Source organism: Dreissena polymorpha, chromosome 4 (genome assembly GCF_020536995.1).
Source record: "Dreissena polymorpha isolate Duluth1 chromosome 4, UMN_Dpol_1.0, whole genome shotgun sequence".
Taxonomy (NCBI): Eukaryota; Metazoa; Mollusca; class Bivalvia; order Myida; family Dreissenidae; genus Dreissena; species Dreissena polymorpha.
The window spans coordinates 45080143-45152231 of NC_068358.1; the positions used below are offsets into that span (position 1 = coordinate 45080143).

General features: G+C 35.1%; 2 protein-coding genes across 10 annotated transcripts in view; one reads left to right on the plus strand and one right to left on the minus strand.

Annotated features, from left to right (window-relative positions):
- Positions 1-1809: 1809 nt before the first annotated feature.
- LOC127877185 (endonuclease 8-like 3) lies at positions 1810-47289 on the minus strand. Its single transcript, XM_052422847.1, has 10 exons — positions 47100-47289; positions 40422-40540; positions 34628-34771; positions 32730-32907; positions 17432-17467; positions 15102-15176; positions 14510-14673; positions 9142-9760; positions 3991-4624; positions 1810-3845 (listed from the first exon to the last, which is right to left on the minus strand). Exons 1-9 carry the CDS (start codon positions 47196-47198, stop codon positions 4463-4465), a joined length of 1596 nt encoding a protein of 531 aa, XP_052278807.1. The 5' UTR covers positions 47199-47289; the 3' UTR covers positions 1810-3845; positions 3991-4462.
- A 1584-nt stretch (positions 47290-48873) lies between these two features.
- LOC127876660 (uncharacterized) overlaps positions 48874-72089 on the plus strand; it is a 52595-nt gene continuing 29379 nt past the window's right edge. For 2 of the 9 annotated variants that reach the window (XM_052421997.1, XM_052422001.1), the window contains exons 1-5: positions 48874-49348; positions 50471-50548; positions 57639-57745; positions 58689-58887; positions 59043-59153. In XM_052421997.1, coding sequence (XP_052277957.1) covers positions 49175-49348; positions 50471-50548; positions 57639-57745; positions 58689-58887; positions 59043-59153 — 669 coding nt within the window. In that variant the 5' untranslated portion in view covers positions 48874-49174. Of the gene's footprint in view, positions 49349-49394; positions 49573-50470; positions 50549-57638; positions 57746-58458; positions 58566-58688; positions 58888-59042; positions 59154-70871; positions 71096-72089 lie in introns of those variants that run through there. The other 7 variants (XM_052421999.1, XM_052422002.1, XM_052421998.1 and 4 more) reach the window with 6 other exon arrangements.

Consider the following 72089-nt stretch of genomic DNA (forward strand, 5'->3'; position numbering starts at 1 on the left):
AATTGCAGGATTCAATTATTGAAGTGTTTATTTTTTAGATACTTCAAAGACTGCTTGATAATAAATTAGTTCATTTGTAGGTAGTCAAATACTTTTTAGGTAGTCAAATAATGCATGTGTAGAAGTTTCACGAACAAGACGGCCACTATGGCTCTGAAGCGCTTACATGAGTTTTAGAAACCAATTGTCAAAACAATACCTAGTTTTGGACATATGGCCAAGTTTTGAACTTGACTAAGGTATTATTCAGATAAACCAAGTTTCATAAATAGTACAATTAGTGTTGCCCCTAAAAAGTTGAGAAAGTTTTTGATCTGGTGACCAAGTTTTGGACACACATTACCAATATTCAAACACACGATAGATATTGTAAATATAAACATTCTGACCATGTTTCATCAGGATTGAATCATAAATGTGTCATCTAGTGTTGGGAAACAAGGTATTTCTGAGATTTTACCTGGTGACCTAGTTTTTTGATGCACGTGACCCAGATTCGTACTAGACATAGATATTGTCAAGATTAACATTCTGACAAAGTTTCATAAAAAATGATCCATAAATATAGCCTATCCAAGGATAACAAAGTTTATGTACTATTTGACCTCGTTACCCATTTTTATGCATTTGAAACAGAATCAAACTCAGCCAAGATAAACATTCTGACAAAGTTTCATCAGCACTGAATCATAGACCTGGTCTCTACAGTAATAAGGTTTCTTCTAAGGTTTTACCTAGAGACCTAGTTTTGAAACACACATTTACCAGATATGCTCTTGGCCTAGTTATGGCCAAAATAACTATTCTTTTCAGCTTTCATAAAGAACGAGTCATAAATGTGGCCTATAGTGTGATAACCAGGTTTTTCTATGATTTTACCCAGTGATCTAGCTTTATAACGCACATGACCCAGATTTGAACACAGTCTAGATATTGTCATGATAAACATTCTCACAAAGTTTCATAAATATTGAGTCATTAATTTTGCCTCTACAATGATAACAATTTTTTCTCTCAAAAAATTGACTTCTTGACCAAGTTATATTGGAACTCAGCAAAAATTCATTCTGAGTAAGTTTGACCAAGACTGGATTAAAAATGTGGCCTCTGGTGTAATAATGAGCTAAAGTTTGAAGATACATGACTCACAAAGACAGATACAGGCTTATCTTAAAAGCACTTTGTGCTCATGGTGTCTAAAAAACCAGTGTACTAAAGCATATTTCAAATTTTAAACTCACTGAAGTTTCTTCGAGGACATGTTTACAAAGTCAACACATTATATATACACGTACATTTTTTCAAGGATGAAGATGCATGTGCATTTCCAAAAACTCGGTCATGTGCGTTTTAGATATTTCTTGGAAGAGACCCAAAGACAGCATCACTAAAGAATCGTCTTGGGTTACTTTCTTGATCGTTGGATATCAAACATGCTAGAACCTAAAGCATAAGAACCAATATTAACTATTTTTGACATCCTTGTTATTTAAAAAGAAGCCATATTAGAACATTAAGCAAAGTGATATCAACTTTTAATGTAACGTTGCAATGAAGTTTTATAAACGATACTGAATCTGTAGAACAAGAACATATTTTTGAAGACCTCTTAAAACTTAATAAAGTATTGTGACGTCTCTAAGTTTACATTTTGCTGGTTATCCAATTTTAACTGACTAAGGCTAGAACCTTCGGAGCTCTTAATTGATGTAAAGATTTTTTATGGGCGAATCAAATTGTAAATAAATTCTGACAGGAAAAGCTGGTAGGTTTTCTATAGATATGCTTTGGTAAAAAACAGCATTTTGAATATTTCCAGTAGGAATTTATTCATACTTTGTCGCATGTGAAACAATAACACAATTATTTTTTAAATGAGAGATCTCAACAAATTTCTGAAGAGATATAGATTCAGCATCGTTAGATCTCCATGAATAGCGATACATTGGTTTTATACATTCTGGTGCAATAAATTATATAAACAAGATGTGTTTGTGAAACACAATGTCCCCCTATATATGACCTTGACCTTGTGAAGGATGACCTTGACCTTGTGAAGGATGACCTTGACCTTTCACCACTCAAAATGTGCAGCTCCATGAGATACACATGCATGCCAAATATCAAGTTGCTATCTTCAATATTGCAAAAGTATTCATAAAATAAGCGATTTGGGCCACATATATTTGACCTCTGACCTTGAAGGATGACCTTGACCTTGACCTTTCAACACTCAAAATGTGCAGCTCCATAAGATACACATGCATGCCAAATATCAAGTTGCTATCTTCAATATTGCAAAAGTATTCATAAAATAAGCGATTTGGGCCACATATATTTGACCTCTGACCTTGAAGGATGACATTGACCTTGACCTTTCACCACTCAAAATGTGCAGCTCCATAAGATACACATGCATGCCAAATATCAAGTTGCTATCTTCAATATTGCAAAAGTATTCATAAAATGAGCGATTTTGGCCACATATATTTGACCTCTGACCTTGAAGGATGACCTTGACCTTGACCTTTCACCACTCAAAATGTGCAGCTTCATAAGATACACATGCATGCCAAATATGAAGTTGCTATCTTCAATATAGCAAAAGTTATTGCAAAATGTTAAAGTTGGCGCAAATAGACCAACAGACCAACAGACAGACCAACAGACCAACAGACCAACAGACAGACAGACAGGGCAAAAACAATATGTCCCCCACTACTATAGTGGGGGACATAAAAAGGAAAACAATTACATGACCGTTTCTGTAGCTTTTGGCAAAGTTTGCAAATATACTCATGTGGCCATTTCAATTTAACACAGGCAAACAATTAACTAATTGGCATGGCATAAGAGGGGTTCATTGGATTTTGGCAGTAGCAGTTTACAAGCATTTCAGTAGAATGAAAAGCATTCAACATTTTTATATCAGGATTTAGTTAAACAACTTCTCATGTTCCAGCGCAATTGTATTTACTAGACAGCATATAAGAGAAACTCCTATGACATTTTAAAACAATGAGGTAGACCAAAGTACATATTTACCTAAACATAAAATCAACATATACCCATAAAAGATGCATAAAGAAGAATTGACATGTAATCTAAATATCATGAAAACAAGGGCTGTTTGTAAAACATGCATGCCCCCCATAAGGGCTGTCAGTTGTAGTGGCAGCCAATGTGTGAATACGTTTTTTGTCACTGTGACCTTGACCTTTGACCTAGTGACCTGAAAATCAATTGGGGTCATCTGCCATCATGATCAATGTACCTATGAAGTTTCATGATGCTAGGTCTAATTATTCTTGAGTTATCATCAGGAAACCATTTTACTGTTTCAAGTCACTGTGACCTTGACCTTTGACCTGAAAATCAATAGGGGTCATCTGCCAGTCATTATCAATGTACCTATGAAGTTTCATGATCCAAGGCATAAGCGTTCTTGAGTAATCATCCGGAAACCATTGTACTAGTTCGAGTCACTGTGACCTTGACCTTTGACCTAGTGACTTGAAAAACAATAGGGGTCATCTGCCAGTCATGATCAATGTTCCTATGAAGTTTCATGATCCTAGGTGTAAGCATTCTTGAGTTATCATCTGTAAACCATTATACTGTTTGAGTCACTGTGACCTTGACCTTTGACCTAGTGACCTGAAAATCAATAGGAGTCATCTGCCAGTCATGATCAATGTACCTATGAAGTTTCATGATCCTAGGCATAAGCATTCTTGAGTTATCATCCGGAAACCATTTTACTGTTTCGAGTCACTGTGACCTTGACCTTTAAGCTAGTGACCTAAAAATCAATAGGGGTCATTTGCCAGTCATGATCAATGTACCTATAAAGTGACATGATCCTTGGCATAAGCATTCTTGAGTTATCATTAGGAAACCATTTCACTGTTTCCAGTCACTGTGACCTTGACCTTTGACCTAGTGACCTGAAAATCAAATGGGGTCATTTGCCAGTCATGATCAATGTACCTATGAAGTTTCATGATCCTTGGCATAAGCTTTCTTGAGTAATCATCCGGAAACCATTTTACTATTTTGAGTCACTGTGACCTTGACCTTTGACCTTGTGACCTGAAAATCGACAGTCATCTGCCAGTCATGATCAATGTACCTATGAAGTTTCATGATCCTAGGCCTAAGCGTGGTTGAGTTATCATCCGGAAACCATTTGGTGACGGACCGACCGACGGACCGACCGACATGTGCAAAACAATATACCCCCTCTTCTTCAAAGGGGGGCATAATAAAAATGCATCACAAAGTAACAACGAAATTATATAAAATACACAGGGCTATATAACAATTGAACACATAATTTTGTACACAAATACAGCAATTAAAACACCAGCCATTCACAATGTGAATTTTTTTCAAGACATAGAATTAAAACCGCGAAAGTGAATGAAACAACCACAGATACACAAGTGGAGGGCTGCTTGTTTCAATCATAGCCTTCTGCCCATTCAAAGAACTTGCACTGTTTGTTCTTGGGCAGCTTGCAAGTGAAGAACCTTCGTCCATTATTGGGCCCAATCTTCATCACAGTCCTTATGGTACATGGCTGCCCATGACCTGCACATATAGGGAACTGCTCATCTGCCCACTGCAAACAACACTGAGGGAATACAATGGTAACAAAACTGAGATTTGCAACATCCAATCCATGTTTCAAGTACATATTTCTATAAATTTAAGATATTTGAGTGGTTTACAGGAAAATATCAGAAATTTAAACGTTGTAATTCACTATTCATATCACTGATAACTATCATTGAAAATTATCTATATATTCATTGTGAAATGATGTCATTATTTTTACATTATGAGATCAGTATTACCCGTAATTCTAATGTTGAATCCTCAAAAATGTAATAACGCATGGAAAAGCAAAAAAGAAAACTTGTTGATTTTGTTAGATTGTCCATTTTTTTTCACTTGTTTCCATAAAAAAAAAATTATTTTCACTCAACACGGCACCACTTGTGAATTTAATCAATAGCCAACAAATATTCTATGTCTTGCACAGCTCCACAACATGTGAATGACACATTTAAAGTTCAATAGTATTGCTTGATACATAAATATATGCATCCTGGCTGACCAACAGTGACTAAAAAATACCCCCCACAAAAAATGTAGGGGTATAAATATCTTCAGAAGCCCAAATTGTTAAATTAAAACCGCTGGTTAAAGACACTTGTTTGATTAATTAATTAATGCCAAAACACTTGCAATAAAACTTTATACAAGCCTAGGGAAAAAACAACTAGCCAACATGTGAAATGACCACACAAGTGCTACTTTTCTTCCTTATTATCATGATTGTTTATAAAGAGTTGTTTCCTGAATACTAGTATGAGCAAAATGATTGATTTTTCAACAGATATTGATATGAATATTTGTGTCTATTTTGTATATGTTCAATTTTTGGGTTACAAAAGTATTTGAAACAAGAGGGCCTGAAAGGCCCAAAGTCGCTTACCTGAGATTCAAAGGAACTGACCTGTTCTGTGCAGCCCAAGATGTCATTAGAACAAAATGTTCTTACCAACTTTCATGACTAGTGAACACCCTGGCAGCCACGTTTTTCAACAGACTAGAACCATTTTCATACAAATCTAAGATATCATTTAAACAAATATTCTGACAAAGTTTCATGATGATTCATGACGCCATATAAGGAAAAATGCCCCGCCCCCTGGTGGCCATGTTTTTTAAGCAACTGGAACCATTTTCGAACTTGTCCAAGATATCATTAGGACAAATCTTCTGACCAAGTTTCAGTCAAATCCAAACTGGGCAAATTGTCCTGTAAAATGGGAAAAAATACAGGACCTCCTCTTTTTTTACAGGACCTACCAGCTACAGAATATAATAGTAAAATAACTTGGTTTTATTGGTGGGATCAAGGTGTTTATGATATAAAATGATAAATGATTAAAGAGCTATTAATTTCAAGGTCACACATTTGTATCTTACATTTAATAATTATACACGCCATACATGGTACTAGTTTAGTTAAAACATATTAAAAATAATGTTGAACGCATGTTAACAGTAAATATAAACGGGAATCGCTCCTTCGTTATATCTTAAGAACATTTTCCAACAAGAAATGTTTTTGTCAGAAACACAATGCCCCCTAATGCGCTGCTTTTTTTTTTGACCTTTGACCTTAAAGGATGACCTTGACCTTTCACCACTCAAAATGTGAAGCTCCATGAGATACACATGCATGCCAAATATCAAGTTGCTATGTTCAATATTTCAAAAGTTATTGAAAAACTTTACTGTAAGGTTTAAGTTTTGGGACAGAATGACAGACAGAACGAAAGAAAGAAAGACAGACAGACAGGCCAAAAACAATATACCCCCGACCTTTCGATCCGGGGGCTTAAAAAGAAAGTAGCTGATACTTGTCAGATATGAGTCTGGTCAATACGGCCTAAACCAACGACGGCCTTGATAAATGACGACAAGCCTTTTTCATGCATGGACATTGACAGCCAAGATAATAACGGTTCGAATGACAATTATCCTTATTAAACATTAGTAATGCTATTACAACCACACAAATTAATATGTCTATCATTTAAATTTTAATAATCAGATTTATGATGATCTTGTTAAGCGACTAGGCTGTACGGAAAAGCATGTGTATAAAGATGCTATCGCTATTTTTCACCTCAGAAAACTTTCAGAGCTGTAAACAAACCTATACAAACCAACAAATTTGTTCTCTTTTTTCACCGGACAATCGGTCCTGTAAATTTGACCGACAGGCCGGACCTTACAAAATTTTACAGGACATGTTTGGCTGAGACTGAAGTTTCATGATGATCGGACAATTAATGTGGCTTCTAGTGTTAACAAGGTTTTACTAAAGCTACAAGTATATAAGGAAAAATGCCAAGCCCCCTTGGCAGCCATGTTTTTCCACCAACCGGAACCATTTTCAAACTCATCGAAGATATGATTGGGACAAATAGTCTGACCAAGTTTCATGATGATCGGACAATAAATGTGGCCTCTATTGTATTAATATGGTTTTACTAAAGCCATATATAGCCATATTAGGAAAAATGACCCGCCCCCTCATGGTGGCCATGTTTTAAAAGCAACCAAAATCATTTTGAACTCATCCAAGATATCATTGGGACAAATCTTCTGACCATGTTTAATGAAGATCGGAAAATAAATGTGGCCTCTAGAGTTTTAACAAGGTTTCACTATAGCCATATAAGGAAAAATGCCCCGCACCCTGGCTGCCATGTTTTTAAACCAACAGGCTTCATTTTTAGCTCGTCCAAGATATTATTAGGATGAATCATCTGACCAAGTTTCATGAAGATCGGACAATAAATGTGGCCTATAGAGTGTTAACAAGATTTTACTATAGCCATAAATACATGTAGCCATATATGGAAAAATGCCCCGCCCCTTAAAAACAGTGTTTTTTTTGTGAAATATTCGGCGTTATTCGGCCCCATTCCCCCATCTTTAGAGTATATATTTTTCCCCCAAATATTTTTAAAATTCCCCTCTTGGAAGTGTTATTCAATTTTAATCAATACCTCATTTAAATTTGTCTTTCGTTACAAATTTACTACAATTTTCCTGAACTGCATCCGCGTGTTTACTTTATTTTAGCCTTTACCGCAAACCGTACGTAGTTCACTATCACGACTATCGCTTTACGACATCTACCGCAAACGAAACGTATTCCAACATGTCGCACAACAACAAAAGCTATCGTAAAAAAATTGACAAATCTGTTTTAACTTAAAAATAAATTGATATTCTTTTCAAACAAGTACAACTCAAAAGTCAGTCTTCTTCAAATGCCGGCAGTGAAACGCCAGAAACGTCGGGTCAAGAGTGTTGAAAGACTGTTTAGTTTGCTCAACCTGCTTTGCACGCCACAGAGAAACAGGCTTGGGGAAGCTACACTGAAGTTTCTGATCAGACTTTGTCTGCACACGGAGAGACTTGGTGAAGAGGAGGTCACCAGAATAATTGATAAATTTGCTGAAAAGCCCAGAAATGTTGAACTTTGAACATGAACATAACATGTTAATGAATAAAAGAGTTTGAATTATGTTTTTCTCCCTATGTATGGTGAATTATAGTGTTAAAACTTGATTTTGTAATGTTACTAGCTAAGCATAGAAATTTCACCCTTTTTTTTTCATTTACGCGCGAATTTTCCCCCTCTCAAGGGACCCGACCCCCTTCCCCCAAAACTGAAAAAAACCACTGCTTGGCAGTCATGTTTTTCAAGCAAACATAACCATTTTCAAACTCATCCAAGATATCATTGGGACCAATCTTCTGACTAAATGTCATGAAGAATGGACAATAAATGTGGCCTCTTGAGTGTTAACAAGGTTTTACTACAGCCATATATAGCCATATTAGGAAAAATGCCTCGCCCCCTGGTGACCATGTTTTTAAAGCAAACGAAACCAATTATCGAACTCATCCAAGATATCATTGGATAAAATCTTCTGACCATGTTTAATGAAGATCTGAAAATAAATGTAGCCTCTAGAGTGTTAACAAGGTTTCACTATAGCCATATAAGGAAAAATGCCCCGCCTCATGGCTGCCATGTTTTTAAACCAACAGGCATCATTTTTAGCTCGTCCAAGATATTATTTAGATGAATCTTCTGACCACATTTCATGAAGATCGGACAATAAATGTGGCCTCTAGAGTGTTAACAAGATTTTACTATAGCCATATATAGCCATATAAGGAAAATGCCCCGCCCTTTGGCAGCCATGTTTTTCAAGCAAACGTAACCATTTTCAAACTCATCTAAGATATCATTGAGACCAATCTTCTGACCAAATTTCATGAAGATTGGACAATAAATGTGGCCTCTAGAGTGTAAACAAGGCAAATGTTGACGCCGCACAACGGACAAAAGGCAATCACAAATGCTCACCATTAGCAAATTGTGCTTAGGTGAGCTAATAAAAACACACAACACATAATGATATAATTATATTGATTTTAGCATTTTAAGGACCCTCTTATGTGGTTAAATTTTTAAACATCAAATCAGACCAAAATCATCGTTCATGACTGCATTAACAACTCCTAATGCTTACAAACCTTAAAGAAATTGCATGTGCGCACATTGCAGGTGAAGAACCATCTCCCTTTGTTCTGACCTTCCTTCCTTACTTCCTTCATGCTACACTTCTTCTGGTGTGTTGGACATGATGGTATTTTACAATCTGATTCTAGCTTCTGAGGATTGCTAGTCTTTTCAGCAGCTGTTGATTTGCCATTTACACCGCTTTTGTTTTGACTGTTTGGTTGGGGAGGTTCCAGCACAAGTGCTTGATTCTGATGTGATGTCTGCAGTTGATTTAAATTGTGTGGATAAATTACACGTGCTTCACCAACATCACTTTCCAACTTTGGCACTTTAGTTTTCACCTCTGAGCTATAAGTATCTGAAGACTTTCTTTTGTTGACTTTATGAACATTTTGGACATTACTGGAAAGCAAAGCACAAGTAGAAACATTTCCACTTTGCCCACTAGCAGATGATGATGAACAGGATGACTTCCTAGATGTTTTAGCATTCAGACAAGCACTGCAGGACAAACTGGTTGGCATATTGATCAATGTGCAAAATGTGCACGTCCATGCAGCATGATCAGACGTGATGACATCACTTCCGGTTTTCACCCAACCAAGCAAACTGTTCTTTGATGGTAGCTTTCTAAAGAGAGCAGAAGAAAATCATTGATTGACAAGCTTGAATACAATTTTCTTGACATAAGTTATTTGCACTGGGCTTATAAGCACAACTTCAAATGTTTACAAACAAGATTTTTGTAACAAGAGCTGTCAGAGGACAGCGCGCTCGACTATAAGCCATCATGGAGAGGGGGGGGGGGGGTATAATGTGGATGTGTGATCATTTAATAGATGATCTTTCAAAAATACGAAAGAAAAAAAAATTGGGGGGGGGGTGCGGGTACAGGGGGGTATAATGTGGGTGTGTGATCAAGTCATAGATGATCTTTCAAAAATAAGGAAAAAAACAATTTTTTTTGGGGGGGTGGGGGGCTTTGTGGGGGTTTGGGGGGGGGGGGGCGCGGGGGATGGTTTGGGTGGAGTGCATTGTGGTATGTAAGGTAAGTGTTGTTTTGTCAAACTTTAACATAGATTTATCAATAATATAAATATTCTAAGTATAAAAGGGGCCATAATTCTGTCAAAATGCTTGATACAGTTGTCTGCTCTTGTTTATAGGTTGGGGTCATGTTGGAAAACAAGTATGCAAAATATGAAAGCAATATGTCAAGGGACACAGGAAATATTCGGGGTAGTACGCAAACTTTAACATAGATTTATCAATAATATGCATATTCTAAGTATAAAAGGGGCAATAATTCTGTCAAAATGCTTGATACAGTTGTCTGCTCTTGTTTATAGGTTGGGATCATGATTGTTAACAAGTATGCAAAATATGAAAGCAATATGTCAAAGGACACAGGAAATACTTGGGGTAGTACGCAAACTTTAACATACATTTATCAATAATATGCATATTCTAAGTATAAAAGGGGCCATAATTCTGTCAAAATGCTTGATACAGTTGTCTGCTCTGCAGTGATTTTTTTTGCCGAAAATTACAGCCTATATTCGGCTGCTTCCAAATTGCAAAAAATGACGTTTTTTCCCAAAAATTTGATTAAAATTTCCCAAAAAAGACAAAATTTTCCCAATAAAGCCAATAAGATTACAATGTAATTTAGCAATAATTTCGAACGAGTGCGGATCGAGCTTGTCGAGTCGTCGCTGAACGACAACTGACTTATGTATTGCTCGCGAATTTAGCTGAATACGATTTTACGTTGCTATCCACATCTCTCTCTATATTGCGGAGGATACCGACGATAGTCGATGTATCCCGATTGTAAATGCCTGTTTTTACACACGTCCAAGATGGCGGCAAGCAGACGAGAAATTTGCGATGAGCGGTGAAAATGATAAATAACATTCAAATTAACAACGGATATCATATGGTTATTACAGAATAATTTAATGCGTGTGTCAATTAACGCAAAATACAAGTTTTGAGATAAAAACAACAAATATTTATTAGAAATCTTCACAGTGAATGTGCATCACGGAAATCAGTGTTGGGAAATTGGAGTTAGTCTACCGGTACTCACAAAGTTAATGCATTTAAGATGAGCATCGTTTGAAAATGGAAAGAGACAAACATGATATGATTTATAATAGTGGATAGATAGATGTTAGTGGATCTGTGTATAATCAGATTCATATGCATATTCTGCTTTATTATGTTATTGAACGGAGGATGTCAAGTGCAAGATGTTGAAAGGTAAAGAAATGAAATAAATTATTTTAACTCCATTTAATACATCATTGACATAGCAAGACCACTTAAGCGTTTTTTTTTAAATATTTGTTAATGTTTTCACCATATGATATTTAATTTTAAAAAAATACTGATTTAAATTCTTACTGTTAAAGAAGTTATGATTAAATGGTATATTTAAGAATCTATATAGATTATTGCAAGTTCAATATGCATGTGGAAGGATATTAACTTAACATTGTCTTCATTGTAAGAACACATTAAATTAGCACTTTATAATATAACAAGGGCTGTTTGTAAAACATGCATGCCCCCCATATGGGCTGTCCGTTGTAGTGGCAGCCATTGTGTGAATACGTTTTTTGTCACTGTGACCATGACCTTTGACCTAGTGACCTGAAAATCAATAGGGGTCATCTGCGAGTCACGATCAATGTACCTATGAAGTGTCATGATCCTAGGCAAAAGCGTTCTTGAGTTATCATCCGAAAATCATTTTACTATTTCTGGTCACCGTGACCTTGACCTTTGACCTTGTGACCTCAAAATCAATAGGGGTCATCTGCGAGTCATGATCAATCTACCTGTGAAGTTTCATGATCCTAGGCATATGCGTTCTTGAGCTATCATCCGAAAACCATTTTACTATTTCGGGTCACCGTGACCTTGACCTTTGACCTAGTGACCTCAAAATCAATAGGGGTAATCTGCGAGTCATGATAAATCTACCCATGAAGTTTCATGATCCTAGGCGTATGCATTCTTGAGTTATCATCCAGAAACCATTTTACTATTTCGGGTCACCGTGACCTTGACCTTTGACCTAGTGACCTCAAAATCAATAGGGGTCATCTGCGAGTCATGATCAATCTACCCATGAAGTTTCATGATCCTAGGCGTATGCGTTCTTGAGTTATCATTCAAAAACCATTTTACTATTTAGGGTCACCGTGACCTTGACCTTTGACCTAGTGACCTCAAAATCAATAGGGATCATCTGCGAGTCATGATCAAGGTACCTATGAAGTTTCATGATCCTAGGCCCAAGCGTTCTTGAGTTATCGTCTGACAACCACCTGGTGGACGGATCGACAGACCGACCGACAGACCGACCGACATGAGCAAAGCAATATACCCCCTCTTCTTCGAAGGGGGGCATAAAAATGCTGTCAAACATACTTAAATAATTTTAATTCTGTTCTTATAATCATATTTATAATGTTCCCCAATTTCATGGTTTATCGCGCTATTTTCCCCAATTTCATGGTTTATCGCGCTATTTTCCCCAATTTCATGGTTTATCGCGCTATTTTCCCCAATTTCATGGTTTATCGCGCTATTTTCCCCAATTTCATGGTTTATCGCGCTAATTTTCCCAATCCAAATGGCACAGGCTGTAACAAAAAAATCAAAAAAAATCACTGGCTCTTGTTTATAGGTTGGGGTCATGATGGTAAACAAGTATGCAAAATATGAAAGCAATATGTCAAGGGACACAGGAAATATTTGGGGTAGTACGCAAACTTTAACATTTGCACGCAAACGGACAAGGAAACGGCAACGCCGACGCCAGGGTGAGTAGGATAGCTCCACTATATATATTTCATATATAATAGTCAAGCTAAAAATGTCTCATTACCCCCAGCTTACAAACACATGCATGACTTTAATGATGTCCATCCCCTACATTTATTTATACGCCAGCAATGAAAATCAATATAAACGTTCATAAACTGGGCCATATCACAGTCATAAAAACTTTTTTATTGCTAAATTTGACATATGACCTTTAATGTGACCTTGAGCCTTAAAGATAGTGATTTGGGTGTTACAGGCAACACACTGTCCTCTCATAGTGGTAATTTGTGGTCAGTAATTTTAAACTTGCATGATAAATGTTTCAGTCCAATCAGGCTTGTACGGACACAGGTGCACAACCCCACACTTCGTACAACATTGGTTTCCATTTGTGCATAGTTATTGTAAAATCCATATATATGTGGCAATGTCAAGGTTGAGACAGGATTTTAAAGCTGTTTAATGGTCATATGTAACCTCTTATTGTGGCCTTGACCTTTTAGGTAGGGCGACAGACATAACACATGACACATTATATTATGATGGTTTACATATAGGCTAGTTAATTTAAAAATCCATCAATATACTTAATAGTTAAGGCTGGAGCAGAAATTTTGCAGCTGCAACATGCTGTCTTCTTAAAAGGGTGGAATGCAAAACTACAACTCCATGTGTTACTAGGTTATAGGATCTTAACCTCTGGTTTAATTGTTAAAGAACATATCATCAACTGAATGTAATAAGTCATGTAACTGACATTTTTATAATTTTTTAGTTTTTCCCATGTTTGTGTGTATTAAGATGACATACATCAACTATTAAAATATTAAGACAACCTTTTTGGTAAAAATAATGTTTTTACCAAATTTTCCAAATTGACATAATCGAACACATGTTGTTTTCTGAATGTAATAAGTAGTGTAAAATTTTCAGGAGAAGCAAAAAACTGTTTTATTAAAATAATAAACAAATTTCAGTATTCCATTTTTCTTATTAGTATTATAATAAAATTTGTAAAACAAAACAAAACTCCAAATTGAGATGTCTTTTTTAAAACAATACAAAATTAAGAAAGAAGCAGTTACCATAATTTTAACACTGAAATATTTTCAATGCAGAAAGTAGCGTAAGTGCTCTTAATTTATTTTGGCAAATATGCTCTCCTGACAAATTTACATTCAGTAGAGGATATGTTAAACTTCAAACATTATAAACATATAAAAGAATTTATGAAAACTTGAATTTTCTGTTTGAGGAATATGTGCATCTAATAAACCACTCAACAATAAGGAAGGTTTGTGTTGAAAACACTTAAATATTCTATTTAAGACTCCTTTGACAGCATAGGTTGTTTTTTTCTTTCAAACTCAAACCGTGTCTTTCTGCATAATTATTTATTCATAAACGCAACAACAATAAATTCATAAATACTTTAACATGGACAAGTTTTCAGTATAAACCATAGTTGATTACGACCTCCGGACACTTTTAAAAACATTACTTACATTTATATGAACAAAATTGCCAAACATTGAATACCTCTGCTTGCTCAGGTCGTTAGTCTGGCACTGTTCACAGTAGTAAGTAACCCGGTCACTGTCATCTCCAAGGCGACAAATAATAACCCTTCCCTCACACTGACCACATTGACGTTTTCCATAGATCTTGTAATAGGGGGCTAAGGGCTTTCCATCTCTTCTGCACTAAAACAAATTTTAAGATTAGATAAGTCGTTCTTTTTTGAAAACCCACTAAAACCTAAAATCTTGGATTTTGTACTTTTCTGTATTGTTACTCTACAAATGAGTAGTGACCCGTATATGATATTTATCAAAACACATTTGTTGAATATAAATGAAATTCTCTCAGCTGAGAGCAAAAATAATAATGAGACAGTCTTTTGTGGGTGGGCAGGTAACCACAACAAATTGTTACATAAAGTTATATACCCAACAACCCTAAAAATCCTTTAAGAAACTCCATAAAGGACTCATGCGTATTCAACCAACATATACCAATCAGACAGGTTAGGAAATAAAACTGTCATTGCATAAAAATTCTGGAAAATGTACAGAAGCATGAAACATGCCTTCAATGAGCTCTTTCCTTTATAAAGAATGAATACACCTACCCTATAGAAGATTTCTGTAAAGTCCCTGGTCATCTTCAGGAGGTGATGAATATGCTCATCTTTCAACTCACTGATCTGAAGCAAGAAATAAGCCACATCATGGGTCTTATGACATGTGTCTAGCATAGCTCCCTACCAGCCTGCACAGTCTGCTAAGGACCTAAGCTGTTGGAAACTTCACAAAAGGTTTCCCGGTTTCATTAGAAGAAAGAGAAGCTTGTCTTCTGACCAGTCAGCGCGCAGATGTGAAGGCTGGTCTTGAGCTAAGTTTGCCCTTTATGGCATAAAGCCCATTTTCATATGAAACTGGTCAAAGTAATTTTTGGGTAAGTGTGTGCTCAAATCTGACAAGATGATGTAACCAATCACACATGCTTGAATATCCCTTAGTGAGCAGACTATAATATTGTTTATACAAGAGCACCTCATAACGGGTGCCAACGCTCAGCTGCGGGTGCAGTTTTGAACAAGAGCACCACATAAGGGGTGCCACGCTCGGCTGCGAAAGCTTGTCAGATTTTTTTTTTTTTTTTTTTTAGAGGTCACAGTGACCTTGACCTTTGACCTAGTGACCCAAAATGGGTGTGGCATGTAGAACTCATCAAGGTGCATCTACATATGAAGTTTCAAAGTTGTAGGTGGAAGCACTTTGATTTTAGAGGCAATGTTAAGGTTTTTGTTAAAGTTTATATTAGAGGTCACAGTGACCTTGACCTTTGACCTAGTGACCCAAAAATGGGTGTGGCATGTAGAACTCATCAAGGTGCAACTACATATGAAGTTTCAAAGTTGTAGGTGGAAGCACTTTGATTTTAGAGCCTATGTTAAAGTTTGATATTAGAGGTCAAAGTGACCTTGACCTTTGACCAAGTGACCCAAAAATGGGTGTGGCGTGTAGAACACATCAAGGTGCATCTACATATGAAGTTTCAAAGTTGTAGGTGGAAGCACTTGAGCACTTTAGAGCCAATGTTAAGGTTTTAGCACGATGCCTACGGCGGACGGCGGACGAGCTGGCTATGACAATAGCTCGGGTTTTCTCCGAAAACAGCCTCGCTAATTAATGAAAGATTGTCAGAATATTTTTTTATTTTTTTTAGAGGTTACAGTGACCCTGACCTTTGACCTAGTGACCCAAAAATGGGTTTGGCGTGTAGAAATCATCAAGGTGCATCTACATATAAGTTTCAAAGTTGTATGTGAAAGCACTTTGATTTTAGAGACAAACATCAAGGTTTTAGCACAATGCGGACAGCAGACACCGGACCGCGGACAGGGGACAACAAGCTGTCTATGACAATACCTCGGGTTTTCTCTGAAAACAGCCGAGCTAAAAACTATTTTTCTGTGTCAATTTATTTGTATCCCTTCTTGATACAAAACTGAATATACATGTAATATTGTTATTTGGCTTATAATGTATGTCCAATCAATTCTAAATGAAACCCAAATTAAAAGCCCGATTATTTATTGCCAATTATAATACATGTAATACTTGTAAACTAAAGGAGACTTTAAAAGGCTTGAAATTATAACAATATTGAAGGTTGGGATTGAAAAAAAAGTAAGATTGCAGTATGCCATTTCCTCCAGAAGTGGGGTAATCTTTTGGTTTGTGCTTTCTTACCTGAAAATGAATTAAACAATTGCAAGTAACGCCCGAATAATGGTTTAATAACATTATGTTGAACCACAGTCCTCTTCCATAAATTCTTGGAAAAGCAAGACATGTGACTTATGTGCATTGATGCCCCCACGATCCACATTTTTGTCTCAAATCTCCATTTATGTCAATAAAAATAACATGATGAATGACAAAGTAACAGATATAGGACAAGACGTTTTACTGCCAAATTCGATCTTCAAACTCTATGTGTGACCTTGACCTTTGAGGAATAGGGCCACAAATGTTACACAGACAGGTTATTGTATAATAATTTTCTCCACATGTTCCAAATCGATCAATATATCAAAGATATAAAAGATTCGGTAACTAAATATTGAACAGTTTCTTTACATGCTTATGGGCAATGTCTCTGGAGCAAATCAAGTATGTACACTACGTTTGTGACAAACCTACACTATATGTATGTAAGTATTCCACTACCACTAAACTCTTTTGAACCTTCACATAACTCTATGTAATTCTCACAAAGGATATAGTTCTCAGTGTAAAATAAATGTTCTTATCTTTGATTATAACAGAGATGCAAATTTAGCATACATTGGATAATGTTCAATGGACAGGGGCTTAAAATAAACTTAAATAGTAAAATGTATGTTCACAAACGATCACACTATTTATAACCTTTAAACTACTTATTATTTACCTTGGAGGATGGTCTTATTCCACTGTCGAACAAGGCCTGAAAAGAAAAAACGACAATTATAAAAGGGTTTTCAGTCAAGCAATTTTATTATGAAACAATCTGCAATTGTTAAATGCAACGTTAAACCCATAAACCACTTGTCAATTAATAAACAAAAAATAATTATCACGTATTATGTAATTAAAGAAATAGGTAGGCTGTTGAGTACAAGATTCAACTTATGAGGTTTTTCGAATAAGGCCCCTAAATTATTTTTATTCTTGTTGCAGACAGTTGCATGTCATAAGGAAAAACTACAATAAGATTTATTCCAGTTCGGTTGAGCAGGAAGTGTCAAGTGAAGAACAATTATTGGCTCTTATGTTCAAGCACACTCAACACATCAAAAGTCCCTTCAGCCACTTTCACCAAGAGGATTCATATAAGCAGTACTTAATACAAGCAACTGACAGTCACACTGCAAAAATCCCCATTTGTGAGTTAAAGGTACAGTGTTCATACAAGATAACTATTGATTCTGGAGCATTTACTTTTCACAAAAGCTTTTGAAAGCCAGCACTGACAGCAATCATGTATTCATATTTTGATTTGGTATCAACGATCACGACTCAATACACAGTTGAAATCCTGGTATTAATTATGATGTTAAAGTGGTGATCTTATCAAAACGTTAGTTCAATCGTGGAAATCTCAATTAAAATCATAAATCAGTATTTATTGATTTGAAATAGCTTACAATTATATGTACATAATTACTTTTCACAAAAGCTTTTGAAAGCCAGCACTGACAGCAATCATGTATTCATATTTTGATTTGGTATCAACGATCACGACTCAATACACAGTTGAAATCCTGGTATTAATTATGATGTTAAAGTGGTGATCTTATCAAAACGTTAGTTCAATCGTGGAAATCTCAATTAAAATCATAAATCAGTATTTATTGATTTGAAATAGCTTACAATTATATGTACATAATTGACTGCAATCAATTTTCCATCAGGATCATATCAGATCGTATTGCAATGTAACAAAGCGCAACAAATAGTATCTTATTGTATTTCTAAATTAAGAGTAAGGCCTTAAAACAAATATTGCAACCAGATGTTGGTTTTGAAGAAAGCAACTTTCATTTAATTTTTAACATTCAACTTTTAGTCACACTGGAGACAGGTACAATAATGTCTGCATTTGAATTGAACATATTTTAATTTGAAAGGTAAACTTGACCTAGGATCATTTGTCTTTTTTGAACAACATCAAAATACATATTATCCTCTCTATTGTTGATTTATCATCAAATGATGTCATATAAACATGTGAATCTTCATAACAGATAATTTATCTAAGCATTTCTGTTTAACCCTTGTTTATGTTCTCCTTCCTTATCATAGCTAAGTTGCACAATTTTGAAACAGTAAAACTTACTCTCAACCACACATTTCCAAATTAAGACTGATACATTATAAGGTGCGACTTCTTGAATGTTCTTACTTTGGGGCAACCAGCTTTAGTCTTAAGATTAATCAGTAAAAATAATTATTCCATATTCATGATTTAACTAGAGCTTTGTCACAGACGTGACGTTTACCCCCACATGCCGCATTGACACAGACTATTTATGCATGCTGTCTTCACAAAACAAGAGAATGTAATTTATGGCAATTTTTAAAAATTATTATGCCATTATTATTTACAGCCATTTTGACCATTTGAACTCTTGAATTCTTTCCTATGACACTCAGTCCAATGACTGTGAACAAAATTAATGTACAGAGTCATTTTAAAATCTCTAAATGAATGACATAGTTATGTTCCATACAAGATCATTTATTGCCATTTTTGATCTTTAAACTAAAAGTGTGACCTTGACCTTGGAGATATCAACGTAATACTTTTGTGCGACACACTGTCCAATGATGGTGAACAAAAGAGCCAAATGATTAAATAATCTCACAATAAACGACATAGTTATGGCCCGGACAAGCTCATTTATGGCCATTTTTGACCTTTGAACTTAAAGTGTGACCTTGACTTTGGATATATCATGTTATTATTTAGCGCGACACACCGTCCAATAATGGTGAACAAATGTGCCAAATGATTTTAAAATCTCACAATGAACAACATAGTCATGGCCCGGACAAGCTCATTTATGGCCATTTTTGACATTTGAACTCAAAGTGTGACCTTGACCTTGGAGATATTGACGTAATTCTTTTGTGCGACACACCGTCCAATGATGGTGAACAAATGTGCCAAATGACTTTGAAATCTCACAATGAACGACATTGTTATGGCCTGGACAAGCTCATTTATGGGCAGTTTTGACTTTTGAACTCTAAGTGTGACCTTGACCTTGGAGATATCAACGTAATTCTTTCACGCAACACACCGTCCAATTATGGTGAACAAATGTGCCACATGATTTTAAAATCTTACAATAAATTACTTAGTTATGGCCCGGACAAGCTAATTTATGATGGTTGAACTCAAAGTGTGACCTTGACCTTGGAGATATTGACGTAATTCTTTTGGGCGACACACCGTCCACTGATGGTAAACAACTTTGCCAAAAGATTTTAAAATCTCACAATAAATGACAAAAGTTATGGCCCGGACAAGCATTTGACCTTTGGACCCCAAGTGTGACCTTGACCTTGGAGATATCAACATACTTTTTTCACTCGACTCACTGTCCCATGATGGTGAAGAAATATACCAAGTCATTTCAAAATCTAACGATAAATGACATAGTTATGATCCGGACACACCATCCGATTAAAACACACTACGTGACCCGTGACCTAGTTTTTGACCTAGCATGACCCATATTCAAACTTGACTTAGACATCATCTAGATACAACTTGTGACCAAGTTTGGTGAAGATCGGATGAAATTTCGGGACAGACAGACAAAGTGACTCTTATATAGCCCCCATTACCAGTAATAGGGGTATAACGACTAAAAAATATCATAATGTATTATATATTTGAAATATATTATTAATTTAAAATTCATTGAATTTGAAAATTATAACTAAGGCGTCACTCTATCAAAAATAATTAAAAGCATGCTAAATTGCATCAGTTCCCTTCAAAGAAAAAAATGTGTTTATTTCACAGTTTAAATTAATTTTTTTATGTTTTAGTTGACAGGGGCTTTAATGAACTTTTTATTGAAATATACTGTGAAACCATTATTATTTGCTATGCACTAATTTTTGTTTCTTTTGTCATTACACCGATTGACGAAGAATTTAAGTTCACAACAAATAATTACATACAATTAAAAATACTATTGCCTGAATTACAGTATGCATGAAAGACATCCTATGTCTGTTTAGCTATCAAGATAAATCCACTTACTAGAATTCACAATTGGGAGTATATTATACTGTGTACTTAACTAAGACATGAAAGGTCCGGTAAATTGCTTAGGAAGTAAAGCTGTATAGATAGGGTTTACTTTGTTTTGGTAAAATCACAACGATTAGCGATACTTGTTAATCTTATGTAAATTGTGTTTTTCAGGGATGTTGCAGATTAAACATAATCATTTTTTCTGCTTTGCCATGATTGTAATTGAATAAGACTAATTGGAAATTTAATTTGTCACTTCAAACACTTGTAACAGTAATTCAGCCCCACTTATCCGCTCATCATAACAATGAATAAGTTAACTGGCATGCAATAAGAAGGGCCAGGGACTATAACCTCATAACAATATACAAGTTAGTGACTGTGATAAACAGAGCCCACTTCCACCATGTATGGTCAAAATGCAATGTTTTCCGATCACTATAGCATCCAATTTATGATTAACTCATCTCAAATAATAAATGTGTAAATGTTCATATACACTCATCCATTGGTTTTTACAATTAAATCTGAACAGTGCCCTATGAAACGCCTGTCCCATAATTCACTGTTCATTTTACACTTCAGGAAATAGTGTATGTTTGTGTTTATGAAATTCTTAAACACATTTCTCGTCATAATTTTCTTTAATTATATAGGATAATCGGATATATATGCACAAAAGAAAGGCGGTATGTATAGAGTTATTGATACTGTAGGGTTTATATGCATGCATTGGCAAATGACAACACAGCAATGCAATAATTTATGAATGCTCAGAACTTAAAATGCGAATCCATTTATAACGCTTTCTTGTGACTTGGACCCTGTCATCCGTGTTATATTGGAGATACAGTGTACTTATAAATACAAGAATATCAGTGAAACTGATGGATGCTTGCCGATGATGCGCTTTTTCAATGTATGTGTTAATTGAGTGGAAACAAATTATTATTCAAGGGGCCATGACTCGTTGAAAACTCACCGGAGTGGAACAATATGTCATATTTAGGTATGCCCATCATGAAGGATACTGCATGGTTTCATAAACTTAAAAATAACAAGTTCCTGTGATCTATCACAGAAACATTAAATTCTTTACATTGTCATATTACTTATCGAAGGGCAATAACCACCTAAATCAAAGAACAGACAGTACTGGTGTGATGATGCTTTTGAAGAGGATGGATATAAAAGCATCAATTTAAGTTTAAATATCTACATCACCGCAATTGTGTATGTGGGTACAAACATTTGGGTACACACATTTTGGGTATGAAATAGTTATGCCAAAATTTGGGTATGAAAAAAAATGTGGGTACGAAAAAAAAATGGGTAAATAACAAGGGCTGTTTGTAAAACATGCATGCCCCCCTATATGGGCTATAAGTTGTAGTAGCAGCCATTGTGTGAATACGTTTTTTGTCACTGAATACGTTTTTTGTCACTGTGAGTGGTGGTGGTGGTGGTGGTGGTGGTGGTGGTGGTGGTGGTGGTGGTGGTGGTGGTGGTGGTGGTGGTAGTAGTAGTAGTAGTAGTAGTAGCAGTAGAAGTAGTAGTAGTAGTAGTAGTAGTAGTAGTAGTAGTAGTAGCAGCAGTAGTAGTAGTAGTAGTAGTAGTAGTAGTAGTAGTAGTAGTAGTAGTAGTAGTAGTAGTAGTAGTAGTAGTAGTAGTAGTAGTAGTAGCAGCAGCAGTAGTAGCAGTAGTAGTAGTAGTAGTAGTAGTAGTAGTAGTAGTAGTAGTAGTAGTATTAGTAGTAGTAGTAGTATGCATTACAAAAATGCAGTTAGCCTTACATTTGGTAAAATTTAAATATATTACAAGGGAGGCAAATCTGTAACAATAAATTAAAACTTATTGCATTTGTTTCCCCTGTAGTGTATTACCTCCCCTGTCCTGCTTATATTTATATTAATCATCAAAATTAAACATTAGCACAATATTTAATGTACAAAATATACAAAAAATCTCATATTCTGATAATATTTTTACTGATCCACTGTATTTTACTAAAAGGATGATGTTTCATTGGACTGATAATTAAAGATTTAGGATTACAGACCAGTTGCTTCAGTAATTTTGTTCAGAGTGTGCCCTGTTGGCCGCGTATGCATTCTAAAATTATCATTCAAAAACCATTTTACTATTTCGAGTCACCGTGACCTTGAACTTTGACCTAGTGACCTCAAAATCAATAGGGGTCATCTGCTAGTCATGATCAATGTACCTATGAAGTTTCATGATCCTAGGCACAAGCGTTCTTGAGTTATCGTCTGACAACCACCTGGTGGACGGACTGACCGACCGACAGACCGACCGACAGACCGACCGACCGACATGAGCAAAGCAATATACCCCCTCTTCTTCGAAGGGGGGCATAAAAATTGGTTAAAAAAAAAATTGGGTACAAAAAAAATTGGGTACGAAAAATGTTGGGTACGAAAAGAATATGGGGGTACAGGGAAGAAGTGCCTGTGGGGAGCTTGACCCATTCAGCGAAACTAGGATACATGTTGCATTCTCGATCAAATCTAAAAATAATTACATTTGGGCTTTTCCCAGCGTCACAGCATTTGAAGTGCAACCTGGAAGTTTCGTGTCTGGTTCCTGTCCCTAACCTCTCGATAAATTTCAAAGAGGGGGGAAACCAAGCTGCCTTTACCTTTATCAATGATTATAAGCGAGCTATGCCGATTGTGAAAATTAAGCTAACTCAATCAGACTGGCTCGGTCTTTTACATAGGTCGCAATTGTGAAGAATTTGTTCATGGTATTATAAATTAGACAAGATACTTCGCTGAAGCAGCATAGTCAAATGATCTATTATTAGCCTCAGTGACCTTGACCCCAGTGACCTTAAACCTCATCAAAAGGTAGAGGTCCATGAAAAGTACCTACATGCCAAATATGTCAGAGATCGGTAAAATATTGAAGGCTTCATGAACACTGTTACAAAAGTGTGAAGGAAGTAAGACAAAAAAATAACCGCACTTGTTTGGAATTCATTAACAAAACAGTAGTGCATAAACATGAACTGTTCGAAGTCAGTGCGCTCAACTGTTCTTCCAATTAGATAGTATCATCTACATTTTCAGTAAGTCATCCGATATAATGACTACAAACTTGAATTTAATATCTTAAGTAGTAATAAAGTGTATGTTTAACTTAAAGAAATAAGACCATGTCGAGAAACTACATTTTCTAATTGTTATCAATAATTTAGTTAGATTAAATCTATTTTGCACGCAAGGTCTGCATTTATGCTACCTACAAACAGAATTACAGCACAATACATGATGTACCTCCATCCACACTCAAGTTATCTTTCTCTGTTTTAAGTTACAGTGACCTTGACCACACAGGACAAAAATTCAATCCGTTTGCCGCACCAACCTGATCAATATTGACTATGTATGTGTTTAAGAATTTCATGAATACAAATATGTTCTCCATTTTCCATGAGCAAACATACAGGAGCACCATGCATGTGACTTCATAAATAGAAATGTGGGGCATGCTTCTGTTTTACCTCCATACAGAATATGGGTATTCTCATTGAATCTGTGAATCTTATTTAACCATGCAACGTCAAATAAATTCAAATTTAGATTAATGCAACATGTACAAACTGTTTTCTATAATTCAAGCAAAAACGAAAGTTAATGTATGTGGAAAATACATTTGTTTGCATTCAATTTCTTTAATATGTAAAATGGCTGTTTTTACAGATTTTACATGTGTATTTATAGCTCAGGTGGTATAATACAGTAACTTTAGGCTTGATTGAGCTATAAAATACATACGCAGTTGGCTTTTACTTTATTACAATACATCTACTGACAGCAATAAGTGACCCCTATCATAAAAATCCCCTTGCATGAACGCCTGATAAAATTCCTTTATTTGTTGTTGAATCGCTATTAAGGTGTTAACAGCAACACTAGTACTGACTTTTTTGTTGATAGAAGAGTCATTAGCGGGCCATGAAAAGGATTAGCGATAGAAAGTTTTAGGCAAACAGAACTTGCAATGTGAGTTACAAAAAAAACATGTTTTTTCACCCAAAAAGCACCCAACCACCAAACCACTGAAAGATTTGTGATTTTTATTTATTCTGCCCAACTATGCTATGTCGGTATATCTGCATGATGTTGGCTGTGTCGACTATTGCTTTTTTTATGGAAAAGGTGTAATTTCAAGTGTAAAGAGGATAACCAACCAGATTTGGAAGTAAGACAACTTTTGGAGACGTAAAACATATAAATAAAGTAAAGATATGAATACCATAGCCAGGCAAGTAGGAGTGCTGAAATAATCTTGGAATAATTCAGTTAACCCTCTGACATATTTTTTTTACTTAAACAAGAGGACCTGAAAGGCCCAAAGTTGCTCACCAAAAATACAAAGGATCTGACCTGTTCTGTGCAGCCCAAGATATCATTAGAACAAATGTTCTGACCAAGTTTCATGAAGAGTTAACAATAAATGTAACATTTAGAGTGCTAACAAGGTTTTACTATGGCCATATCAGGATAAACTCCCTGCCCCCTGGCGGCCATGTTTTTCAACAGAAGGGAACCATTTTTGAACTCATCCAAGATATCATTAGAACAAATGTTCTGACCAAGTTTTATGAAGATTGGAAAATAAATGTGTCTTTAAGAGTGTTAACAAGAATTTACCATAGCCATATAAAAAAAATGTCCTGCCCCCTGGTGGTCATGTTTTTCAACCAGCCTGAACCATTTCAAACTCATCCAATATATCATTAGAACAAATCTTCTGACCAAGTTTTATGAACATTGGACTATAAATATGACTAACTTTTAGAGTGTTAAGGATGTTCGATCGTTTTGTGAAAATTTTCAAAATATCCGGAATGCTATAATTTTTTGTATGGTGATTAATGGATCTGAATCTGAAATAAATATAAAATAAAAAAGGGAGGTCACCGTGAATAATTTTGAGATAACGAAGGTTTTAAAATGCCATGTGCGTTTGAAAAAAGGTCATTTTGCGGGGCATAAAATTGGGCGTACGGTTATATGTTTGTGTGTAATACATTTAAAATGGCATAGTAATATTGAGATTGTATTAGATTAGCAACTGTAACATTTGAATTATCATACTGAACACTTTTAAAACCAAAAAGATTGGAATTCGTAAAAAATAATGAGAAATAAATATGACTAGTTTTTTGTCTGTTTTGAATTCTTTATTGCACAGTTCAAAATAGATAACATGCAATACAGATACATATTTCTGTTGATGTAAGATTCATATTCATTTGAAGTTCTCAATAATTAAAGGAAACTAGCTTAGCATTAAAATGAAGTAAAGAAATTGATAGGTCACAGTGGATTTTTTTTTGCTACAGACATTTTCATCTAGACTTAATTTCAAAAATAAAATGACTAACATTGTAATAGTAATTAAAACATATCTATATAATAACTGCTCCATAACAATCAAATTATCAACTGAAATGTGATACACATAGAAATATTAATCATGTACATTGTTATGAAAATATTTCAGATGTAACAAATGAAAAAACAATGTTGATGTTCAAAGAAACATCTTAAATTACCCCACCCACATTTTACCCATGTTGTGGGTTGTAAATTGAACATATGTATTATTTTTAGAACTGTGTGATGTTAATTAAAAGACAAGAGGGCCATGATGGCCCTGTATCGCTCAACTGCTGAAAAAAAGGCTGAAACAAATATCCTCGGCATGTGCAAATACTTATATATAGGCCCTATTTAAGCACATGTACACTTGTGTGACCCCCTGGGCTGGGTCATATTTAACCCCAGGGGCATAATTTGAGCAAACTTTGTAGAGGACTACTATATCTCACTACATACAAAATGTGGTAGCCCTAAGTCCTAGAGTTAAGGACAAGAATATAAGTTTTCATAAAATAAGCAAGATATAAGCATATATAATGTTCAATTTTGTGACCCATGGGTCAGGGTCAAATTTGACCCAAAGGCCATAATTTGAACAAACTTGGTTGAGGACTATAAGATGTTACTGCATACCAAATTTGGTAGCCATAGTCCGAATGGTTTTCGACAAGAAGATTTTTAAAGATTTCACAAAATAGGCGCTTTATAAGCGTTTATTAAATTTTGTGACCCCCCGGGGCAGGGTCAAAGTTGACCCCAGAGGCATTATTTGAACAAATTTGGTAGAGGCTTATTAGAAGGTTTATTAGATGTCACTACATCCCAAATTTGATAGCCCTAGGCCCAATGGATATGGACAAAAAGATTGTAAAGTTTTCACAAAATAAGCACTTTATAAGCATATGTTCAGTTTTGTGACCCCCGGGGCAGTTTCAAATTTGACCCAAGGGGCATAATTTGAACAAACTTGGTAGAGAACTATTACATGTCACTACATTCCAAATTTGGTAGCCCTATGCCATACTGTTATGGACAAGAGGATTTTTAAAATTTTCACAAAAAGGCCTTATATAAGCATATGTTCAATTTTGTGACCCTCGGGGCAGGGTCAAACTTGACCCCAGGGGTATACTTTGAACAAACTTGGTAGAGGACTATAAGATGCCACTACATACCAAATTTGGTAGCCCTAGGCCCAATGGTTATGGACGAAAAGATTGTAAAGTTTTCACAAAATAGACCCTATATAAGCATACATGTATGTTCAATTTTGTGACCCCCCGGGGCAGGGTCAAATTTGACCCCAGGGGCATAATTTGAACAAATTTGGTAGAAAACTATTAGATGTCTCTACATACCAAATTTGATCGCCCTAGGCCCAATGGTTATGGACGGGAAGATTTTGAAAGTTTTCACAAAATAGACCTTATATAAGAAAATTTTCAATTTTGTGACCCCAGGGGCAGGGTCAAATTTGACCCCATGGGGCATAATTTGAACAAATTTGAAAGAGGTTCACCCCCAGGAACATTCCTGAGAAATTTCATCAGAATTGGACCAGTAGTTTAGGAGAAGATGTTTAAAGGAAAAGTTAACACATGGACGCACGCACGACGGACACAGGACCATGACATAAGCCCCGCTGGCCTTTGACATCTTTTAGGATGTCAAAAGCTGGACACATGAGAAATACATTTGTCTTTTTGGGGGGCCATCTGAAGCTGAATTTTTCATGGTTTTCTTATACAATCAGATAACTTTGCCAAATTATAATTTATGAAATTCAAGATAATGATTATTTCACTGTTATTCAGACATAGAAAAATGTTAAATATGTGACATGTTTGCAATTCATTAACAAAATGTGTTGTTGTCCATATATAGGATACACGTGTACACAACAACTACTAATGAGAGCAACAACAATCAAAATTCAGTTTACGCAAATACTTTTATCAGATTAGTACATCTACAAAAAAACAACGTAGAATACAATTAGCGGGGCAATTATGTTTCACACACCATCTGTGGTTAAATGCACTGCCAAAAATATCTTACAACTTAGGTGAAACATGAGAAATACAACTGACATAAGAATCACAACTATGTTTGTCATTGAGAAGGAAAAAAAAATGTAACAGCTATTAGATTTCATAGCTAATCTATATACAAGATGAAAATTACAATTGGTTAGATGTCAGACAACAAATAACTCGCTATTGCACATATTATTTTCTCTGATTTTGTTACTCTGATTTGTCCGTTTGTAACCTGTGACAGGGGGCTCCTCAAACCACTCAGTCCGTTACTTTTTGATACAGTACTCAAATGTTTAAGTTGCAATCCACTTCCTGCAACTTTCCTTGCAACATCTTGACTTATAACTTTTGTATCAATCATGGTTTGCAAAAATTTGATGTTGGAAGCAACATTTAGTTACACATTGTATGCTAATACTGCTCGGTCATAGCTGAATGAATATTTGTTTACAATATTTTGGTCAAGAGGAACAGAGTTCACTAATTTTTGTAAAGCTAAAACATCCTGTAGAGCGCCATGTGCCATGTAAAATTCACCAATGACGTCTTAAACTAAATTTTCCCGCTTATATGATTTCATATTTGGTAATATTTCCTTTAACATTTTTTAAGTATCTAAAAAGCCACAAATATTTTGCTGAAACTCACGGAGCAACACTTTACAATCAAAATACTCTATATTATGCCCAACTAAAATAACTAGTGAACATTTCTGTAAGAATGTTATAAAACTTGTCAATGCAGATTTGATGGGGACAGCTGTTACTGTTTGTCCCTTGACAAGCATAGTCGCAAACAACTGTCACTCCAGTTATTTCTGACGCTTTCAAGGACATCTTCTTCTCTGGCATCACATATGTTGAAAACTGACCAGTCGAATGCACTGCAGCTATCTGAATTATGTGAGAAGTACGCTCTGAAAAAAAAAAAAAAAATTATACATAGAAATTGCACACAATCCATTTTAGCTCCGTTAATCAGAGAGCCCTGGTTCGCTCACCCAAGTACAATGTAAACTTCTTAAAATACTTTTGCAGTGTTTACAATAAATCATAAAAGGGAAAAACATTGCCCCCCCCCCCCCAGGACAGGACTTATTTTGAAGCTTAATTTGAACAATCATAGAAGAGGTTCTTTCACATCCATTCTAAATGCATTGTGGTTTAAGAGAATTTTTCAGTTGAAGGTTATTGATCGGAAACAATTTTCACACTTATTGTGACCTTGACCTTTGACCAAGTGACCATACTTTAAATAGGGGTTATATACTGTCCAATCCCTATGCACGTGGAAAGTAAAAAGCCAATCTGTGAAAACGTTGACAAATTATTGATCGGAAACTAAATGATTACCGCCAGACCAACATCCAGCAAAACAATATTAACTCTCTTCCAAGGGGGGCACAATAACTGTTATTATGAAAATTTAAATGCTCTTTTCTTCGATTCATGGATATATGAAAGTAAGTTTTTGGCATCTTATTTATTCATAAATCTGAAGAAGCGAAGAGAAGAGTGTTTAAATTCTTAAATGATTCACAATAATATACTATAGCCAGTTGTGGGTAATGTAACATTGCATCATCTAAGTGGTATTTACTATCATTTTATCAATAAAGATTAAGAATGATTTATTATATGAAAGCAAAATGAGAAATTAGTCTGAACATAACTCTTGTTGCAATTCAATCATATGCTAGGTTGACCAACAATTCACACGATATCTCACATTGACTTACTCAGCAGTAGCAGGTTGAATTATGTTATACATGTAAGTAAATATTTATATTTTTAATAGAAGTTCAACTTTGGAGATTTAGAGTACCTAAATACCTGACTTGGACCAAGATAAACTTCTATATGTGCAACACTGTGAATAAGGAATATGTTAAAAATAAACTTTACCTAACCCTCTTGTTTCCAAATCAAAGAAAACAAATTCCTTCCCAGTAGAGTCTAGCCATGCTGGACCAGGCTTGGGTACAGGTGTATAGTTGTAACTATAAACATCTTGGTCCTCTATGTTTGAACTGTATTTTGGTCCCCCTCGTACTTCTTGCACTATGTCCTTTGAATGCCTAAACAGGAAAACAGAATTTCAAATTGGAAAATGTGCTTGCACCTTCATGGGTTATCTCTGATTTTTATGTAAAGAAATGATTACACAGCAAATTAATGCTTTTACAATAATCAATTTACAAACATTAGCATATGCTTTTAAATGTTACTACTAATTTGCATATATAATTGATGGATCTATTGAAACAATCTCAAACAAGAAATGTGTCCACACGACACGGATGCCACAAACTCCAAACTATGTCGCCAATTGGGGGCATACAAATGAAGAATACTGTGTTTAAAAAATAAAATGCCCATAATTAAAAATACCGTTCCAGTTTTGAGTCTTATGTGTCGCTGGTTTGCTGCACGAGTAACAGCTATAGCCTTTCTTTTTTGTGCTGAAGGTCACGGAGAAGGGCCAGTTTCGATGTGAAAGTCCCAGGTGAAACACCCAGTTTCTGATTAACCTGAAACAGATTGCAGTAAATGACAGAACAGTTGACAATGCACAATGCTAGAATATGCTTATGTGGAATAAAATAATATGAAATAATGTCAATAATTTACAAAAGTTACATAATTTTATAAGACCTAGTGATCCTCATACACACAAATAATAATTAATAATTAATTTAAGCCCTTTATTTTCAAAACCAATACGTATTTGACGAATTGAGAATATTTATGTTTTGTAAACTTGTAAGATTTCATATTTATTACCGGTATTAATAAATAGGGCTGCAGGAAGAAAATAAACTTATGTCACTTTAAAATATACATGTGTAACTAAGGACAATCATTCACATTCTACTGTAATTGTGTTTACTGGCAGTAAATCAGACAAAATATGAAAGAAAAATATAGGATGTACAATAAAAAAAATGTATGCATGTAGACTACACAGGAATTACTTACAGATAACTATCTGAATGTATTCAGAAGTATCAGTTATTTAGACAATAAATCATGATATAATGCACCAATGTACCAAAAAGACAAAAAAAGTCTTACCCAATGCAAGATTTGTGTTCATGTCATAAACTCTGCAATGTTTCCGTCCAGTAGCCACATTATTTATTGCACCACAATTGCTACACTGTATGTCCAAAACACATGCCAATCCGAAATCCCTGCTTTCTACTGTGTTAAGAAAATTCATGGGCACTTGACAAGCACTGCATGCTGAAAGCGATTCGGCCAATGTGTCAAGTTCAACGACACGTCTACCAATTTTCCAACTGGCATCACTGTTGTCACATGTGGTCACGTTTACAGACGATCCGATAGAAAAATCGTCAAAATTTTTTTTCTCCAAAAATCCTGATTGTCGGTGAAAATAGTATTTCTATTGAAATCCACATGGTTCTTTGGAAAGTTTAAAAACAAACAACTTAAGTTTTGTTTTGTATTCCGAATTATATCCAAATTAGACATTTTAAATGAAATTATTAAGCCAAGTATCTGATTCTCATTGTTGACAAATTATTGTTTTGTTATTAATAGACACTTGTATTGCACAAATAAATTACATCTACAGCGTATTAAGCAAGCGTTTCATCGATGTCGATCACGAAGTGACGTCAAGCAATCGAACGCTTGGTTTCATTGCAGTAAATCTAAAAAAATATGTAAATGCCGAAAATTTATAGGCGCATAATCAGAACAGTTCAACTAGAATTTTCACTTGTTTATTCCAACCTAATCTTTTGAAACCGTGAAAATATATAAAGGTTTTTAATTTTAACGATATAGTGAATCAATTAACGTAAAGTGGAAACGATCGAACATCCTTAACAAGTTTTTACTATAGCCATAAATGGACAAAACTCTCCCGTCCCCTAGGGGCCATGCTTTTCAATAAACCAGAACCATTTTCAAACTTGTCCAAGATATTGTTGGGACAAAACTTCTTACCCAGTTTCATGAAGATTAGACAATAAATGTGGCCTCTTGATTGTTAAATACGTTTTACTCTAGCCATATACATGTATAGCCATATAAGGAAAAATGCCCCGCCCCATGGCAGCCATGTTTTTCAACCAACCTGAACCATTTTCAAACTTGTCCAAGATATCATTGTGAAAAATCTTCAGAAGTTTCATGAAGATCAGACAATACATGTGGCATCTAGAGTGTTAACAAGGTTTTGCTATAGCCATATATAGCCATATGAGGAAAAATGCGCTGCCCCTGGCAGCCATGCTTTTCAAGCACCCGGACCCATTTTCGACCTCGTCCAAGATATCATTGGCATAAATCTTCTGACCAAATTTCATGATGATTGGACAATATATATATGGCCTCTAGAGTGTTAACAAGGCAAATGTTGACGCCCCACAACGGAGAAAAGGCAATCACAAAAGCTCACCATGCACATTGTGCTCAGATGAGCTAAAAAGAGCTATAAACAAGCTCCTACCTCATTCTTAATGATGTTTCCCACACCTGGGAGTATGAACTGGTCCAGTAACACGTCACAAACGAGTCTGTCGTGCTGCTCTCTGAGCAGAGAGAACGCCCTCTTAAAGTTGAATACTGGAGAGCAAATATCCAAATTGTTTAATTCTTCATACTTCATCCGGCAGGGCACAGAAGGTCTGAAAGGCAGGGTTTTGTAATGTAATGAATCAAGAATGTGGGATAAACCGTTGCTATACAGTGTTGTATTCAAGCTGCACTATTAAGACAAAATATGGCAGACATGTAAATCCAGGGTTCACATGTGAAATATGTCTGATGCAGGTACAGTTTTCACAATATGAATGATGTCCAAATTTTAAGAATTTACATTTAAGTAACGTTAACCTTTGAGCGAGGGACCCTCTCCTATCAAGCAACTTGTTCAGTCAATTACATTAAGCACAAGCTGTGTAAAGTCCATACTCTAAGCAATGCCCTGTAAGTTTGACATTGGCCTTGGAGCTAGGGACACAAGTCTTAAACCCTGCACACTGTTGGCAGATAGTGAACATGTTTGGCAAGTTACTGCAATACTGCTCAAGTATCTTCATACTTAACTGTTCTCTTATAAATATGAACTTGATTTTTGAGCAAGGAACATTAGGTAGATTTGCATGTGGCATTTTCTCATCTGTAATTTACATATACCGGTAGTTATATTACAATCACAGTTCAAAATTGTATTTTTATTCATAACTTCATCCAAAATATTACTGCTGCGCGTTTAATTGAGTTTTTAGCAATATGAATTTGGTATGTTTTTTAAAATATTGTAGTCAAAGGCTAAACTAAGCTTTATATCATCCAAATGCATCTACAGATGAGGTGCTTTTTAATATGAAAACAAGATGTGATAATTTCAGATATTAAGTATTATACTTAAGACACATACATTAAACTATACAATAAATAATATAAACTATCTGGTTATATCTTAAACTCTTATAAATTGTGTGTAAAAACACTCAAGACAAATTGTTAAGAACAGATAAACAAGTATTTAGCTTCGTTTATCACATAAAGGGACTCAACTCTTATACAATTGTCAAGTGAATGCATAATGATCATGTGATTACTGATCTTGGATTAAACTACATTCTACTTCCAAAAGTAGAACATTATAAAACTGCATGTATCAAAACATGTTCAATTTAGGGTAAAATTCTCAATATTTGTACAGATAGCAGAGCTTGGTTTCATTAAATAAACATTATGCACTGCCTCATAAATAAGTAAATCAAATCTTTATTGTTACAAACATGCAAGACAGGACAGAAATACCCAAACAAAAAATAATTGCACATAACAAGTAAACAAAATAAATATGAAATTCAAACTAAGTAAATGTATGTTTAACTGCAATAACTGGACTTGCATCCATTTAAAGTTCCCATTTGGTACTTAAAAGAACAGATCCATTGACCTGTGGTTCATATACTGTATTTAATAAGGATACTAGTACCAGTATGTTATTGAATCCATCCAACTAATAAGTACTAAAATTCATGGGATGTTGACTTGCGATAAAGATTAAATGATCTGGTCTGACACAACTTAATGAGCAAACCTTTTTGCAGGGACTCTAAAGGCCTAGTGCATGTATCTATGTGTCTGAATTTCCAAGCATGATTGTTTTAGCTCTGACAAAATATGTAAAAACAAAGAACACATACAATTAAAGGCCTGAGCGCCTTTGGACATTTTAATACTTAGTCTAAATTCTTCACTGTTAAAAAGATAAAATAAAAAAATATATATACATGAGAATTGTGAAAAATCGTTCTGCTGGTTAGATGTTCTTTAATACAAGTATACTTAAACTTTTGTTAACAACCACAGAAACGTTAAAATTTAAACCTGATTTCTGCTGCCGAGTTTCTAAACGTGAGCAGATCCCCAGACATCTGCAGTTCCAGGGTTGGGGTCTCTGTCTTGCCACCGGTCTCACTGTCCACACGCTGGTTGTTGATGAACGACTGACCAGACATCAGGAAGTGGATCCTTGCAACAGTTATTCATATAAACTGTTTGTTGTTAATCATTATGCAAATGCATATTTGCAAAGTAACATACTGTTTCAAAGATTCAAGTCAGTGATGTTTTAATTTAAGCGAAAAAGAATATAAACGTGTTTATTGCAATTAAAAATCCTAAAAATTCTGAGAACTCATTCTTTCTTCCAGTGTTCTTTCCCCACTTGCGTAATGTTGTCTGAGAACAACCCCTTATATTAAACAAGAAACCGTCGGAGACGGGTGATGCTCCCCAAAGGTTTTTTTTGTCACAATATTGCACTATATATTCAGATAAAAGGAAACGTCTTGAGGGCACAGTAGTTAGGGGGACAATAATTTTTTTATAGAAAAATTCAAAGGGCCATAACTCTGCGAAAAATCATCCTACCAGAACCCGCTGATAATATGCACATCTCCTCTTGGTAGTGAAGTTTCCCATAAAGTTTCATTGAATTCTGGTCATTAGTTGCTGAGAAATAGCCCAGATAAAAATTGTGCAAGGACGGACAGACAGACACACACACGGACAGACGAAGCGGCGACTATATGCTCCCCCAAAAAAAATTTTGGGGGAGCATAATAAAACCCAAAGCCGACCTGTTCCAATTTAGTGAGTGTGCACAAAAAATGGAGAATCAAATTAAATGACCTTCATAAACTGTGATTTTATAACCCTTTATTATAGTAAACTTAACATAAACAAGAAACAAAATTGTCACAAAACCAGGTTTTCAACAACAACAAGGGCTGTTTGTAAAACATGCATGCCCCCCATATGGGCTGTCAGTTGTAGTGGCAGCCATTGTGTGAATACGTTTTTTGTCACTGTGACCTTGACCTTTGACCTAATGTAAGATATCATCCAAAAACCATTGTACTCTTTCGAGTCACTGTGACCTTGACCTTGAAAGGGGGGGTATAATGTGGGGTGTGGTAATTTATTAGATGTTTAAAAAAAAATAATGGGGGGGGGGGTGTGGGGGGTAGGGGGGAGTGAGAGGGGGGTATAATGTGGGGTGTGGTAATTTATTAGATGTTTAAAAAAACAATTTTGGGGGGGGGGGGGGGGGGTAGGGGGGTGAGACGGGGGGTATAATGTGGGGGTGTGTGGTAATTTATTAGATGTTTGAATTTTTTTTATTTATTTTTTTTTGGAGGGGGGGTGGGTGGGGGGGGGGATAGGGGGGTGGGGGGCGAGAGGGGGGTATAATGTGGGGTGTGGTAATTTATTAGATGTTTAATAAAAAAATATTTTTTGGGGGGAGGGGTGGGGGGGGAAGGGGGTAGGGGGAGTGAGAGGGGTATAATGTGGGGTTGGGGTTAATTTATTAGATGTAAAGAAAAAAAAATGGGGGGGTGGGTGGGGGGTAGGGGGGGGGGGGGGGGTAGGGGGGTAGGGGGGAGTGAGAGGGGGTATAATGTTGGCGGTGTGGTAATTTATAAGTTGTTTAAAAAAAAATGTTTTTTTTTTTTTGGGGTGGGGTTGGGGGGGGTAGGTGGGGGGGTGGGGGTGAGAGGGGGGTATAATGTGGGGTCTGTGGTAATTTATTAGATGTTTAAAAAAATATATTATCGGGGGGGGCATGGGGGGATGGGGGGGGGAGGGGGGAGGTGGGAGGTGAGAGGGGGTATAATGGGGTGGGGTGGTAATTATTAGATGTTAAAAAAAAAAATTGGGGGGGTGGGGGGGGTAGGGGGGAGATAGGGGGGTATAATAAGTGGGGTGTGGTAATTTATTAGATGTTTTTAAAAAAATATTTTGGGGGGGGGGGAGGGTGGGGGGTAGGGGGGGGGGGTGAGAGGGGGTTTAATGTGGGGTGTGGTAATTTATTAATGATGTTTAAAAAAAAAATTGGGGGGGTGAGGTTGCGGGGGGGGGAAATATAGGTTGGGGTGATGTTGGTTAACAAGTATGCAAAATATAAAAGCAATATGTCAAGGGACAATGGAAAAAATAACAAATGATCTCACACTGACATGAACAAATATCCTCTATTTATTAAACATGAAATTTAAACTTATTGCATTTGTTTCCCCTGTATATAAGAAAGATATAATAGTGTATTACCTCCCCTGTCCTGCTTATATTTATATTAATCAACAAAATTAAACATTAACACAATATTTAATATACAAAATATACAAAAAAATCTCATATTCTGATAATATTTTCACTGATCCACTTTATTTTACTCAAATGATGATGTTTCATTGGACTGATAATTATAGATTTAGGATTACAGACCAGTTGCTTCAGTTATATTGTTCAGAGTTCGCCCTGTTGGCCGCGTATGCGTTCTTAAATTATCATCCAAAAACCATTTTACTATTTCGGGTCACCGTGACCTTGACCTTTGACCTAGTGACCTCAAAATCAATATGGGTCATCTGCGAGTCATGATCAATGTACCTATGAAGTTTCATGATCTTAGGCCCAAGCGTTCTTGAGTTATCATCCGGAAACCACCTGGTGGACGGACCGACCGACAGACCGACATGTGCAAAGCAATATACCCCCTCTTCTTCGAAGGGGGGCATAAAAATATTTATAACTAGAGCTTTGTCACAGACGTGATGTATACCCCCACATGCTGCATTGACACAGAATATTTTGCATGCTATCTTCACAAAACAAGAGAAGCCGATATTGACGTACATATTTTCCTACAATAACCGAAGCATTCGTCTTTGTATTATAAACCGTTAAACTACGAGGGGTGTTCCAGAAGTTCGTGGATTTTCGCTATAACTTAGTAGTTTGCTGGTAAAAGTCAATCATTATCACGGACTTTATATACAAGCTAAAAATGCATGAATTCCATAAAGCGCGTTTGAAACGCGTTGCCATAGAGACCTCAGTAACGACATGCAGCGCACGCGTGTATTTTATTATAAGTATGAGCATTACGCAATTTAAATTTGGTTTAAATGTTGTTGATAAACAGAATTTACGGCAAATTTCACGTTACAGCGCCTAAGTCCTCCTTACAGCCCGGATTTGGTCCCTATGGACTTCCGCGTCTTCCCAGAAGTTAAATCACAGTTGCGCGGTATTTGCTTTTCAAGTAAACAGGAACTTACAGTTGCAGCAAAGCGAATCGTGTCGTCTTTTGACGCTGACTGGTATAGAGACACTTTTGACAAGTGGATTTCCCGACACATAAAGCGCATTCGCGTTGGAGGTGATTATGTGAAAAAGATTTGACAGTTGTTAACTTCATAACGTCATTGACATTGAACAGAAACGTTACACGTGCGTCGGTGTGCGCATTGTGCACATGTTTAAATTTCTGATATATATTTATTGTTTTATGTATTTCCATTAAATTTGGAGAGAAGATTTGGAAAGGACGAAATATTCTTAACATGCTATTTGTTTGTCCATTTATGTTACCAAATGAAAGTTATAGCGAAAATCCACAAACTTCTGGAACACCCCTCGTAAGTTAGATGCACATCGTACATGTATGGTATACATGCTGGTTAATTCGGCTGTACAGCCGTTTTCAATTTCAGAATTAAATATCTGGCTTATTTCGCATTTTTCAACACATGTTCTTCTTAACTTTTATTTTAATGTATATTGAAATATATATATAATAAGTTTTTTACACAGTTTATATAAATTCATAAATATTTGACAAAATCGTATATACCCGCTTTAAAATCTCATAATGAATGACATAGTTATGGCCTGGACAAGCTCATTTATGGCCATTTTTGGTTTTTGACCTCCAAGTGTGACCTTGAACTTGGAGATATCGATGTAATTCTTTTGCATAACAAACCGTCCAATGATTGTGAACAAATGTACTGGGTAATTTAAAAATCTCACAATGAATGACATAGTTATGGCCCGGCAAGATCATTTATGCTGAATGGGTCAAGTTCCCCATGAGTACTACTTCCCCGTACCCTGGGTACTTTGAAGTATACTTCACCGTACCCCAGCTTTCCATAAAAAAAAAATTGTACCCAAAATTTTTCGCACCCATTTTTTTTTTCGTACCCAATTTATTTTTCGTACCCAAAATTTTCATACCCACATTTTTTACACAAGGGTGCGAAAAAAAAATGTGGGTACCAAATTTTAGGTACGAAAAAAATGTGGGTACGAAAGTTTTGGTTACGAAAAAAATGTGGGTACGAAAATTTTGGGTACAAAAAAATTTGGGTACCAAAATTTTAGGGGTGAAAAAAAATTATGCCAAACAAAAAATGTGGGTACGAAAAAAATGTCGGTATGAAAAAAAAATGTAGGTACGAACAAAAAATTGGGTACGAAAAAAAATTGGGTACAAAGTTTTTTATTAGGAAAGATGGGGTACCTGTAAGTATACCGGGGTACCAAAAAGTATCATTTGAAAATCAAATTATGGTCCGGACAAGCTCATTTATGGCCATTTTTTATCTTTGAACTCAAAGTGTGACCTTAACCTTGGAGATATCGACGTTATTCTTTTGTATGACACACCGTCCAATGATGGTGAACAAATGTGTCAAATGATTTTAAAATCTCACAATGAACGACATAGTTATGACTTGGACAAGCTCATCTATGGCCATTTTTGACCTTTGAATTCAAATGTGACCTTGACCTTGGAGATATTGACGTAATTCTTTCGTGTGACACTCCGTCCTATGATGGTGAACAAATGTGCCAAATGATTTTAAAATCTCACAATGAATGACATAAGAATGGCCTGGACAAGCTCATTTATGGCCATTTTTTACCTTTGAACTCAAAGTGTGACCTTGACCTTGGAGATATCGACGTAATTCTTTCGCGCATCACACTGTCCAATGATGGTGAATAAATGTGCGAAATGATTTTAAAATCTCACAATGAACAAGTCAACAACATAGTTTTGGCCCGGACAAGCTAATTTATGGCCATTTTTTATCTTTGAACTCAAAGTGTGACCTTAACCTTGGAGATATCGACGTTATTCTTTTGTATGACACACCGTCCAATGATGGTGAACAAATGTGTCAAATGATTTTAAAATCTCACAATGAACGACATAGTTATGACTTGGACAAGCTCATCTATGGCCATTTTTGACCTTTGAATTCAAATGTGACCTTGACCTTGGAGATATTGACGTAATTCTTTCGTGTGACACTCCGTCCTATGATGGTGAACAAATGTGCCAAATGATTTTAAAATCTCACAATGAATGACATAAGAATGGCCTGGACAAGCTCATTTATGGCCATTTTTTACCTTTGAACTCAAAGTGTGACCTTGACCTTGGAGATATCGACGTAATTCTTTCGCGCATCACACTGTCCAATGATGGTGAATAAATGTGCGAAATGATTTTAAAATCTCACAATGAACAAGTCAACAACATAGTTTTGGCCCGGACAAGCTAATTTATGGCCATTTTTTACCTTTGAACTCAATGTGTGACCTTGACCTTGGAGATATCGACGTATTTTTTTCGCACAACACACCGTCCAATGATGGTGAACAAATGTGCCAAATGATTTTAAAATCTCACAATGAACGACATAGTTATGGTCTGGACAAGCTTGTTCCGCCTGCCCGCCTGCCAGACCGCCCTCCGACATTCGTCAATCTAATAACCAGTTTTTTCCTTTGGAAAACCTGGTTAAAAAGTACTTCCTACCGGAGACAAATATCACCGAAGTACATGAAGAGTTCCTTTCCCAGTGTCTGTACATCATCGAGAGATCGTCCAATCAGCTGATGGAACGGGGACTCTCCACTGCTGCCTCTCTTCGTGAACTATCATGGCAATATATTATACATTTTATTTTAAGAAGGTATTCTGGGACTTCTTAAAAGCAACAAAAGATGTAAGTTTCAGTGATTCTGATGATTTAAGAAAATACTATGTAGATCGGTCTCTTTTATAACGATAATCCCTTTATTCTTGAGTAATTAAACCTGGGAATCTTTAATTGTCGTTATTATCTAAGCCTTTGCTTCTTTTTATTAATATAAAGGAAAGTATGACATGAAACAAATGTGCCGATATCCAATAGTCCTTAATTGTCACAAAATTCATGCTATATGGTAATATTGTTACTGCACATAAATGTATAAAAATACATCAAATAAAACTTAATACTGGCACCTTAATTTGACTTTTAGTATATGTTTAATCAGTATTGACGTTACATGATCCCTATTGTTGTGTCGCCTGCTACAAAGTACAAACTGCGCCATATACATGTAGAGATCACTTCTCCGTCGTCTGTCTGTCTGTCACAAATGTTGTCATTCAGAATATGCCTTCAATAGACATGTATAAGGTCAGGTATCAGGCATAAAAACGCACCAGAATGCGCAGGGCCCTCTCTTGCCGCCAGGGGAAGCCACCCACAGCCGTCATGAGGGGAAATTTCGCGTCGATTACCTTTTATGAGGGATTTTATTTACTTAGTCTCTCATTACTTCATTTTTTTTTTTACATTTTTGCACTATAATATTTCAGTGCTCCAGCTAGTCCTAAATCGAAGGGCGCCGCGTCCTGCCCTCCCGAACCTTTGCCCTGCCCTCCCGAACCTCCGCCCTGCCCCCCCCCCCCCCCGCCAAAAAAAAAATAAATAAATAAAAAAAAAAATTTTTTTTTTTTTACATATGATAATTCATTGGAATTACTTTAATCCTCATTGTGGACATTTTATTTGAATGGTTTAATAATAATGGGAATAATATATTCTAACAATTATAAATAACATATAAATTAACATGCAACAGAAAGCATTCCAGAAACACCCGCGCGCTCGAACGTGCCCTTTTCACAAAATACTGCGCGTCAAAAGTGCCCTTTTGACAAAATACTGCGCGTCGAAAGTGCCCTTTTGACAAAAAAGCCCCCCTGCCCTTTTCAAATCCTAGCTGGAGCACTGATATTTGTATGTGATTTACATAGATATACATTTAATCAAAGGTTAGTAGCACGATACCAGCTGGCAACATAGGTATAAAGGTAAAAAAAAAATAAAAAAAAATTTTTTTTGAGGGGGGAATTTTTAGCTGAAATAGGGGAAAAAGTATACTTTTTTCATGGGAGAAGCCGCTGATACTCGGCGGATAAAAGTGCAAAACGACGGCCCTGATGTGCCATTTGATGCTCAAGTTTATTTGATACAATGGCAAACTTTCCGCGCTAATTGTTCACACATATATACAAATTAAAAGAATAGCCATTTAATTAGCACTTTAAAGTAAAGTTTGTGTGAAAAACACAAAAAAAGACTAATTAAAATGCCCTTCATTTAAGGATTTTAAAATATATTCGAAACGGGACACAAATACATAGTAACTTTTGATGAATATTTAAGCATTTTTTGATACGCATATTAATAATATGCACAGACTCTAGATGAGACGGATATGAAATAAATTAATTGTAGATATTCATTTTCTAGACATGTGGTGTGCAGAACTTCATATTCATTTTTGTAAGTTATAGACAATGCCATATTTTTTATGCTTTATCCACATACGTTTTATCTTAATGATGAATACAGCGATCTTAACAGTGTGTCTAGAATTTCAATAATGAATATATATTTTAGTAAAATATAGGCCTGACAATTAATGGTGTTTAACCGAATCCCGATGGTTATCAAACTATGCCGAACCTTAAATTCATATTCTGAATTGATTTCATTTATAGTACCATATATAACATTTTATTTTGATAGGGCGAGTCGTTATATATGTGGGGCGAGTCGTTATAAAACATGGGGCGAGTCGTTATGGGGCGAGTCGTTAAGACGGCGAGTCGTTACATTACCGAATATACAAACCCGTCCTGACCTTAAGTTGGGGTAGATGATTATGATAGTTAATCTGTTACGATGATGGTGGAAGTCAAACTGTGAAGTAAATGATAAACATTTTATAATGAATTTACTTTGAATTTTGAGGGGAGGTTTGCACTCGAAGAGAAAATTCTACTATACCATACATGCCATACTTTTTCTGCCCAATTCTGGGACATTGAGCTCAATTTTCCGGGACTTTTGCCGATTTTCCAGGATATGTATACATATAGCAATATATATACACATATATGCATTTTTGGTACGCATTTTTTTCACATCGTAAATTGTTCGAAAGCCTACAGTATCCGAAATACACTATTAGTCACTAGATCTATCATCTATTAACGTCAAATTAAACATTACTACTTCCGAAACTAGATGCAAGCCACGTGTTTTTCGTGTTAGAAAAGAGCACCAAATTGCTTTTGTTTACATGTTACATCATCTGCAGAAAGAAAAACTAAGAGTTAAAAGTATAATATGCTGGGATATATTTAGGGTGTCTGAAAAGTAAGAGCGTCCGAAATTCTAGTGCAATAACGGCAAGTCACAATGGTGCTTCCAATTGCGAACGCAATTGACATGACGCCTTATCTATGATGGATCCGCCCACTAGAATTGATCCACCAATCAGCGATCGATTAATCGGGCGCACTCGTTAGCAACGACCTGTCCGCCATTTTCTAGACAAGCTATATGTTAAGGTTCAGTTTTATTCCAACGAGTTTCTTTTGTTTTCCTCTTTAAAAAAACGATTATAAATGGTTAAACGATGGCAATGGGGATTATGTAACTCGGACAATCGATATCCTGAAAGATTATTTGGTGACATTTAATTTATATCGTTTCCAAAGCCGAAAAGAGATCTTTAGAAGTGTAAGAGATGTATAAATACATGCGGTCGTCACCACGAACAACTTAACGTCAAAACTGTCAAAGACAATTATAACATATTTTTATCGGATATACTAGCAGATTTAAATAGTTTATGTTATCGATCTGATTATCACATAATATTTCACTTTTTAAAAATAGTTTTATCAGTTACTAGGTCAGAAGCGAGGTTCATCTGCATTACTTAAAGAGAAATAAAACCCAGCATGAAGCCTAATTCATGCTGTGTTTTATTACTCTGATAGTAATGCACTTAATTGACATCATACATGTTATTTGAAGGTGACCTGTGATATATTATCTTATTAACGGTATATACACAATTGCACTCATGTGGTGTCACCAATAAACGCTTTTAATCCACACTAGGAGCTCGAATGCCTAAATCTCATTTTTAAACGAGTTTCGTTTATTTTGTTCGGATTAAAAAACGGACATGAAATATGGCAAAAACAGTGTAAAAAGGGTTAATGCAACTCTGACATTTGGTATCCAGAAAGATAAGTTAGATGAATTAAATTTATACCATTTCCAACGCGGCAATGCGGTCTTGACAAGAGCGAGTGGAAGCTTCAAGAATTACCGAGATCCCCTTTATAGGATTATACAACATTAATTTATTTCACAAACTTGAAATGTCATGTAAGCAATAACTAAGCATTGTTATCCCCACGCTTTTTGAAAAAAAGGTGGGGATATTGTGGTGATCTCCGCCGTCCGTCCGTCCGTCTGTCCGTCCGTCCTGGCCACTATCTCCTCCTACACTAAAAGCACTAGAACCTTGAAATTTACACACATGGTAGCTATGAGCATATGTGCGACGGTGCACTATTTGGAATTTTGATCTGACCCCTGGGTCAAAAGTTATAGGGGTTGGGGTGGGGCAGCGTCAGAAATTATCACTCATTTTTTTAGGTTATTTTACATTTACTTCTTTATTTCTACACCGATTCACTTCAAATTGATACTGGACCTCACCTATGACAATACGGTCAATCTCAACCATGCATGGCCCCATTCCCAACCCTGGGGCGCCCCGCCCACATAGGCCACACCCACCAAAAATTTCCATTTACTATAATTTTTTCATTTCTACACGGATTCACTTCAAATTGATACTGAACTTTTGTTATGACATTAGGGTCAATCTCAACTATGCATGGCCCCAATCCCAACCCTGGGGCGCCCGCCCACATAGGCCACACCCACCAAAAAAATCCATTTACTATAAAAAAATTTAGGTTATTTTACATTAACTTCTTCATTTCTACACTGATTCACTTCAAATTGATACTGAACCTCTCTTATGACAAAACGGTCAAACTCAACTATGCATGGCCCCGTTGCCAACCCTGGGGCGCCACGCCCACATAGACCACACCCGCCCAAAATTGCCTTTTACTATAATTTCTTCATTAATACACTGATTCACTTCAAATTGATACTGAACCTCTCTTATGACAATACGGTCAATCTCAACTATGCATGGCCCCATTACCAACCCTGGGGCACCCCGCCCACATAGGCCACACCCTCCCAAAATTGCCTTTTACTATAACTTCTTTATTTTTACACCCATTCACTTCTAATTGATACTGAACTTCTCTTATGACAATACAGTCAATCTCAACTATGCATGGCCCCATGATCAACCCTGGGGCGCCCTTGGGTCAAACATGCGGCGTGGGGATACGCGTCGGCCTCTGCCGCGCCATTTCTAGTTAAGTATGTATTATGTCACGTGTGCATGTAAAATAATTGAGGTTTTTTTGGTACCCAATCCTACACGAAGTTACACACTTTACGAAATCCCCGTTAAAAGTCGCGTTTCTGTGTGTGTCAGAAACAAGTGAAAACCATTTTGTTATTATTTTAATAAAGACGTATCGATAAATGCTATTGTGAAGAGTTATTATTACTGATATTAGTTAACCAATAAATGCGGTAACCTTGGGGAAGTCGGTACCTGCGCGAGCGTCTGATATTGGTAGCCTTATTAATTTATAATAGCTTGACTGTATTCCATTTCGTACAACTCTAATTGTATATCAGACAATGTCCAAACTTACTGTGTTTTTTTTTTGCGCTTTAAATTATAGTGATTGATAAATGTCCCATAAGCAATGTTTAATATGATTAATATCACTTTTATACGCAATAACATGTGGGATTGAGGTACCCACCCGGCGTCAGAAAGCGCGTAAAACTTCACCGAATTCCCAGTTATAAAGCTATATTTCGTGTCAAATACACGGGTAGGGTAGAATGTTTCGGCAATAATTTTGTTAATAACACGGGTAAATACCAGTGAAGTGTTAATTTATTGCAAATACCACCATTACACGTAATAACGGGTTCGATTTCGGTAAGCGCGCAAGCGTTTGAGAGCGTGTTTAATGTACCGATTTAACCGTTATAAATAGCTGATGTTCTCTTTAATCGTATATTTTTGCATTTGCAGAATAACTAAATGGCCTCAACCCCTTTACAAGTGTAATATGGTGTTAAACAAGTCCATAAAATCAACCGGAATATCGCGTAAATCTATATGCAGTCTATAGGCAAAGGAGCCATTTTGGTGTTAGCTTGTCTAGGTTTTCTTCCCGCTTAGCCACGTGATTAAGTGGGCAGAGCGATCACTGATAAGGCGTCATGTCAATTCAAATTCACTTATTATTTTTATTGTTATAATTACTGGGGGTTTAGAACGAGACAGAAATAAACCTAGTGAGGGTGACAATTTTATATGCATAATTTTTTTACTCAACTTGTTGTCAACATGTTATGTTGCGAACATAACCTGCTTTTAATTTTTTCTCAACGATGTTGGATTTCAGCTGATGTGTGAACAACTCCTTTGCTCTTACGCAGCTGGAAATTATAACGCTGTATATTTAAGCTAATTGACAACCACATTAAACAATGCCGCCTTTTCGGGTTGTCTGCGAACATGAAACAATCAATATGATAACAAAATCCCTGTTAATTTATTGATTTTGACACTAGTCACCTATTCGGGTAGGCATTGTCATGGAGACGCTGTGGATTAACACAGATTCGAGGTGCAGTTAAGCATAAGAAAAGGTACATGTATATATGGATTTTGTAAAATCCGGGACATTTTGCAGATTCTTCTTGGACACGTTCTTCATTTCCGGGACAATTACGGACAATCCGGGACGTATGGCATGTATGATTATACTTAGAATACATTTCCTTGTCTTCTTTATCAAACATCATACATTTATGAAATTTAAAGCTTATAACATTGGTGTGAATTAGTAATTCAATTACACATGCATGTTTTAAAGCTTTAGACTTCAGAAGGTGCAGAGCTGTTATATTCCTTTTACATAATGTCATGTTGTCCCAAAATTACGAAGTAAGATTTTAATAAGCATTAAAATTCATCTTGCAAAGTACCAAATTAATTTTTAGGTGGGACTGGTGGATTGGCGCCTCCCACACCCTCCCCGGTTTGCTCCGATGTGGACAAATCTTGCGTAAGATCTAGCGACCCCGCCCGGAGGTCAATATCGATACTACGACAATACTTCAATAGCTGGGAGTTGGATCATGTGGATTATTGCAACAAGCGTAAGATCCTGTACCTTTTCGACAGAATTTCCACTGACATCTTTAACTGTCTGCTTAAGAAGTTTTGCTTTAATTTTAATCCCTTTTAATTTACACCCCGGACCTTCAACCATTTTCAATAAACCAACAACTGTATGTTTTAATGAAAAGAAACTGAAATTAAATAGCGCGAGTTTCCCGCAAATAATAATTCCACAAATAACATGTACTGTAATAATTGCTATGTGTTTCTGGTTAAATTGTACTAAATTATGGTCGTCTTATACTTTATCACAAACACTGTTTAATTTTTTCGGCGTAAGCTGCATAAGCCAGCTTTTCACCCTGACTTGACCTTTGTAAGTGTCCAATAAAATTCAAATAAAATTTCCCGCGGCTAGGTACGAATGAATACACTTCATTTATTCCATTGGCTGATTTGAGTATACCACCAGAACATTGGAAACATATCCGCGTCTTTGTAACACTGTTTTACTGTATGAAACAATTTTATCTCTAATGAAAAGGCTTAATAGATAGAACAGTTTTACACTCAATTCTCGACATCAATACAGTTTGTGCGTACACCTTTTATTTTCAGAGTATTACCAGCGCAAAAGCGTTTATACTTAAAAGGCTATGTTCTCATATTTAGTACTTACTTCCATATTCCTGTCAACATGTTAACATGTAAAAGTATAAAGAGCAGTGGAAGCGAGGCCTCGCTTTAAAGAATTGCATTTCAACCCGCGAGGTTTCGGGTCAAGTCGCGGACATTCAGAGTTTATATACAGGTCATCACCGGAGTTCGCGGTCAGTAAAATAATCGTTATATAATAAAGACGCTATCCGTGAACTAGGTGACCTGGAATTTTCTTTAGACCAGAAATATGTTAAAAGAAGATATTCAGCAATATAATTATGGTATGTCAATAATAGATTCTTAATGTGTTTTCAACAATACAATGATAAATATTATTTTTTAATAAATTTAACAATAATTATTCCACCATATTGCCTAATGTACTAAAGTGATATTATGAGCATGTAACAGTTTATAGGTGTCTATCGCAACCGTTGATTATTTTTGATGTTTCTACTTCATAAACACTTATAGTAATTAATGCAGCATCAACATACTAAAACAATATACCAGAAAGAGAAAAATAATGCATTTGAATATTAACCGTACTTTCGTTTGACAACTGATCATGCGTTTACGAGTTGAACCTAAATTTAGTTTTAGTGCAGATTTGTTCATACGACACAAAGACACAATATTGTTTTACGGATCATTTCGGCTTACAGGACTGGGTGGGTCACGTAAGAATATCGAATATAAAATATATTTTTATAAACAACTGGTAGCAAGGTGAGTTGCAGATAATTGATCAGTAACAACATTTTAACTAACTATTTTGACCTGTTAATTCTTTTCAGCTTAATTCAACAGTGCAAAATGCCCATAATATCACTTTAAGCATGAGCACGATGATTCTCGATACTGTTAATAATCGAATCAAATAGCAATGCCCGACAGACCACTAAAACAGGTTTGTTCTCGTGTGGCCGGTTGACTCATATGTTTAAATTTCACTTCCATTCTTCTTTTGGTTTTCTGTTTTGTATCTATAGGTTTATGACCAGCAATATGTTATAATGTAAAATAAGCCGCGAAAACTCCCTGTAACATCCCGTACTGCGTGTGATGCAGCTAAGAACTGCACAGAAAAAGACATTCGCTATCCTTGATCTCATTCATTAAACTATTTACGCCGTATATCTTTTTTAAAGATATTTCTTGTTAAAAATTAGATACATTTATTGTTCTGTGTGTATCTATTTCGACAAAACATATACAATTAGTTTTGTGTTAATGACTCTTAACCAATATTGAAAACGCCAGAGTAATTTTCATATGTTATGCGTAATTAATTTCAACAAGGAAGGAAATTAACAATAACTCTTGGATATTGCAATGTATTTCCCTTCTGAGTACTTTCGTTTTGAACATATTTCGGATCTAAAACAGCTGCAATAGATCCCTGTCTTGAAAGCATTTCAGATTATTATAGGATTATTTGTTTTATTTGAAGAACATATACTAACAATGGGGAACAGCTCTGGAACGAACGCTCTGAAAGACAGGGCTGTTATTGCTGCGATTGTCGAAGAGAAGAACAAATGGCACGAGACTTTATCAGGAACTAAATATCCGGACATGAGTCTTATCAACGATATGTTATTCTACACACATAAAATGCTACAACGTTATGTACAACAGGTACATTTAAGTTTTCATATCATTCTTATCAGCCAAATATTAAACCGATACGTGAATGGGTTAGAGGAAGTGGTAGGTGAATGGTTCTTGTGTGGGTGGGGTAAGAGGGTTTGTCATGCTTTATAGTGACCACTTAGTATGTTCTAAGCTACACACTTTATGATGCATATCGTTCACCTGATCAAAACGTCGCATCAGAAGAGAAACAAAATGAAAATGAGATAGTAAGTACTGTTTAAGTAGTTTTGAAAAGAAAGAATTTGCGTAATCAGTGGATTTAAATGTGTTGCTTTTTATGACCCAAAAGTAAGGTACTAGTATATAGTTTCTGCATTTCCGTCCATCAGATTTTTGGTTCTGCTCTCTAACCTATCTGAATAATTTTAAAAGCATAACATTTAGGGCAAGTTTAATAAATACCAAATGTCACCAGACACTTTGGTGTTAAGGCCATTGAATTTCTCAAACTATGGCTTTTTAACGATTTCCACTTTCAGCGTCAACTAGTTTTCATCTTATTATCACCAAACTCATGGAAAATGTTAGTAAGCTTAAAATGGAGGCCAAACACAGTTACCAGCCGAATCCCACGGGATCCTTTCGAGTTATTGTCATTTATTTTTTCTAGATATGGCTTTGGAATTAGTTCTGGTACCCAAACGTTCTAATAATGTTTTTTAGCAAAAATGGATGCCAAGGTCGATAACACACAACGTCCGTTCACTTTGAAGTTGTGGCTCTACAATTCCTGAAAATATGAATCTGTGATGAAGTCTGCTCTCTAACACAACCCGTTCAATCTTGTAAGACTTAAACCTAAACGGCTCGCATGAATACACACTCCCGTATGAAAGCCGTCCCTAAAAAATGCTTCAAATGAACATTCGTTATTTTACTTCTTGCAATCATTTAGGTCAGTGAATACAGGGTTTGCTGTCTCAAAGCAATGTGTCAACAGTTTGCAAGTTGAATTAAAGTGATTTTTTTTGACGAATTTTAAGATAATCATTACATAGAAATTATCAAATTATTGAGGTTTTGCGTCATGCATAATTCCAGTAGCTAAGTGATCATGCTGATCTGTGGACAATATAAATAGCCGATCTTTGTGTTTACTTTCAGACGCCAGCAATGGTCAATCAAGCCTCGTCTCATCGAGACAGTAATTTCAGTTTAAGTACCGACAGAATGTCTGATGAGGTAAACTATGCCAAATATTATTTTTGACGTTATGTTGATGTATGCTATTTGTCTGTATGGTTGTATTTTTAAAAAAATCAATAATTACACACCCCCCCCCCTCAAATAATTAACAGTGTGTAAATTTAAAATCATTTAATGGAATATTTATCAAATAACAAGTGTTAAAAGGCCTGACGCCTTTCACATTTAGCCGACTATCATGAAATGCGTGTTCAATGAATACTAAATAAATATTTTATAGTAAATTATAATTAAAAAATTAAAAAAATACAATTTTATTTTCTATGCACAATAAACCTCGCATTGCACACGAATGACATAATCAATTGCCGTTTGTTTTGCACCCTTATATATTACATGTTCAGACTTAGAAACGTATTTGAGATCTACTCCCTGGCAGGGACTAACAGATGCTATCTGTGTGAACAAACTTAGTAGTTGACAGGTATCATGCAAACCCGAATTATACATGCCATCAAGTAAAATGCGTGATATCATATTTTCATCTTACAGTCTTTGTGAATCGAAATCATTGATTACAAGGAAGAGAATTTAATGGAATATTTATCAAATAACAAGTGTTAAAAGGCCTAATAACTTTCACATTTAGACCACTATATATATCCTGAAATTCGTGCTCAATGAAAACTAACTAAATATTTTAAAGTCAATTTATATAAAAATACAAACAATACAAGTTTATATTCTATGCACAATAAATCGCACATTGCACACGAATGACAATCAAATGCCGTTTGTTTTGTGCTCTCGTATATTTAAATGTTCAGACTTAGAAACGTATTTAAAATTGACTCACTCGCAGGGACTAACAGATGCTATCTGTGTGAACAAACTTATAGTTGACAGGTATCATGCAAACTCGAATTATACATGGGGCCGTCCATAAAGTATGTCACGCTCCAGTAGGGAGGAGGGGGTGTAAGAAAGTGTGACAGTTTGTGACATGGGATAGGGGGGTGGTCAGGCCACATGTGACGTCACACATTATTTTTTAAAATTGTATTTCTTATTTTTTATTGTTTGTTTTAGTTGAATTTAATAGCTTTAAAAATAATTTTCAATGATTTGGTGAAACATTTTACTTAGTTTTATGTCAAATTATCATGAAATAAGTATCTCCTGAGTGTGGTGTTCACGATTCCTCTCGCTAGGAGAGTTGCTGTTGCGAAGCCTTGTTTTATGTTTAGCCTTGCTTTCGTCATGCCGCAAGTACTATTATTTCTATGTTTTCCGCTGCATAAACATCTTTCCTATGTAAAAAATATTGCATAATTCGAATATTATCTTAAACTTGACCTCACCTATTGTAAATGCAACAGATAAATGATGTTTATAACATAATTGTCAAGTCGAATTTTTACAATTTTTGTTTTCAAATTCAAATCTAGATTTAGTTACTGCATCACTGAAGAACTGTGACAACTGTTGACAATTAACTAGACTACTATTAAAGTCATTTTAATATTGTGATTTTTAGTGTATTTTTTTAAGTGGAAATTTATATGTTAATACCGTTTATAGTGAAGCGTGTTTTAGCTTAAACTTGTATAAAGTATTCATTTAAAAAAAGGTTCGAAAGTGTGACATACTTTAGGGGGGGGAGGTGCCGAGATATGTGACAGTTTGTGACAGGGGGAGGGAGGGGGTTAAAAATTGTCAAAAATAGCGTGACACATTTTATGGACGGCCCCTATGTCATCAAGTAAACTGTGTGATATAATATGTTCACATTAAAGCCTTTGGGAATCGAAATCTTCGATTACAGAGGTCATCATGTTACTTTTTGAATTTGCTGTACATTAGATTTTGATGTCCTGTTGTTGAATTGATTACCATATTTAGTTTATGGTACTGATATTTGTCATGCCATGCTTTATTATTGTGAATGTACGTCTAAAAGGAACACGTTTATGTTCAAATTCATTCGATAGAGAAAATTTATGGTTAATGATTTCTATATGTGATATGTTTTAGTGCATTTTACACCAATTGACATATAATAATTTAAAAATGATAACATTCACTTCATAAATGTATTCATGAATCTAACAATACAATACAAACAGTAGTATTTCAAATAATTTGTGAAAATCCGCTTTAGTGTGAACTTGTGATAAATGCATCGTAAATTCCCTGTGAAAAAATGTTATGGTCTGTAGTGTCGAACCCGGCTCGAGGCCGATTACTTAGATTATAATGACTACCAAATCACAAAGATTTACAATTGTCAATGGACCATTTGCATAATAACTGTGAAACATGGGGATTAGAAGTGAACACTGCGAAGACAAAAGTTGTAGCATTTCGCAAGCGAGGTGGTTTAAAACATAATGAAAAATGGATATATGCTGATGAATACTTGGATGTTGTTAATGACTTTAACTATTTAGGTGTTACATTGAATTACACTGGTAATTTTAATCTTAATTCTCAGACGTTATATGGAAAAGGCTTAAAAGCATTGAATAATTTATTGTCAAATCTGAAAAAATACGAATGTAAACCAAGAGTAGCACTGCAGTTATTTGATGCTTTTGTTTCTCCTATTATTACGTATGGGTGTGAAATATGGGGGTTTACCAAATCATCACAGTTAGAAAGGCTGCATTTAAAATTTTGCAAAGCTACGCTTGGTGTTAAACAATCTACAGCTAATGTAGCTGTTTACGGTGAACTGGGTAGATACCCATTGTATATAAACCGATACGTACGTATTATAAAATACTGGTTAAAGTTAAAGGATAGTGATAACATTATTACCAAGTCAGTTGTTAAAGATGCTGTGTGCGATGTTAGTATAAATAGAACAAATTGGTTTAGTAAAGTTAAAAACCTTCTTACACGTTACGGTTTTTACTATGTTTGGTGTAGTGACATACCTATAAATACCAACCAGTTTATTTGTACATTTCGGCAAAGGCTAATTGATGAATATTTGCAACAATGGCAAGAAAATGTTACAGATAGTGGAGTTTTAACTTTGTATAAAACACTTAACCTGTCACATGGATTTGAATCTTATCTAGATCTCATTTTGTCGAGAGATCTCAGAGTTGTATTTACGAAATTACGTATATGTTCCCATAACTTGAGAATACACACTGGTAGATACGAAAAATTGGATAGACATTTACGTATTTGTCAAATCTGCTCTACAAATGAGATCGAGGACGAATTTCATTTGATGTTTAAATGTACAGCATATGCTCATTTAAGACCAATTTATTTAAAACATTATTATAGAAATAGACCTAGTATGTTTAAGTTGATACAACTGTTTAATACAAACAACAAATCTGATTTGTTTATGTTAAGTAAATATATATCTGAAGCTTTTAAAATTCGCAACGTAGCATTGACGGATTTATAACACTGGTCATTGTATACAAGACTCAAGACTAGTCATTGAAAGAATACATTACAATAACAGCTAGTTATTTGATTATAAGCTATCTTTGTTCCAACAATACATATTTATTACCATATGAAATTAATCATTGTACCAAATAAGCATGAATATTGATTGTATATAAGTTCATCCTGTTAAATAGATTTGTTAAATAATGACCCATACTTCATTGTATAATCTTGTTGTATTAATCATTATATGTATGCATATATATATAACACAAAAAACTGTAAAGTGTACGTGAATAAAATATGTTCATGTTCATGTTCATGTTCACAAAAGACACCATTGAAGGTTTCCAAATTTTTTTAAGACGTACGCGGCAGTTTTAATGCAAATTTTGCTCCATTTAGAATTTGATAATTTTTGGTATTTAGGTAGAACCATCTGTTGTGGATAGAAAAGTAAAATAAAAATCATTGGTCACCAGTGTTGTTCATTATTTATTCGCACATGAACAACAAGCATATTTCAGCACAATAACAATTCACCAATAAGGTAATAACATACAAACTAGAGTAAATTAATGAGAAAAGAGTTGAAAACAACCTCTAGTTTTCACAAAATATGTATAATGATTTAATTTGACTGCAAATTATTTTTTTTAACATGAATCCATTGATTCATGTTTTTTTTATCAATTTTAAAACATAAACAAAAACAACAGAATTTCACATTTGAAAATAAATAAAAATGCATCAAAGTCATTTTTATTTTAACATCACTTCCTCCACCAAGATTTTTTCCAAATTTACCTTAATGTTTAATGCGTTATGACTTAGTACAAATATAAAAAGAAAAAAATAGGTCACCAGGGTCGTTTGTTCACAAATGCAGTTTAACTGCATGTATTAAAATACAATTTAAAAACACAGCGAACCCCATGTAGACTGCATTTGTGAACAAACGACCCTGGTATAACATTCATTCATACTTCATCACATTATAACAATACATGTCACTTAATCTGTTGTTTCGAAAGCACAACATAAATCAAACATTGCACCCTGAAAAACAATCCCGCTATTCACAACTTGTTGACACTAGGTCTGAGGTGCGATAAGCCAACCCTGAGCGGTTTAGAGAGGTACAATTACGTATGGAATAACCTAATTTTGATCCAAAGAATGACCGGTATTCGGAATTGAGGGGATTCCGGTCTTGAGGAGATATTTTACGCATGGTTTTATATGAAAAAATTTGGGACCGGACAATTTGTCCGGTTTAGAGAGGATTCCGGTATAGAGAGGATCCGGTTTAGAGGGTTTCTACTGTAGCAATATGAGTAAAAGAATAATAATACAGTAAATAACTGAAAACAAGATGTATACACTATATAAAAAAGGCCGTCCAACAGATTTAGGCATGTAGTGAAGATTGTCATTAAATACTTAAAATGCTTTATATTGGTAAATTTAAACATTTTAACTAAAAATCTTCAGTAAAAAAAACACAAGAATACAATTTAAAAAACGGAAAAAAGTAACCCTCAACAGGGCTCGAACCACTGACCCCTGGATTCCTGGAGTAAAAAGCCTCCCGCCTAGACCACTCGACCATCCACGCTCATGTTTACATCATACATATTTTTAGCTATATAAGCAATCCTCGCAGTTTTCCAAAATATCGTTTCGCGTCGATACGACGCTTTATCTGTTGTACGGCCCCATATCAAAGATATTTAATTTTCATGGACAAATGCTGTCAATTTTTTTACATTGCGTTCATTTTAAGCATGTTTTGTTCTTCTTTCGTTCTAACATTGTTTACATTTCTTTTTTATCCGCTTATCCGAAATATATTGCACTTATTTCGCAACCGGTGTTTCAGTAAAAAAAATATTTGCGTGAAACTAAACTGCCGCGTACGTCCTTAAGCGCCCTCTATACATGTTCATATCAGGGGATGCAACTCTAATAATAATCCTTGTAATAGTATAACAGAATTACTTCCCTTAGACCATTACTCATAATATGATACGATACTACATGGTCGAAAAGAACTTTAAGCAAAATAGTATGCGGTTATGTCCATGACATTTTTATTTTAATTCATTTAACACGCAAACATTTTGCAACTCAAAAACGCGTCACTTAATTACCCGAGCAAGTATAACACTAATACATGATTTTTCTTTATCCACTATCCCATTTGTTAATTCGAGCTACAAAATTGTGAAAAAATATTTTTGGGCTTTTTGAATGGTACCGTTTAATGGAAGACAAAAGTGGTGCAACAAATCACTGTACACCCATACTTACCATTTTACGGATATCCCTAACAATAGAATCCAACCATGTGGATGTTGGCGCATAAAGAAGAATGATATCTGAGGGCTGAATTTCTTAAACATTATTTTTTATGACACGAACTATCTCTACAATTTTTCCTATGCAACAACACTTACAGTTGAATTATCATTTTACTTCTCCGTTTTGGAAACCCATTTCAACATCATTTTGTTTTCATATTTAATATACCTTGCAAGTATTTCAGAGCCAGCAGTCGTGTACGTGTTACACGGCTTGGGAAACGGAAACAAGTTTTTTTTTTAATTTGCCTCTCACACTTCAATACGATTATTATAATGACAATATTTACAAAGAATAGTAAGCACATGTATTTTTCACATCTGAGAAATTGTGGTACTGACGCAATCAATAAAACATACATTGACATATCTGTATGTAGTTAAAACGTTCACTTGGGGAAAATGTCAACAAAACGAAATTGCTACTAATTATTCATATGACACACAACTGATTTTATTTGTTCAGATTATCATAATAGTGCTTTATAATATTTCCATTTCTCTTTAAAGAAAAACAAATATTTCATGTTAATATTGCATCTCTCAGAGTAAAATTATATTTTTAATCTTTGCATTAATACATTTAAATTAAACAGGTTTTTATTGTACTCCCATTATTGGGATGAATACGTTGAAATGAGTCAGGTTGCATTTCGGAGATCGATCCTGTAATTGATAGAGTTCAATGACTCAGACCATAATTACAATAGCCATGCATGTCATATTGATGATGGTATGTTGTCCTGACTTTAACTGCTAAGAACATAAATTGCATTATAAAGTAGCATATTCTCAATATAGTACAAATATAGTACAACTAATAATACACACATTAATAATATTACAATGGACTCATTCGAATTACCAGTGAGAAAAGTATCTTGGAAATGAAGAACAAAATGGTAAAATCATAATGCGGTAAAGCCCGTCATGTTAAATGTTCATGAAGAATATATAAAAGACACGTTCAGACTAACATGCCAGCTAGTACCAGTCTAAACTTGCAGTAAAATAATAATAATAATAATAATAATAATTAAATAAATGGCTGAAAGTATTCGCATAGACAATTTACACATTGCTTGCTGTGTCGATATCTTTAATAAACTACAATAATAGAAATCCTGAAATGATAAATATCGAATCAAATGTTTAAATAATGCACATGTATATGACTGCGCCGTGTTCTAGTCCCCCCTCCCCAACAACAAAAACCCAACAGTTTGCCAGTCACTCAAAGGAAATTGAAAGCTATCTATCGTTTTATTCGATATTTTTCTAATTATTTAATTCAGTTTCCATGCGTTCAAGAGTTCTATGATACGTATAATACTTTTACGTTACAGATTCATTCGACATCCGTTGAAATACAAACTGACCCGGATAAGCGTACGATTGAATTGAAAGAGAACTTAATCAAGTTACAAACCGAGAAGGACGAATTAACACTGAGGTAAATAGTATATTTATATTCCACTTAGTGCATAACTTACAAGTGCATCCATTACATTCAACCATACTCATGTAAACTTTTAATATAATGCATTATTAATATAACGACCGTAGGCTAAGCAAAGTTGTTGGCGATCTAAGTGACAAGAAGATACCAACAAAACTAGGAGAGGTGTGCGGAGAGTTATACGACAACGAATGGACGGATGCATATGAAGCGCTTACGAAATCCGGATACAACGACACAGAGGCTATAGCAACTCTGTTTGAGACATTAAAGGTACACATTCGTACTCAAAATATAATATATTCATTCATAACAAATATGCAAGGAAAACTTGTTGGCGAGAAGACGATGAAGGACAACACTAACATAACTAATCTCAGTGACAAGAATAGACCAACAAAACTAGGAGAGGTATATGCGTATTCGCATCGACAATTTACACATTGCTTGCTGTGTCGATATCTTTAATAAACTACAATAGAAATCCTGAAATGATAAATATCAAATCAAATGTTAAAATAATGCATATGTTTATGACTGCGCCGTTTTCAAGTCTCTCCGCCCCCACAACAAAAACCCAACACTTTGCCAGTCACTCAACTGATTGAAAGCTATATATCGTTTTATTCGATTATTTTTCTAATTATTTAATTCAGTTTCCATGCGTTCAAGAGTTCTATGATACGTATAATACTTTTACGTTACAGATTCATTCGACATCCGTTGAAATACAAACTGACCCGGATAAGCGTACGATTGAATTGAAAGAGAACTTAATCAAGTTACAAACCGAGAAGGACGAATTAACACTGAGGTAACTTGTATATTTATATTCCACTTAGTACATAATTGATAAGTGCATCCATTACATTCAATCATACACTGAACTGTTTATGTAAACGTTTAATATAATGTATTATTAATATAACGACCGTAGGCTAAGCAAAGTTGTTGGCGAGAAGCTGATGAAAGACAACCCTAACATAACTGACCTAAGTGACAAGAATAGACCAACAAAACTAGGAGAGATGTACACAGAATTATACGACAACGAATGGACGGATGCATATGAAGCGCTAACGCAATCAGGATACAGAGACAGAGAAGCTATAGAAACTCTGTTTGAGACATTAAAGGTACACATTCGTACTCAAAATATAATATATTTATTAATAACCAATATCCAAGAAAAATTTACATTTTATGATGACTATGATTTTATAAATGGATAGTTCAAACTATTCCAATGTCCTTATAAATAAAAAAAAATTCTGTTGATGGTTTATTGCAGGGTTGTTTCGAGTTCTGTCAGTCAAAGGCCGATCAGCTCGTGGAGTCCACTGTGAAAGCAGCTGCAAACGTCCTTTTCCAAGAAGTCCAGGAACAAATGAAAGACCAGAAGGTTTTATTTACATCTTTGTTTCTTTAAGTGTATTTTAAAGATAAGTTATATTAGAACACACATTACAAGTATTTATGTATACTAAAAACCTTTTCAGAAATGGAGTCAGACGTCAGCAGTAGTGTCCAAGGTATGTTACTTTTCTATAATTATATTATCATACACGCAAATTAACTTCAAATAATACAATAATTAATTGACATTTTATTTGTTTGTTATAGCCTCGATTCAGCGAGTGTATTATATATTTCTTGATATGGTTAAGTTGCTACGGTTAAAACTATGCCTTTTTTCAGCAGGATAATCGTCCCGATGTTGGTGTGGCGAACAAGTTTTTGTTAAAACCGTGGAGCCTTCAGCGCAGGTGGAAATACACAAAGTCAGGCGAGACACAGCACTCATTTGAAGTGTTAGGCACCGTAAGTTCCCTGAATATTTCTACTACTACATTCATAACTAGATCTCGCGTATCGGGACTATATATTGCGAGCTTTTTAGGATATGGTTAATTGTTATGTCTTGTCTTTATTTAACATTTGTTTGATTTGCGCTTAATAATGAAAACATTTGATACCGGTCAACAATCAATGATTAAATTAATAAATTATCATTCTGCTTATTTTATTCTCTGCAATTGAAATGATGGCACAAAATTATGAACATCTAAACATAAACTCACATTCGTACAATACAATCACTATATATTATATATGTTAATTGTTGAATGCAGATATATCAGCAACAATTCTTTGAAGAAGAACTGAAAAGAATGCGAAAACAGATGTCACTTGTCCTAATTCAAGAGGTGCAGAATGTAAGTTATGAGAGGCAATAAGTGTATCCATTGTTTTAGGAAATGAATTTAATGAGAATCTATAAGCATTTCCATTGTGGCACAGAACGTTAGCTATGGACAGCTTTAAGTATATTTATTGTGGCACAGAATGTAAGCTACGACCAGCAATAACTATATTAATTTTGGTACTTTATGTACGAATGCAAGCTATTATCAGCTATAGGTATATTCACTGTGGCTCAGATTGTAAGCTTGAGCAGCTATAAGTAGATTTTATGCATTGTGGTACAGGCAATAAGATATGCGCAGCTATAGGTATATGTACTGTGGCTCAGATTGTAAGCTTTGAACAGCTGAAAGTATATACATTGTGGTAAAGAATGTAAGGTCTGTGCAACTACAAGTATATTAAGTGTGGCACATAATGTAAACTATGAACGCTATAAGTATATCCAGTGTTGTACGAAACGGAAGCTATAAGCAGAAATAAATATATCCATTTGTGCCACAGAATGTAAGCTATAAGAAGCAATAAGTAATATTCATTGTTGCATAGAATGAAATATATGAGCTGCTATAAGTATAATCCATTGTGGCAGAGAACGTGAGCTTTGAGCAGCTATAGGTATATCCATTGTGTCACAGAATGAGAGCTTTGAGCAGCTAAAGGTATATCCATTGTGTCACAGAATGAGAGCTTTGAGCAGCTATAGGTATATCCATTGTGTCACAGAATGAGAGCTTTGAGCAGCTATAGGTATATCCATTGTGTCACAGAATGAGAGCTTTGAGCAGCTATAGGTATATCCATTGTGTCACAGAATGAGAGCTTTGAGCAGCTATAGGTATATTCATTGTGGGCACAAAATGTGAGCTTTGAGCAGCTATAGGTATTTCCAGTATGGCAAAGAATGTAAGCTTTGAGCAGCTACCGGTTTATCAATTGTAATACTGGATGTACAAATGTAAGCAACGAACAGCTACATGTATAGGTATATCCAATGTGGCTCAGAATCTGAGCTTTGAGCAGCTATACGTATATCCCGTGTGGTACAGACAGTACGATATTAACAGCTATAGGTGTATCCACTGTGGCTCAGAATGTAAGCTTTGACTAGCTATACGCATGTCCATTGTGGTACAGACAGTACGATATGAGCAGCTTAAAGTATGTCCAACGTAGTACATGAATGAAAGTTATAAGCAGCATTAAGTATGTCCATTTTGGTACAGATAGCAAGCTTTGAGCAGCTATGAGTATATCGTTGTCGCATAGAATGTAAACTAATGATAAGCTTAACGTATATTTATAGTGGTACTGGATGTTATCTATGCGCAGCGATACATGTATCCATTTTCGCACAGAATGAAAGCTATTAAAGCGTTTAGTTTATCCAGTGTGTTACAAAATGTAAGCTATACGCAACAATTAGTATATCCATCGTGGTACAGAATGTCAGCTATGGGTAGCTATACGAATGTCTATTGTTTAATGTTACAGCGATGTGCATTTACTGCTTATGAATGCTTTGTTTCTTAGCGTTGTTCCTTACATGTACCCGTAAATGTATTGCGTAAAAAACGGGCTGATAAATAATATACATTTATAATGTGAGATTTGTTTGATTGTATGTGTAACTGTTTAAAAATATTTATTACTCAAAAATATTAAGCATATATTTGGTTCTTATTAATTCAAAAGCAGAAAGTCTTACGGAGTTTAGGCAGTATGCATATTCTTCAAATGGAGATGTAAATCTATTGCAGATTCATGTCAGCAAACATATTTACATTCGAAATTATTTGGCTCGAATTCCGGATGGCTCGAACTTTTCTTGTCGGTCCCGGCGATTTCGAGCCACCAGGTTTCGGCTGTATATTTTTTTGGCACAGAATGAATGTAAGCTTTAGCAGCTATAAGTATATCTATTATGGCACAGAATGTAAGCTTCGAGAAGCTATAGGTATATCCATTATGGCACATTAATTTTAGCTATGAACGCTATAAGTATATCCATTGTGGTAAAAATGTAAGATACTGAGCAGCTTTTAGTATATCCATTGTGGCACAGAATGTAAGCTTTGAGCAGCTATAGGTATATCCATTGTTGCTCAGAAATGTAAGCTATGAGCTATGGTAGGTACATCCATTGTAGCACAGAATTGTAAGCTATTAACGCTTGAAGTATATTCATGGTGAAAAAGAATGAAAGCTTTGAGCAGCTATAGCTTTATACATTGTGGCACAGAATATGATGTGTGATCAGCTGTACGCATAATCATTATGGTACATAATATAAGCTATGGACAGCTACAATAATATTCATTCTGGATATAGTATAAGATATGATAAGCTATAAGGTAATGTATATACATTGTGGTACATAATGTAAGAAATTAGCAGCTTTCAGTATATTAATTGTTAATACATCGCTGTAAATAAAACCTGGCGAAAACAAAAAACACACGCAAACATGACCATGTCATTACATTTTATCTAAGTTTGAGTCAATAATGATAATGTTCAGAAGGATGTTGTTCAGTACGTGGTTATTTACGTATTATTAGCTTTAGCTGGTTTCAACCTGCAAGCAATACGTTGAGTTATATTTAATTAATGATAATTACAATCTGAACACATAATTTCCTGACATAATCGTAATTACTCGTTCCCATGTTTATTCAGGCATTTCTGAAGACTTATTGGGACAATCAGTGTATTCCGGCTATGAAGCCCTTCATCAAGAAATGTCTGTTCCTCTGCTGGATGATGGTAGTACAGGGACCTCCAATGTGCTTTGACTGGAGCACCAAACATGGGTCGCAGTTTGACACGAATCTGTATCGGCACTACATGTCATCGGGAACGGTGGTAGAGTTTGTTGTGTGGCCCGCAATATTCTTACACAAAGCGGGGCCTTTAATTGCTAAGGGCGTTGCAGAACCTTGCAGAAAGACCGCGTAGTTTCAGGACTTGTACCACACTATCAAATGCACTACCAATCGTACATTTATCTTTTCCTATTTGTTTATAAAACGAGTTCTAACGATGATGTTGAATTTTCTATAAGATTTGTTTAATCTTGAATTACTTGTCATTTTTTATGTAAACCCTGATTTCTTATCAGCAATCTAGAAAATTTAACCCATGATCTCGACCAAATCGGTTTGAATATCCGCTACCTACAAATGTACTAACCAGACACGTGTCTTTTTTGTTCGGCGTACCTATTTAACATGGATTTTTGGAATATTTATGAACATTTTTACTGAAGGTATATTGTGCTCAGAAGGCTTATTGTGTACACAGAAAAAAAAACTTTTTATTCAGCCTCAAAACCCCGACATTTTTCTCACCCCATTTTAAAAGTAACTCCATAATTGTTTTATACGAGCGTCACGTCTTCCTATTACTATTGCAACTGATAGTTAAAGTTAATGCTGAAAATAATGTGTCTTTTAAAAAGTAAATAAATCATAAAGCCAATAATTGAATTTAAATGATTATTAATAATTACAAATTATTATTAATTTACTGTTTATGCTAGTTTATACATGTAGATGAATTGTGGTATTTATAATTGAACCATTGTAATATCTTATTCAGTTGATGTTAGTCAATCTGTAATGGTAAATACTTTTCTCTGTGTAATATGTACTAACAAGTGCTAAAATACCTTGATAATATCTTATTTACCTGCATACATATTTGACTTTTTTTATACGAATATTATGTAAAGTATATTATTTAACATACTAGATCTACAAACGCACGAATCCATACCAGGCTCTATATGATTACTTCTTTAAAGGTACTGATTTTACTGATGAACGAATTATTCTTAATTAAATTAAATTATGGGTCAGAGTGTTCGATACATTAACGGTTTGAGAGGTCTTGTTAAAAGCTGTTGCATATGAAGGCCAAAAATGATATCAGTTTTTATTACGCCAGAGATATCTTTGGTTTAAAGTTTTGCTAATTAGGTTTAGGTTCATTGTATATTACGGTGTTTATACTCGCTTTTAACTAATATGCTTTTTGCTAATTTAATATGCATAATACGAAAATGTTGAGAGATTCATTAACACTTAATTTGCTTTAAATTTAATATGTACATGACGTATAACTTTATTTAACTTGATTTTGTTTGTATTGCATTCACTTTTGTATTGTTCTAAGCTTCAGTATTACTAGTATGATTGAATGTTATACAAGTATAAAGTAAACTGATACTTTTGCTTCAATGTATTTGTTTACATTATTGTTGATTTTATATTAAATTCATTTGCATTCGAACATGCGTTGTGTTGTCTTTTCGTGTCCATATATGGTCGTAAAACGTTCAGTTATATGTAACGCACTTCTTGAACGCGACGTCATTATTATTTGTGCGTTTGAAGCGTTATTTTATTGCACACTGTTTCAATTTTATAATACAAGAATGTGTCTAATCTTGGTAAGTTGATCACGTATTATTTATATGTACAATAAGTTAACATATAAAAATAGTAATCCTAGTAATCCTAGTCGAATTTGATAAACGGTTACATTTGCCATTATTTTATTGTGTTCTGCTATTTATATCATTATAATTGACACATGCGGTAGGTGTTTTTTATTCAGAGATAATGTTTGATTGAATTCTCAAGTAATCCTGTAATACATGCGCGTTAACGCCTTTCTTGACTGTATCTATTTAAGCAATGAGTTTGCTAAGGGTTTAAAATACCACTACCCGTTGTGTCCGTTTCAAACAAAAAATTTCGTCCACTAATTTGTTGTCTTAAAAATGTAAATTGACTCATGTTTATGACTTCAATTGCCATAAATTACGATTTGGGCATGTTCAAATTGAGTGAGTCATCGTGTAGTTGAAATGGTCATTTTTTGTTCAATACAAGAAACTTTTTTAATTTTTTGCAAGTTTTGTATTTTATTTTCATAATAACGATTTACATTTCTTTTAGTATAAAGAGTACAATGATAAAAGAGAAAATAGTTGATACACATAAATAGATGTATTTGGTTCCAAAAGTACGGACTCGGCCAAAGCTGTTTTGGACGCCACAATCACGTTGACATGAGCGCTGGAAAATATTTCCGGACCACATACCAAAGGTGAAGACATTGTTGTAATTGGTCCATTGTTGACGATAAGCAAACATGGCAAGAGACGATGACCAATATACATAAACGTCCGAACATAAGTTTCATAATGAAAAGAAAAAGGCCAAAAATAATTGCGAAAGGCTGCCTTATTTAAACAAGTATAAAAAGAGAACGAAGAATTGAAACGCATGTGGAATTTCTTTCGTTTATCAATCGTTATCTATGTATAACAGACAATATTGTCTTATGGATAAACGCATATTTGTTCACAGTCGTAATACTTTTATGTTGTGTTTATGTTATATGTAAATCATAGCACAATCTCTAACATGGATGTTATACCATACTTATAACTCGGCGCAGCTGTCTTAGATTTATTTTCACCTAACATGCATGTACATCCACACCATTCAAAGACTAATAAATAACTTCTTAGGACGTTTAATGTATGGAAAATATTTTAGAAATTAAGAATAAACTTGTATTTTTGGAAGTTTCCACCCAATGTTATTATTTTAATTGATGATACTTTGAACTCCACTATTTCCTAAATATGGTGATATACAGCAAAACGAATTACGTTTCTGTTTACATGCACTCCTAAAACAAACCGCTGGTGTGTCCTGTGCTACTCTATTAAATCGGAGATTATCCAATAAGTGTTTTTTTCACTATGAAAATTATTTGGAAAACTGCATCACTTATATTTTTGGATTTGGTTAAATTACCGTTTATGCAATTTAAATAGTATGTGTATATATATATATATATATATATATATATATATATATATATATATATATATATATATATATATATATATATATATATATATATATATATATATATATATATATATATATATATATATATATATATATATATATAAAACAGAGTCTCTATTAGCCTTGTTGTATTTAAACAAAAACGCTGTATTTTTTTGCCGAAGCTTTCGACCTCACGGTTTTCATCAATCGCACATTCTCGGCCCTTTCCGTCACACATCGGATAAGTACCTCGAAGGAGATAGTATGAATACACATTTCGGAAGCGGTATTGCGGTCTACCTACGCGGGCCTACGCGAATCAAAATTACATAGTAAAAACAAACATGGCCGGTTTTGCGAGTTGTTTACATTTTGCAAAGATGAAAATGGGGATTTTCTATGCTATGAAGCCGAACTCTACAGGAATTATGGACGCCGTCGTTGTTATTGTTTTTGTTGTTGTAACATTCTTAGAATGGTATCACGTGGGCGGACTACTTTCAACCCGTATTTCTCCCGAGTCCGATTATGATAATCTGCGAGGGGTACCGAATGGGTTTTCATCAGTGGCCATTTTTTATTTTCAGATGTTTTATTATGAACCGAAATGACGTCGTGCATTTCCGGCGTCAACAATGTTTACGCGCCAATATATATATATATATATATATGACGCACATTTCCCGAATCGATTGTGTAAGGCCTAAATAAATAAGTTGTTTGTGTCTCTTGGAAAAGGGCTAGGTCGACAAAGCTTTGTTGATTTTTTTTTTATGTTCAAGTAATTTGAGAAGAATGGTCAATCATCGTTTAAACATTGAAATATAACATTTTTCTTCATGTCAAAGTAGATTAATAAATCACGAAACGTGTAGCAAAAATTATAACCCAAAATAGAATACCAAAGCAATATATATGGTCGCCATCAAATATATGGTTCGTTTAAGGAAGGGAAAACAAACAGCCGTTTCCTGCCTAACCACTTTGCTTCAAAACCTCTAGTACCGAATGAGATATATCGTGTAATAATTGCACAATTAATATTAACGATTGTGATGTCAGCGGTTTGGAAAATCCCATTCGTGTTACTTTTCTTCTTCCGGCTTTAAATATAGATCTTTCATTTTGCAAATATACTTAGTGTACTACTGAAGAATTAGCCGAATACAAAAATAAAACTGAAATTCCCCAATATTTTCCCACCAATCTAAACATCCATTTTGTTGAGATGCTACCTGCACACGATTTATTGCAAAGATGATGATAACGTTCGTTTTTTATTTTATATTCAAGACACCTGAAATGGGGAATACAATTCCACCTTTTGGAAATATGGAGTCTTAATCGTCGCAACCATGCATGTTTAACGATAACATCATATATAACATGAGGTTACTTCGATTAATTGAGTCAGAGCATACTTATTGGCATGATCTTTGGCAATGTTTGAAAAGGACGACTTCCAATGTTGATATTGAGTTTGAAAACGAATTGTTAGAAAATACAACAACGAAGATACTCAAATATATATTACATGTCCACTACGCGACTCGTGATTTTTGCCTGATTCGCGGGGTCACGGTGGGCAGTTTGGTTTTTTTAGTGGAAAATCACTGAGATTTCACGTGATTCGTCACTCCGCCGTCGCGCGAGTGCAAGATAATCTTCGCGATGATTACCCGCAATTTTGTGGTGACAGACAGACAGACAGACGGAAAAGCGATCACTATATGCCCGCATTCGGGGCATAAAAATAATCTGAAACATTTATGACGATAGATATGTTTAAGAATTTCATAAACACAACCATCTGCCTACGCCATTTTTCAGAAAGATGGAAGCGGACAACGACAACGAGCGAGGCCTGGTATATGGGAGATAACCCTGGGTTATGGTTAGGTTAGGGTTAGGGGTCGGGTTTGGAATAGGGTGTAAAGAGTACAGTGCATTATGGGACACAGCTTTCATTGGACGAGCGAATTTAAATTTAGATTGAATGCAATACGATCATGTACAAACATGTTTTATTGCATCATATTCAGTCATGTAAAAAACGTGCTTCCCGGGAATTTATGATAACGGGTAAAACTGAAATCGAATATATGTTACAGTTACACTGCGTAAGCATGTAAATAAATCGTCTGGATTATTTCATTTATTTTTTTTACACGTACTGCTCTGATAGGGAATACATGTAATAAACACTGACTCGCGAGTTTTTCACACCTTTATTGACATTACACAAGAGATAACACCAATTAGCTTTCGAAGGTCTTTTAACCTCTAAGCGATTAAAATCGGTTAAACGAACGGATAGAGCAATGGAGCTGTGATCGTCGCCATCTTTGTACCGGATTACCGAATTTCGAATTTCAGATTTGCAGTTTGCGAAGTCATTTTTACCAATTCCCGATGGACCGAATATTTATTATTTCGGTTATTTACATTGTATCCTATATACTACAGATATTAAAACATCTGTGTCTCAAGTAGTAAGACTAAATGTGTTACTAATAACTCCATAGCCATTTCCATAGCAAATCCGTAAGTGATAATATACCTTATCATGAATTATAGTTTTGAGTGCATATTATTAAACGTTAAATAAAATTCTACTTATAATTATGCTTAATTAACATGGCATATTTAACGCAATATGCATTTGTTTCCTGTCACAACAAAATAAATTGTTGGCAATGAACTGGTACTTGACCATCCGAACATAAGCGAGGTCAGTGATGAAAACAGAACCAACAGACTGGGAGATATTTACTCAGAACTTTACAACAAAGAATGGATGGATACCACGAATGCTTTGATAAGCGCATGATTCGAATACTATGTTGCTATCAACGCGCTCTTTTGTCAACAGTCAACGTACGATATACACTTTAAAACTTTGGTATAACAACATCTGTATTTAAAATACCAGAACTTAAAAACATTATTGCTTTTACAATCCATGTAGCATGACCTCAACTTCGTAGTATGGTTTCTTTTGTGTCTAGAGAAGCTTCCAGTTTTTTATGGAACCAATTCGAGATAAGAATGTAAATGATATACGGTTTTATACAATTACTAAAGGCGTCCTCTGTCTACCTCACAGGTCTGAAAAACATATTCTACACAAAAGCATGAGCCTTCATTCGGCCATGAGCACAATATTTGCAAGTGTTCTTAACAATCGTTTGACACAATACCTTGACCAGAACGAAAAAATAGTCGATGAGCAAAATGGCTTCCGCAAACTTAGACCTTGCACCGCTCACTTATTCGCATTGTGTACCATCATTCGCAACAGAAAGGCATAGGGACTAGCAACGAATACATGAAAGCATTTTATGGTGGACAGGGATTGTCTGTAGGCCAAACTATTAATAATAGGTGTGAACGGACGCTTTTATCACATTCTACGTCATCTTTACAACTTTTCGAAAAGCGAGGGTGATTATAAACAATAACTTAACCGACTACCTCAACATCGATTGCTCAGTCGACTAGGGAAACATAAGTTCACCGTCTTTATTTGGAATCTATATAAATTATCTGGTAATTGAATTGAATGAAATGAACTGTCGTACTATGATTAACGATGAAAATATATGTATCATACTCTACGCGGAGGACATTGTCATTTTAAGCGAAAGTGAGCAGAATATGCTGGATAAAGTCGATGCATGGTGCAAAAGATGGCGCATGAAAATAAATCCTTCCGAAACGAGCGTTATGCATTTGCGAAAACAAAGTCAGCAACCAACAACGCGTACCTTTAACAGCCGAGAGCACGCTATAAACTGAACGAACAGTTATAAATACCACTGCGCATTTTAGCAGACACGATTGACTTCTCCGTCACACTACTAGCGGAATCGGCAGACAGGGCTCTCGGCGGGATTTTAAATAAAACAATATATGGACTAACGTTTACCGAATAGTATATAGAAATAGTGGAAGTAGTAGAAGTAGTAGTAGTAGTAGTAGTAGTAGTAGTAGTAGTAGTAGTAGTAGTAGTAGTAGTAGTAGTAGTAGTAGTAGTAGTAGTAGTAGTAGTTGTAATAGTAGTTGTTGTTGTAGTAGTAGTTGTAGTAGTAGTAGTAGTAGTAGTAGTAGTAGCAGCAGCAGCAGTAGTAGTGGTAGTAGTAGTAGTAGAAGTAGTTGTTGTTGTTGTAGTAGTAGTAGCGGTGGTGGTGGTGGTAGTAGTAGTAGTAGTAGGAGTAGTAGTAGTAGTAGTAGTAGTAGTAGTAGTAGTAGTAGTAGTAGTAGTAGTAGTAGTAGTAGTGGTGGTAGTAGTAGTAGTAGTAGTAGTAGTAGTAGTAGTAGTAGTAGTAGTAGTAGTAGTAGTAGAAGTAGTAGTAGTAGAAGTAGTAGAAGTTGTAGCAGTAGTAGTAGTAGTAGTAGTAGAAGTAGTAATAGTAGTAGTAGTAGTAGTAGTAGTAGTAGTAGTAGTAGTAGTAGTAGTAGTAGTAGTAGTAGTAGTAGTAGTAGTAGTAGTAGTAGTAGTAGTAGTAGTAGTAGTAGTAATAGTAGTAGTAGTAGTAGTAGTAGTAGTAGTAGTAGTAGTAGTAGTAGTAGTAGTAGTAGTAGTAGTAGTAGTAGTAGTAGTAGTAGAAGTAGAAGTAGTAGTAGTAGTAGTAGTAGTAGAAGTAGTAGTAGTAGTAGTAGTAGTAGTAGTAGTAGTAGAAGTAGTAGTAGTAATAGTAGTAATAGTAGTCGTAGAATGGTAAAATTGTACTAAATTAGGATAGTTTATTTTTATAAAAAAAGCCTCTTGTTAATGAGAGAAAAATATACACATAAACTGTTCTGTTGTAAAACATTTCTACGTAACATAACATTATTGTTGTGTTCAGTACTTAAAACATATATTGCAAACACTATGCTAATTTCCAAGTGTGTGGTTCGTTTTAACAAGGAAATTATAAATAAGTGAATTACTCTTGAAAGTTGCGAGGATGTATTTCCCTACTGAGTACTTTCGTTTTAAACATAATGAAGATCTTCAAGCGTTAGTACATATATCTCTGTTTTAAATAACAATCAGAACAATATCGGACAGGATCAGTTATTTTTATTTTATGAACAAACACTCACAATGGGAAACAGTTCTGGGACGAACGTTCGTAAAGATAGTGATGTTATTGCTGCAATTGTTGACGAGAAGAACAAATGGCACGAGACTTTATCAGGCGTTAAACATCCGGACATGGTTCTCATCAATGACTTGTTATTCAACACACATCAAAGGCTAAAAGGTTACGTGAAACAGGTACATTTAAGTTTCATTCTTATACTTGTTAACCAACTGGTGTGTATCAAACATGAAACGATACTTTCCAGGGTTGGGATAAGTGGTCGGGGCATGGCTCGTTCGTTGGGTTGGGTAAGGGAGTTTCTTGTCAACCGTGACCACTAGTATGTTCTTAGTGACATGCTTCATGATTCGTAAACTATAGGCGCAATCTTGTTCTATATCGCTCACCTGATTTAAACGCTGTATCAGAAGACAAACAAACTGGAAATTGGAAAGTAAATGTCTCAGTGGTTTGAAAAGATTCAAGTTGCGTAATCAGTGGATTTGAATATTTTGAAGTTCTTCCACTAAGGATGGCATAAAATGTAACCGTCCATCCTTCAGCCAGTCCAAACGTTCGAGTTTTCGGCTCACTAACTCAACTTTTATGAATCTGAAAAGGTTAACAAGCATAAAATCAAGAGCAAACTCAATAACCAGCTTAATCTCACCAGGCACTGTGTTACGGCCTTTGCATTTCTCAAAATATAATGCTTAGATGATTTCCAGCTCTTATCTCAACTATCTTTCACCTGAATGCAATTTATTTTTTTCAAAATATGGCTTTATAATGATTTCCACTCTCTGTGTTCAATCAGTTTTGATAGAAGTATCACCACATTTTATGATTATGTTCATAAGCGTACACATTGGGGCCAAGTTCGAAAACCATCAAAATTCTATGAATTAGTATGGAGATATGTCCCTTCAATTTCTGTACATATTGCTCTTTGATGAGTCTTCCTTAAAACGCAAACACTGTACATGTTTTAACACTCAAACTCAAACCACCGCTGTTAATTCAAACTAACGCAATATCAAATTTCTGTGACACAAGCCTTTAGAATGTAACATCTTGGACACATCTTTTCCTGTATAATATATCAGTTGCTTTCATAAATAAAAAATAATAAATGCATACAATTGGCGTTGTGTTTGGATAAGTAAGAAATAACAGTGATCAACGGTT

What these genes read in the sequence shown, in the direction of transcription:
- LOC127877185 (XM_052422847.1), bottom strand. Translation starts at nt 47,198, where the DNA reads ATGGTTGAAGGTCCGGGGTGTAAATTAAAAGGGATTAAAATTAAAGCA. An exon ending in GTGGAAATTCTGTCGAAAAG is followed by an intron (nt 40,541 to 47,099) that starts GTACAGGATCTT and finishes TTGCCATGATAG; the next exon opens with TTCACGAAGAGAGGCAGCAG. An exon ending in GAATAAGACCATCCTCCAAG is followed by an intron (nt 15,177 to 17,431) that starts GTAAATAATAAG and finishes TTCTTGCTTCAG; the next exon opens with ATCAGTGAGTTGAAAGATGA.